This window comes from Acartia tonsa, chromosome 5, assembly GCF_053477335.1.
Source record: "Acartia tonsa isolate MP-2025a chromosome 5, ASM5347733v1, whole genome shotgun sequence".
In the NCBI taxonomy this organism is placed as follows: Eukaryota; Metazoa; Arthropoda; class Copepoda; order Calanoida; family Acartiidae; genus Acartia; species Acartia tonsa.
In genome coordinates, this window is record NC_137264.1 from 37,520,393 (window position 1) to 37,571,482 (window position 51,090).

General features: G+C 33.4%; 3 protein-coding genes across 3 annotated transcripts; all 3 read left to right on the top strand.

Moving 5' to 3' along the window:
- Positions 1 to 987: 987 nt before the first annotated feature.
- On the top strand, positions 988 to 21,509 carry Vps11 (vacuolar protein sorting 11). The gene is made up of 22 exons (XM_080162572.1): positions 988 to 1,210; positions 1,559 to 1,794; positions 2,229 to 2,390; positions 4,953 to 5,061; positions 5,403 to 5,504; positions 5,984 to 6,528; positions 7,336 to 7,578; positions 7,981 to 8,068; positions 9,123 to 9,226; positions 10,612 to 10,727; positions 11,128 to 11,240; positions 11,611 to 11,710; positions 13,210 to 13,395; positions 13,867 to 14,014; positions 14,549 to 14,650; positions 15,521 to 15,577; positions 15,872 to 16,076; positions 16,568 to 16,705; positions 18,485 to 18,553; positions 18,929 to 19,072; positions 19,294 to 19,744; positions 20,017 to 21,509. Exons 1-21 carry the CDS (start codon positions 1,129 to 1,131, stop codon positions 19,677 to 19,679), a joined length of 3,435 nt encoding a protein of 1,144 aa, XP_080018698.1. The 5' UTR covers positions 988 to 1,128; the 3' UTR covers positions 19,680 to 19,744; positions 20,017 to 21,509.
- Positions 21,510 to 22,539: 1,030 nt separating this feature from the next.
- LOC145320335 (EH domain-binding protein 1-like) lies at positions 22,540 to 26,045 on the top strand. Its single transcript, XM_080162742.1, has 4 exons — positions 22,540 to 22,722; positions 22,947 to 23,027; positions 23,411 to 23,497; positions 25,936 to 26,045. The coding sequence occupies exons 1-4, from the start codon at positions 22,672 to 22,674 to the stop codon at positions 26,029 to 26,031; spliced, it is 315 nt and encodes a 104-aa protein (XP_080018868.1). The 5' UTR covers positions 22,540 to 22,671; the 3' UTR covers positions 26,032 to 26,045.
- A 187-nt stretch (positions 26,046 to 26,232) lies between these two features.
- On the top strand, positions 26,233 to 48,304 carry LOC145320011 (uncharacterized). Its single transcript, XM_080162451.1, has 15 exons — positions 26,233 to 26,340; positions 28,092 to 28,225; positions 28,433 to 28,899; positions 29,146 to 29,924; positions 30,063 to 30,307; positions 32,681 to 32,803; positions 33,802 to 33,928; positions 36,136 to 36,285; positions 37,006 to 37,106; positions 42,851 to 43,020; positions 43,373 to 43,471; positions 43,938 to 44,024; positions 44,500 to 44,566; positions 47,411 to 47,491; positions 47,906 to 48,304. Exons 1-15 carry the CDS (start codon positions 26,256 to 26,258, stop codon positions 48,062 to 48,064), a joined length of 2,874 nt encoding a protein of 957 aa, XP_080018577.1. The 5' UTR covers positions 26,233 to 26,255; the 3' UTR covers positions 48,065 to 48,304.
- Positions 48,305 to 51,090: the final 2,786 nt, after the last annotated feature.

The window sequence follows — 51,090 nt, forward strand, 5'->3', positions numbered from 1 at the left end:
CAGGCAAAGGGCAATCATAAGGTGCGTAAAAAACTTTTTTTTTTTGGGGGGGGGGGAGGGGATAAGAATTTTATCCCAAGAATTAAAACAAATGTTCTCTGAGGTTAATTAATACCTTTGCAAATTATATATCCTTGGCAATTAAGGCACTTTACGGGTGTTTCATTTTTCCAAGAAGGGTGCATGCACGATATGACTTTTACCAAAGGGAGAAGCAGGGGGTTAGTTGGGTGGGGTAACTGTCCTTTTTATCGATCGCACGCCCATAATCATGAGGTGTGGGATAGGAGAATTCAGGTCCTTGTATACAAAATCAAGTTTCAGACCAGAAAAATAATATATAAAAATACAGATTTTTTATAACTTATTGTAAACGAGGACAAAACTATCCAAAAGGGGCGTTCTAATGACAAAGTAATAAAATTACTAATAAATTTGAAGAAACTAAATGATATGCTGAAATAAAGATTGTAAGTCATTATGAAAATATGATATATTTTGTGTCAAATAATTAAATAATAAACTATTTCTGTTTGCTAGGTGTAAGTAAACTTATAACTTACAATTAAGATTGAGAAATAAATTTAAATATAATAAGTACTTAAGCAACGTTAAATTTATAGAAAGCACAGTGGTTTAATATATGAAAAATTACTCTTTAAACGGCTAAGAAATAATTTCATATTCACTGGTACCAAAATTAAATGATACAAATCAAATCAGGTTTGATATGTTCATAAATAAAAATACTTATCAATGTATTAGGCCTATTTAAATTCCTTGGTTTTTCATATTCGTGTCGGTAGGCAACAGTCTGGAGTAAAATTATGAAAAATGCCACTTTATTTTATACTCTCAGGATGTCAAAAGTTGTCGAATGCATATAAATATTGTTTAAAAATTTAGGATTTCATTCTTTTTCGAATAAGGAATAATGTCGTCTTCATATTTATAAAACCACGCGGCATCGCGCAAACCCCTCTGCTCGGGCGGGGCTAATGTCAACAAATGACAACAAAACCCAAATCATAACAAATTAAATTTCTTGCGAATATTTCGCAAAAATAATTTATTAATTTTGATAAAAAATATAATATTTTATTTAGATTTAGATATGACTGCATAAAAATGTCGTTTTTTAACTGGAGAAAACTTAATTTCTTTGATATCCTTAGGGATGTTGATAAAGGAGAAATTTCTAAAAATTTAGGTAGGTTTGCATTTTTATAAATTATATAAAACAACATATTTTTAACGTATTACTGCAGCTAGGTAAAGTTTTTGAAAATTATTATTACGTAAAAATCTTATATAAGTATGTTTGTCGACCAAATTTATATGAAATACTACCTTTATTTAATTTTGAATTTAATAATTTTGCAGAAATTTTGCCTAGCATTTTTTCCCCCTCCTAATAAAAAGAATGTTTTTATTAGTAATGTTTTCTGCTGCATTACATGTCGATCAAAAAATTTTATAGTCTAAATTGAAGTATAATCTATCTAGTTGTATGTTTTTTTTTTATGAATTTGCAATAAAGTTTGATCAATTCCTATAGGTGAAGGAACAATAACCTGTACAACAAGCGGCCGGGGCAATGTTATTTTTGGAGATTCAAATGGACAAGTTTGGTTGTACAATCGTCACTGGGAGAGTACTTGTGTCGGCGGCTGGGAGGCCGGACCTGTAGAGCAGCTGGTCCTTCCCAGGCTTTCCAACCATTTGTTTGGTCTGGGTTGTGAGGCTGGGGTGAGGTGCATAAAAGTTTGGGATTTAGAGAAAGATTGTGCCCAGGTTTGTTGCATATTAATTTGTTTAGCTCTTATTTTTTATAAACTCATTTGCGCATAATAATCGTTTTATGTTATATTTGTTTCATCGACTATAGTCTTATTACACAATCCTCAAATAAAAAGGATAATTTATAAGATCATTATCAGAAACACATTTTTAAAAAGAGCCTTCCTTTTTTACCTTATTACCTTGGTTTCATATCAAATGTCCTTACTTTGACACGTGCAATTGTATGGGACCTAACAGTAATTCTAAACATCATATTGCTAATGCTATCAGTAGACTTGGAAATAAACTATTATGATTATTTCTATAGTTGTACAGTATAAACACTTACCTCCTTGTTAGGAAATTTTTGTAATAGCAATTTATCTCTTAACTAGGTACATATGTAGAATTTATTATGTACATAATATTTCATCTTTGCATTATAGGTTCGAGTTTCACGACCCACGCCGGGTCAAGGTGGACCCCCAACAGAATCGGTTATGCTGGCTGTTAATGAGAATCTCCAATTGATGGCGATAGCATTTGAGAATGGAACAGTTTTGCTTCAAAGAGGGGATGTTACCAAAGAGAAGGGACTTAAAAACAAGGTAATTTGTTTTTAAAAATGCTTGTTGAGATTTGACTCTCTCCTCTATTTTTATTTTTGAAATGAAAAATTTTGAAATTGAAAATAAGAGCGGGGATATAGTTTTTTCCCCTTACGACTAACCTCTGCGGGACCTGTACACAGTGGTCTATTTTGGCCTTTTGGTGGACATTTCACCTACCTCTACTCAAAGTCAATTTTCTCAGCTTGTAGTTGATAGAATTGTTCAAAATAAAAAGCCTGCGCCTTATTATTACCCAATGCAACTCGTATATTCATATAGAGAAGAAAAACAAAAGCCAACTGGTCTAGAAAATACTTTGAAACTTAGCTAAAATTTAATATTTTCATAATATTTTCTTAATTGGTAAAGTGCCTAAATTCGATGTTTTATAGCAATAAAACATTGAAAAACCTTTAAGCATTAATAAATATTACTGTAGAAATGATTATATAAAGGTAAATGCCCAATCACCAACCTTGTGCAACATACATTTCATACAACTAATTCAAGTTTCTTCACCCTTTTTTACGAAGTTATTTTCTCTTAGATAAGTAATAATAGGTACTTAATCTATATAGTAATGTTTTTAGCTGTTTAACAGCTAAATCTAGAAATTAAAAAAATTATTAATATATCCAGTAAAATTAATTAGAAATGGGTATTAATGAAAGAAGTTAAAATTACCGAAATTCTTATTGTTAAAAAATATCATTAAATAGTCTTATAAAATGGCTAAAAGCTGAGCAGAAGCCGTTTCCCAGCTGCCATATGGATGGGCCTCCACTATTTTTGGAAGTATTTTTGAGCTCAGCACCCATAAAAACCTACCCCTAGCTACGACACAAGCCCTATCTACACATCATACTCTTGGCCACTCCCAGCCTTTTCCGCTAGTTCTAGCCGTTGAGCAGCTGGCACAAGAAATTCTTAAAATGGCTATTTAACATTTTAAGAATTTAACATCAAATATAGCAAAATTATGTTTCAAGAAGTTGTTTCCTATGTAATAAATGATGGATTTGCCCTGAAAATGGCAAAAAAAACTGCTAAACGGCTGAGCCGCCAGCCGTTAGCCATTACTTTTCCAACTTTTTGTTTGATTTAGGGAAAATAGACCTATCAAGGAATATTCATGCGAAGTTTCATAACAAAATTCGGATTCTAAGTGCCATTTGCGCTTTGATTACGAAAAGGATGCATTAAACACCCCCCCCCCCCCTTAAAAATATTAAAACATTCATTTTAAATCTCATAAAGTCTCTTAATTTATCGTAGGCACTTTATAAGCAGTTTAAATGCATCAGAAATTAAAATTAACAATGAAAAGAAAAAAATTGCAACAATTTTTTCTTCTTGTATTGTAATTTTAGAGTTTGGCCCCTTAAATTAAAGTTAAAATTTGCAAGAAACCGGGCCCTGCAACAACCTAAACTAAACATCAAACTATGGCATTATACCTGTATATTAAGAATAATATATGGTTTGGTATGTTGCGGGGCCCGGTTTTTGGTGAAAAACTTAAAAAACTGAAAATTATTGCCAAAATTTTTTGCAAAAATATTTAAGAAATGACATGAAAATTTTTCAAAAACAACATAAAAATGGATGAAAAAAGTAAAAAAAAAATTTTAAACCCCAGTTTCCTAACAGATCATGTAGTATTATAAATATAAATAGGTGAAGAAACTTGATTGTATCAATGTAACACTGAAAAAAAATATTTTTTCCAGAGATGGTGAAAATTCAAAAGGTAAAATTCATGACGTGAAAATAATCCTTAACCTTCATGTTTCAAAGTTCATAATTCATCAACCAATAACTAAAAAGACAAAAACTCTTCTGTTTTATATGAGATAGGGTATATATTTTCAAAATAATTTGTTAATTTAGAGAAACTCCAAAGTTGATTTTTGGCGAAATGTCCGGCCTTAGACCGCTGTGCTGTACCTGTAAAGCCTAAAGTCTGCGGAGCTACTTATTACCCAAATATAATTTAACTTATTCTATCCTACGGTAATAAATAAACAACAAACGGAAAACTATCCCCACCTTCAGGGTTTCGGATCCGGATCCGCAAGGATCCGCATATTTTTGAGTCCAAGGATCCGGATCCGCAAAAAAATGCGGATCCGGATCCTTGGACTCAAAAAATGCTAAAAAAATGGAAAAATCTACCTAAATTTATATAAAATCTCAGACATTCTCTTGATGAGAGCCAATCTTTAAGGTTTAGGTTCAGACTTGAAAATTAAAAGTATTTTTGACTTCGAATTAAAGAATAAATTTTATTGAAAAATTTGGTGATTTTATTTTTATTGTCAAGGATCCGGAACCGGATCCGGATCCGCGCCGACCAAATTTTGAGGATCTGGATCCGCATACAATCAATGCGGACCCGAAACCCTGCCCACCTTGCTTATTTTCAATTTATTTCAAAATAAAGAATTATCAATACTCAAGAGGATACTTAATGTGAAAGCGCCAATTATTCTTGAGACATATCCATATATTTTTTTTAGTTATTTAGCTTGATATGTATTACCTATTTTATTTGTTCAGGTTTTAATAGAGAAGGGAGAAACTGTCTCTGGTCTTCATTTTATAGTTACAAGCTCGGCTATTCTACTTTATGTTGCTACTTTGCACGATGTCGTTCTGTTTTATGTGGGTAAGAAATTAAATTAGGAATATTTTTTTTATTACAATATTTGTAGTATAGCTACTCTACAATCTAGTAAAAATTCGTGCACTTTTTTATATTGTAGACTTTGTAACTAATCAAATTAGATTGATAAGTTTAAAAACTTATATTTGATAAAACTTCCATGAAATATCATAACTCAAATTGAATTGTCTGAAAGTTGTAGGGACATTATTGCATTGTTTTATTTATGAGCTACGCTTTTATGATTCTTGTCATCCTTGTAAATAAATGCAAATTTTCCAATTTTTATCTCAACCCTTTTTGACATTTACTTAATTTTCAGACTAAGTACCTATTAATTTTAGGTGTTAAAGATAAAGAAACTAAAGTGTGCATAGATACATTGGGTTGTGAGCCTGGTCTTGCTGTAGCTACAACAAATTTTGATGATGCTCACTTAATCACAGGTAGGAGATATTTAGATTTTGACAATTTTTTTTGTAAAGGGGTAGTTACCTACACAAAATGCATTTTAACCTAAATTAGTGAACCAAATATATTTTCAAAGATTAATAATTAGAAAAATTTACCATGTTCATGTTGTTTTAAAAAATCAAAACACTAAGGCAAAACTTTAAGAAGGCCATATGCTTTATCTTAACTTCCCTATGAAATACTAATATTTAACGACATTCTTGTGATTTATTCCTACAAACATTTTTTTCTGAATGGTAACCATAAGTCATTATTTGCTTATCTCAAAAACTTTCTAGTGAAAGGTAAGTTTTTCAAATGTCTTTATTGCTGACCTATAATCATAATATTCAGTTAAAAAAGTTATTTGGACGGACATTAACAGGCCATAGTTATATTGCAGTTACACAAATAAATTGAAAATATAAACTTTGATTGATATTAATAAGATTAACACAGAATCTCTTTTTAGGCCAGAAAGACGCACTCTACTTTTATAACCCCGAGGGACGTGGACAGTGCTATGTCTTGGATGGTAGGAAGAAGATATTGAACTGGTCCCGTGGGTACCTTGCTGTAGCCATAGCCGACGGCAGCAACAAAGACAGTGTCACCATCTTTGATGTCCAAAACAAAATCATATGTTTCTCAGCCCCAGTCAAGTCTTTGATATCAATTTGTGCAGAATGGGGAACTGTCCTGCTTATATCCGCGGATGGAAAAATAATCCAGCTTGTTGAAAAAGATCTTCAATCAAAGTTGCAAATATTATTCAAGAAAAACTTTTATGATGTTGCGATAAAATTAGCCAGAAGCCAAAATCTTGGCAAGGAAGGTTTAGTAGATATATTTCGACAATATGGTGATCATCTATATGAGAAAGGAGACCATAGTGGAGCTATTGATCAATATGAAAAGACTATCGGCTGCCTGGAGCCATCCTATGTGATAAGAAAATATTTAGATACTCAAAAGATTCATAATCTGACGGCCTACCTACAAGCTTTACATAGAAAGGTAAGGAAAATTTCAATAAATGTTGATTAAGAGGAGAAAAAGGACAATACACCCCCCTAAACTCGTATGGTGGATATTTTGAATATTTTTTTTTTTACAAAAGGAGTAATTTGAGTGGGTTTGGGACTTATCGTTTATTGTTCTAGTCCTATGTTTGACTCTCCTTTGGAAGGTATTGGGTATGAGCTCTAATCCTGATCTGGATCTTTAAATCCTTTTAATGGTGCGCTAAATCACCCCGCGCACCATTGAAATGATTTAAAGATCCAGCTCTAATATGAGATTATAGATAACAGAATATATAAATTACCAAAACTCCATTTCTAACAATAGTTAACTCGTTTTGTTCGCCGTAATTGCTAGTAGCGGCAGGTGTTCTACTTTAATCACCTGTAATGTACTAACACACAGACATAGTAAAATACTTAACATGCAAGTAGGGATGCGGAGCCGTTTGATTTTTTTTGCGGTTCCGGCTCAGGCTGCTACCTAAAATCAAGAAAAACTTAACAAAAAAAGTTTTCCAAGGATATTTTTTTATTTTTAAAAGTTCAATTAAATTAAAACATTTTTAAAAAAAATTTCTCCCCTCCTTGGTGAAAAAAACTTAAAAGAATAGATATGTGGGAGAGGGGATATGAATAAATAAAAAGTTCTGAAAATATTTTTCCATTTTTTCCCTTCCTTGCTGGAAAAAAAACTAGGAGGGAGAAAAAATATAAAAAAAATGCTTCAGGGGAAAAAAAATCATGTGCAGAACATACACCCCTGGTAACAATATAAGCTAATTTTTTAAAAATATTTAAGGGTGAAGCTACAGAAGACCACACAACACTGCTTTTAAATTGCTACACCAAGCTGAAAGATAACAAAAACCTTGATGCATTTATTATGACAAAAGATCGTGAGGTTGACTTTGATGTTGACATTGCTATACGTGTGTGTAGGCAAGCTGGTTTCCTGAAGCATGCCCTGGCTTTGGCGGAGAAACATTCAAAACATGATCTATATCTCAAAATTCAGATTGATGATAATCAGGAAAAAAACATAGTTTCGATAAACAATGGGTACAAAAAATCCTGAATTGATTAATATTACCGTCGTTAATTTATTTTAATATTCTTTGACTGCAAAGTTTGCATTTTACCATTTATTACCTAAACCAATAAACATCCAGTAAGTAACATATTTGGTCCGTTGGTCTGTCAGTCGTGTTACAAAAATACAAATGTTTAAGGTATCGTAATTTTATTCTTTAAAAATTATATAATTGATTTATTACCACAGAACAACTGCTTTTGAATCACCTTGTCCGTAAGACCATTCACGGTTTTTTTGGTGCCTCGCTACTTTAAGATGTTATCATCCTTGTTAAAAATATTGTTGCTTTGTTATTAGACTCCTTGTTTGTTAAAACTGTTCAATATCAAAACAATGTTTTAAAATTGTCAGGATTATAAGGAGGCTCTACGTTATATTAACCAGCTACCACCAGACCAATGTGAACATCAGATGAAGTTGTACGGATCAATTCTTATTCAGGAATCAATTAGCATTTTTAAAGGACAGCTCTTATCGATAACTTAGGCAGGCATATTAGTATTGTCCTATCAATTCATGATGATTTCTGTAACAATTTGGTGGGATTTAGAAAGTGTAGCAAAGGGGGGGGGGGGTTAAAATGTGGTGACTCTGCACACGACATACCTGCTTTTAACCAAGATGATTTTTTTACTTTTTTGACAAAATATTTTTTATTTTAAAATTATCTTATTTATCAATATTACCTATAAGAGATGCGTCTCTATAATCAAATCCTAAAAATATAATTATGTCCTTAAGCAAGAACCTGTATTTAAAAATTGTTGCTACAAAGGGGGGAGGCGGATGTGCCACTTTTTGAAACCAAAACTAAAAGTCAAAGGAACTCAACTAAAAAAAGAGTTACAGGTCTGAGATTTTGCATGGCAGTCGCTTTATAGGGTTACAATATGGAACAGTGAAGAAACGGCGGTGCAACCGCCGAAAACCGCCGAGAAATTGCAAAAAACAATTCGGCGGGAAACGGCGGTTTTCGGCGGTTGCGCCGCCGTTTTTTCACAGTTCCATATTGTACCCCTATAAAGCAACTGCCATGCAAAATCTCAGACCTGTAACTCATTTTTTAGTCGAGTTCCTTTGTTGTCTTTTAGTTTTGGTTTCAAAAAGTGGCACATCCGCCTCCCCCCTTTATGTAGGACCGTTTTGTTTAGGCTTACGAATACTCTACTATACTAACTTCTGACACTCTACTAGAGTTGATGTTCGTATGTCAAACCGTTTAAATTGAGAGCTTCTCTTTTATGGTTTGTCATGCTTGCATTGTTTGTATAATAAAGCATCGATTTTAGTCGACATCCAAAATTAATTTTTTAAAAATATTTACCTACCATATGTAACAAAAATTTCACTGAAAAGGAGGAAAATTGATAAGAAATCAGTATTTAAAGAATAAGAAAGTGCAATTTTAGAAATTTTCTTAAACTAAAAGTATTTTAGGTAGTTATTTTATCTAATATTTATTTTTTCCCCATAAAAATGTTGATTGTCCTATTAGAGAGAACCAGTAGAGACTACAAGTATCCTGAAGAAACTTTCAGAGCAGCCGGAATCTCATCCTGAGCTTTTTATCCCGTTCTTCATCAAAAGCGGCCGTCAGGTATAAAAAACTTGTTAGGAATGGGATAGGTACATCAGATGTTAAAACAAACATGAATAACATTAATGGTTTATCAATTGGTTATCAACCTATGCAGCTCAATAGTAGGAAAATGTAAAAATAAATTTTTTTAGCATCGCATTACGGATAATTTAGTCAGTGTCAGTTTTAATCCTAAAATTTTTCATTTAATATCTAAGGAAACTGTCTATAATACGATGCGATATATAACTATTCCATTACAAGTGTACCCACGTAACTTTTTTTCTTTTGATACTATAAATTGAAAACTGGTTTCATCTTAAAAGCTCAATTTAGTACCTAACTTAAAATATAATTTCTATAATTTCCCAATTATCAAATATTTCTTTTATGTATTCAGAGATTATAAATTTTCTTCTATAGAACTTTTCCATAAAAAGAAGACTTTGTAAAACTTTTCTTTGAATTAAAATACCTCGTATCCTGTTACATATGTCCAAAAGTTAGCTGTCTCTCACAGTTTATGAGAGGGGGAGGGCGGGTGGTGTGATACTTTAAGAAATTAAAACTAAAAGTCTAAGGAACATAAAAAGAGTTGCAGCACTGAAATTTGGCATGGTAGTTGCATTAAAGAGGTATAATGTGGAACAGTAAAGAAATGGCGGCGGAACCGCCGCTCTTGCTGAAATTTTGTTGTTGATAAAAAGTTTGTTTCAAATGATTTCAAATTGTCTGATTCTCTGGCGAGAAAAGGCAAAAAAAGGGGGGGGCGAAAGTGACACTTTTTGAAACCAAAACTAAAAGTCAAAGGAACTCAACTAAAAAAAGAGTTACAGGTTTGAGATTTTGCATGGCAGTTGCTTTATAGGGGTACAATATGGAACTGTGAAGAAACGGTGGTGCAACCGCCGAAAACCGCCGAGAAAAGGCAAAAAAATTTCGGCGGGAAACGGCGGTTTTCGGCGGTTGCGCCGCCGTTTCTTCACAGTTCCATATTGCACCCCTATAAAGCAACTGCCATGCAAAATCTCAGACCTGTAACTCTTTTTTTAGTTGAGTTCCTTTGTTGACTTTTAGTTTTGGTTTCAAAAAGTGTCACTTTCGCCCCCCCCCCCCTTTCGTCAGAAAATGGCAGTTGTTTCGTCGCCATTTCTTACAGTTCCACAATATAGTGAATGATGATAAATTTCAATAAAAATGCTAAAATGCCCCTAGAAAGTATCCTATACCTGTTTAAGCAATGTTGAATCTTAGATAGGTACATACATTTTTGTTTACACTTATAAATTAATATTCTGATTATTACGTTCTGACACTCTGCAACTATTATTCGTTTGTCCGACCGTCTAAGTTTAGAGCTGCGCTTTTATGGATTTCGTCAACCCTGTTATGTTTCTGTTTAGATGCTTGATTACCTGGAGCACGTGGTGGCCACCTCCAGGAAACCTGCCTCTCCCCACATCTGGAATACTATGCTGGAATATAACCTAGATGTTTATAAGAGTGCAGGAGATAACAGGCAAGAGTATAGATAACTTTCAAGGGGTTATTTTTTATGCTCTGTCAATAGTAATTTTGTGCTACTTTTTTCGGGGGGTGAAGATGTACTTTACGGGGTAGTTCAGGTTGGTGGGAGGTGGGAAAGGGTAGAATAATACCTAAACATTTTACTCCATAACATTTACCCAAGATATTGATGGTCTCAAATTTGCGGGTGGGGGGGGGGGGGATTAATCAAATCAACCCTTAACCCCTTCTCTTTGGACGTCCCTGCCACACTGTGTCATATTAGTTAAGTTGAAGTCATTTAAGAAGAAAACAGTTAAGGTTATGAAACAGAGTGGAAGAGTTGGGTATATCCCCTTTAGGATGTAGTTGTAAAAATATCACAAAACTTTGAAAGTTGCTCTGCTTGTCAGAGAGGCCAAAAGGAAAGCAGAGACCAAAATAATGGACCTTCTTACTGCGGACAGATCCAACTATGATACTGAGCAGGCGCTGGTGCTCTGCAGGCTCAACAACTTCCCGCCAGGTATACGCAGAAAAAAATGTGCTTTCTCTTAAAGTACTTATCGAGCACTGAACCTCTTACTCATAGGTATATATTTGACAAATTGAAAATGTTTTTTTTTTACCTATGCATAACCAGTGGACTTTGTGGAGTACCTATAACCTTACCTAACCTGATCTAAAGCAATAAACAAACCAACGTAATACAACCCCTTTTCCCCTTTACAATTTTATTTTAAAATGTTGGCGGGTAGAGGGTTCTGCGCTCGACAAGGCTCTTTTACTGAAAATACAGCAGAACATTAAAGTAAAATTTGAGTAACTTTAACCGCATGGGTCTTACAATAAAAAAATTAGCATTGTTTAACCTTATTTTTTCCTTATGCCTGCAGGTTTCCTGTACATATACCAGAAATGTGGCCTTCACGAGGAAATATTAAAGTTCCATTTCCAGGCAGCAAATTATGAAGATGGAATTTTAACTTGTCGCAGGTATCATTTAAATAATTAAATTCAGGGGTGTAATTTTCCAACCTTTTTCATTTATTTCCCAACCTCTATTTTTTCTTCCCCTCTCCCCCTTGAGAGGGGAGGGGAAATATAGAAAATATACACCCTTTCATAAGTTTTAAGGCTGTATGATCTACTAATAGCCTCGCCCCTTGGGTCTAGTAGCTTTGTATTGGAATGGTACAGTAAAAAAGCCTAGAATTAAAACAGCATTGGTAAACTTCCTTATAGCATTAGTGAGCGAAGTCCTGTAGGTCACACAGTAGCGTCACCTAGCGGCACTTTCTTTTCTAGGGGCGACTTCTCTTTGTAGGGTGGTGGTGCACTCCCCCCAATTAGTTATAAACCTTCCCCATAATCTATGAGAAGCTACATTGTAAAAGAAAACCATATCGGTTCAGTGGTTAGTGAGATCCTTCTGTGCAGACAAACACACACACAGACAGAACCAGATTCTGTTACTTTATTATAAGAATAATAATTTTCATACTAAGTGAGTCTTAATAAATACTGTTTTCTAATGATGGAAAATTAATACATTTAAAACGTGTTAGGAAGTTATCTAAGATATTTTTTTGGAAGAAAAGGTTTCAATTTGATCAAAAGATAAACATAGTAATTACTTTTCCATAAAACTTTTATTATAATATATGAAAAACTTTTGTAATTTTATTAATTTTTTTCTTCAAATTTTTAATATTATTTCTAAGTATTTCTTATGTGTTTTCATAACCTTTTTCCTATGTTTAAAAAATAAGTTTGTTAAACAATAAAGAGAAAAAAAATATTTTCTACAATATACCATTAGGACCTATTTATAAAACTTCTAGGACATTAAAATTACATTTTTGTGAGAAATATATTCGTAGGTACAAGGAAAGATATTTTATACCTGCATACATTTCAAGGGTCAACTATTTTTTTTCAATCCTTATATTATAAAGTATCAGGATGTGTATGCGCGTGTCACCGCCTTCCCAGGAAAAATAGCCCTTAGTAAGATCCCACCTCACTATAATATGATATCGACCATGCAAATTTTGTAATAACTAGGGTAACAAAAAATAACATAAACCACATACTTTGATAACATTTTTTTTTATAAAATAACTGATTTATGCAACCTACTTGTGTAGTTTTAATGTAAACACTTTAATTGTGTCTTTGGTCATTATAAAGATTTATTATGCTTTTCTGAAATAAGATCAATTATATTTTTTTAATCAAAAATAAAAAAATCTTATAAAGTTAAATTTTAAGTTATCAATTAAATCAAAGTTACTCTTAAAGTACTTACCTACTACTTCGGGAAGTGCAGGCACTTTTAAATGGAGAGAGGGAGGTTTGGAGAAGGACTCCACCTTTAATTTTAATTTTGAAAAAAGGTTTTTTTTCTTTGGGACGGCGATTTAAGGTTAAAGTATATAAGTAAAATATAAATAATAAGTAAATAAAGTTAAAAGTATATTTGAAAAATTTAGGTTTGGAGGCCAAAACCCGAATCTATGGGTATCAGCCCTGCAATCTATAGCAGCCTCGGGCGCTGATGTACCGCAGAATTATTTCAAGGAGGTGTTGGACAATATTGAGAAGCACAGGTTGTTGTCGCCACTCCTAGTGGTCACCACACTGTCCAGCTGTCCCACAGCTACCCTTGGTGTTATTAGGTAAGAAATGTTGTCGCCACTCCTGGTGGTCACCACACTGCCCAGCTGTCCCACAGCTACCCTTGGTGTTATTAGGTAAGAAATGTTGTCGCCACTCCTGGTGGTCACCACATTGTCCATATGTCCCACAGCTACCCTTGGTGTTATTAGGTAAGAAATATTGTCCAGCTGTCCTAGAGCTGCACTTTGAGTAATTAGGCAAGAAATGTTGTTACTCATTGTGGAACGTTTGACTATAAATTCTAGTTTTATAAACATCTTTTATCATTGTAAAAGACTTTGGGTTGGTATTATTTTCTGGTGTCGAAACTTTCAACGAATAAAATTAACCTATGGAAGAGGTAATTTTAGTTATCATAATTGGGGTTGTATTTCTTCCATTTTCATATTATATTTGATCCCTGATTATATATTTTCAACATTTTAACTTGTTTTTTATTTTTTCTGCTACTTTTATGGACTTTATTTTAGAGAATACCTGGTTCGAACGCTGCAATCCGAGGACCAAGCTATCACTGAGGACAAAGTAAAGATAGAAGAATACAGACGTGAGTCAGATAAACTGCGCAAGATTATCCATGCTCTCAAGACAGAGGCTGTCGTCTTCCAGTCAACTAAGGTGGGTAATATCATAAATATAGATAAAAATCTAAAGTAGATAAATATATTTATATGTTATAAGACAAATGTAGATAAGCTTTGTTTGTCGTCCAATCTTAACCATTATCAGTAAGGAGGGGGGGGGGGGGGGGGGGGTTGATCAATTGTAAATAAATTGTCCCCCGCAAAAAAATCTTTAGCGGTTTATATTTGGTAGGTATCCTATTATATAAAGTACTAAGCTTTTTTGTCTGTAGCGAAGGATCTCGCTAACCACTGAATCGATATGGTTCTCCTTTAGAGGGAAGTTTTGTATACTTATAGGCCCTGAGATGGTTTTAGGCTATTTTTTTTATTTTTCTAACTAAGCTTTATATGGTTTTAAGCTATTTTTCTGCCCTTCTATATCCTTTCTAATTTAGAGCTCCTAGATGCTAGGGAAGCAGCCGCTAGTATACTATAAAGTACCAAATCTTTTTACGCAAAACCACTAAATCTATGGGGTAATTTTATTGTTTATACCTTAAGACTCCTTAAGCTTGTTTATTTTCAGTGTTCAGCCTGTGACCAAACTTTGGATCTTCCCAGTGTTCACTTCCTGTGCTACCATGGATATCATCAACATTGTTTCCAAGCTCTGGCTGATAATGAGCAGGTCAGTGGCAAGACATTGGATAAAGAAATAATATGCATCCACCCAATGATGATAAACAAAATTGGCATTTTGAAGATTAAAATCATTGGTTGAAGAATTGAATACTGTTAAATAAACCAATTTAATTTCACTTTAAGCACCAAAATTGGTAAGCCAACAAATAAGATAACTTGGTAATAACACATAGATACCAGTGTAATTTACAGTCCAATGTCCCTTTCCTCCCTGCCTATTTTACCAAGAGTAGGGTGTAGGGTAAGTTCATTACATCTTTGTGATATTTACATGAAATGTTGCAAGATTGTTGTTGCTTTGCTACCTCTGGAACTTATTGTCCTTGTTATTGGCATATAAAATTGATTTTGGTTATGATAAGAGTAAGTACTATTCGAAATAGAGAAAATTAATTTTTTTTAAATTATGTTAATTCTAATGTATTTTATGTAAGAAAAGTGATTTCTGATTCTATTGTGTTGAATTCAGGATTCAATATATATTAGCAATTAAATACACGTGAAAAGTTATTAAAAAGATTAGGAGAAGGGCTACTCTACGAGTCATCGTTTTGGTCTGACAGTCTGACTTTATATCTAATAATATATGTTCATATAATGCAAATAGAGATACCTATGCCCTTTTTGCTTTGCTCCCTATTGCTATAGGTATCTTTTATTTCTCTACTCTATAACTAATATTGTCCGTCCAACCGCTATTTGGAGATAGTTAGTTGGTTTCTATTAGAAAAATGTGATCAGATGCTCTTTTCTTCGTCCGTTAGTTCGACTGTTCTTAAATTAAAAGTATTTTTTTTTGTAGTTGTATAATTATATCGCTTCCTATGAATGTAAAATCATCCTTGTTTATTATCAGGAATGTCCAAAGTGCAGTGAGGAAAATAAGAAGATATTGGACATCATCAAAGCGCAGGTGATTTAAATTAAAAATGATATAAAAATTTTAGTGTAAAAAAATCCTGAAGCCAAAATATTTGCTATTTATTTATGTATTTTATGCTATAATTAACGTTCCCTTAAAGGGAAACCCATTATTTTTTAAATAAATAGAAAATACGCTGGAGGGTTAGTTTTTGTTTCTTTGATTATTATTGTGGGCCAGGTTAGGTTATACTGGGTAGACCCGCAGGGTCAGGGCACTGCATATAGGGGCCCTCCGCAGTTTGTTCTAAGTTTAATGACTACTAGATTTCATTTTTCCTTATAGGATGCAGCCAGATATCAGCACGACCAATTCCACGCCCAGCTAGAGAAGGCCGAGGATGGATTCTCCATAGTGGCGGAGTACTTTGGCCGCGGACTGTTTGCTGCCCCGCCCAACTTTGGCGGTAGCGCGTCGGGAGATGGGGGCGGTGGAAATGGCTCAAATTCAATGTCTACCAAATCAGCAACTATTAGACAGATGCAGCCAGGTAAAAGCTTTAAGTTCTTTCATGCATAGGAATGAAAACAGGGATCGAGAGAGGATACATTGGACTGGAACGTAAAGTTTTATTACCCCGTTATTTTATTCGTAAGCTCTTAAATTTTGGGTACTTTTATTGAATTGTAATTGGTTAGTTTGAAGCTAGCAGTGTATAAACTCTTTAACCAATAATTTTAATCTACAGAAAAGGTTTTTTTGGAAAATTTTTATTATAAAACATGGTCTGCTTTGTACTTAATTTTGTGGCTGTGATTCAGTAAATTAATTCCATTGGAAATTGCTGAAAATTTAGATATTTTTTGGCGTTAAGTTGGCATAAAACTTTTTCTGTGCTGTAACTTTATTGAAGGGGATAAAAGAAGGAGAATTTCACTTAATAATGTTTGGCAAAATCCTGGTCTTTTGTCCCTAGTTTTTTTTCATACCTACTTATTTGTGTTTGAAAAGATCAAATAAAAAAATAATTGATCTTTTTAGGTTACAATAACAAGCCTACCAATAGTGGCGCAGCTACCATGGTGTCAGAAGCACGTTTACGTGCGGAGGAGCGTAGCTATGGATCAGTTCAGACTGACAGCGAGGCCAGGTTGAGGTTGGCTGCTGCTCCAGCAACAGGTATTTTTAATAACTAAATATGATGCACTGAAAAGAGATGTTAAGGAAAGTTCTTAAGTTTTTTTAAGCATAACATACGGACTGACAAACAAGGTAAATTGCACTGCAAAAGTTAAAGGGGCAAGTTAAAATTAACAAGAAAATTTAGCCGTCTATCTCCGTTAACAGCTGGGTAACTACTTCTTTAATGTCAGGCAGTCAGAAAGACTGGCCAATATACGGAATAGAGTTAGAGTAGCTTTAATACTATTACTTTGTATTTGTATAGATACCTACATACAACACTATACATCTAAATTCTAACTTAGATTTAACCAATTGTTTTGTTTAACCCTTTTTTAAAAGCGGAGCTTTTCTATAATTAGGGTCGGTCCGTACGTCCGTCCGTCCGTCCGAGATAGATAGCTTTTATTCGTTAATTTAGGCATGTTAGAATTGTCCTATCGATTTCAAACTTTGCATGATGATTCCTGTAGTAGTTGGGTACGATTTAGAAAGCGTAGCAACTCTATAATCATTACCAGAATGTCCGTACGTCCATTTTAAACATGTTGATTTTTTTACTTTTTTAACAACAAATTTTCAAGTGTTCTATTTATCCGTTTGATCTGATTTTTTGTATATTGATTCCTGGGACAACAAAGAACAATATTATAAGCGAAGCAACTCTATAATCAAGTCCAAAATGTAAGTATGTCCATAAGCATTATCCTATTTTTAAGCAGTTTTTCAACAAATTTACTTACAATTTTGATTCGACATTTATACATTTATGTTCCGATTTTCTAGTTCAGATACTATACAAGTGTTAATGTCCGTTTGTCCTACCGTTTCAGTGCTTCGCTTTTATGGATGTTGTCATCCTTGTTTTTCTTTGTTATGTCTAACCTTAGCACTGCGGAGTTATTCTTTTCCCAAATTATCCTAACCTAACCTCACCTAGAGTTAAAAACAAACACACTAAAAATCACTCCTTCTTAATTTTTTTTTTTTTTTATAAAAGAGGGTTGTGTGGCTGAGTGGGCGCTTTGATTAACATTAGTTACCTAATAAACTTGTTTCATATATCAATCTAAAACCAGATTTTCATCAGTTAATTAATTTGGCTGAATTCTAATTTTTTTTAATTAACTGCTTACCTATCTCTATAAAAAGAAATTGGTATTTTGAGATTTATATTTGCGTCATATCAAGCATTTATAGGTTTCTTTTTGAGTTTTAAACAAAATCTGGATTGAACCGTTCAGCATTGTGCTATTTTAGTAAAGAAGCTTTAAGAAGTAATATCAAATTTAAGCAAGGAGTAAAGAGAAGCAAAGATTATTTATTTAAAATTTTGAACAACTTTGCTTTTATAAAGTTCTTCATAAAACCACTCCTGAAGTGGGTTGATTCATAGCCATTTTTATCAGTTGCTTTGCTAAGGTCACGGAAATTCAGGCTTAAATAAATCATATATAGAGAGGTTTTAAGAAAGACTTCATAAAAGCAAACTTGTTCAAAATTTTAAATAAACAATCTTTGCTTTTCTTGGTATGATAATGCGGTAACTCCTAGGGGATGAAAATTGAATTTGAAATTTTCAAATCTAATTTTCTCAAAAACGGCTGCATTTTAGATTTATTGAAAAGTAAAATGAAGTTACCTAACCTAGGGTAATGAAATGCACTATGTCCCAATTTAGGTTCTGACACAAAAGTCAAAGCACCTTCGAACGCACTGTGTTACATTCGCGTTTGTAATTAAATATTAACATTCTCAGAGAAAATTTTTATGCAGGTGGGATGACCCAACTGGAATCTGAAGGAAGGTTGAGATCCGGTGCCGGGAGTAACAAACCTTATCAAGGTAAGCAATTACAGAACTATACAGGGTTCTTAAGGGATAAGACAATAGACGATAAATTGATAATTATGATATTTGTGTGTTTGTATTATGAAAGATCTTTCAAACCACTAAACCGATGTCATTGGTTTCTTACTCATAGTGTAGCTACCAATGGATTTAGGAGAGGTTTTAAACTATTCTGAGTGAGGACATCTTCACCCTCCCAAGAGAAATCGACATTAGAAAATATAAAGGGGGTGTAATTTAAAAAAAAATAATATTAAAAGTCAAGGATTTCATCTGCCAACACCCCCCCCCCCCCCATCTCTCCAGGCCCACTCTTTCTGGTAGAGAAGTGGTCATCATTTAGCTGATTTCATTTACTAACTTGACAAGGTGTGAGTGAGGGAAGAATGAGATCTGAGAACACCCGTGAATCTAGTACTGTGGGAGCAGGTGTGGATCTAGAGGCAAGGTTGCGGTCAACACAGCCCAGTCAAATCATACAGCCACAGAGTGATGCTAGGCTTAGGATGGCAGGTACCTTATCATTCTTATTATTAGAATTTTATTTCCAGTCGATACACCTATGATATTAAAGATTATATATGATGTCTAATTCATTTTCTTTTAAATTTTGTTGCTATAACTATTAGAATTTAACAGTCATTCTAATAAAATTGTTTGCCTATAAATACTATGGAGTTAATTTCATTTAAGAACATTATAATTCATGAAACTTATCTTGTTTCATTTTTCAGAGGGTAACCGAAATCAACCATTTGAAACAGGAAGCCTGACCTCAAATATCTCCCGTTCCACGCCGCAGCACCGCCAATACGGCGGTGGTAGTCCACGTCTGCAGCGACAGGCAGCGGCAAAATCGCCCAGTCCCCGTCCGGTACCTTCCAAGGACAAAGTTTCGCCGCTTAATCCTTTTGGCAGTCCCGCGAGTTCAGAGTCCCTGGATGAAAATAACCCGTTTGCAGAAAAATCTGCCGGTCTTCAGGTGTCTGGCGGTCAAAATCCGTTTGGCAGCCCCAAGCCAAGTCCCAAAAATGTGCCAAACGTTGGCGATGGGGGTGGGGCGAATCCTTTCGGGGACGAAGGTGATGATTATGATGATGAACTAAATCCATTTGCATAAAGTTATGTTAACTAAAGAAAAAATGATATAATAGTTGAAAGTGAAATGACTGCTTTATAAAAGAGGTAATTTAATTGGTATAATTTTTCAAATAAAAACAAAAACTCTTTATTTTTTACCTTTCTACTCTAAAACTATAAAATATCTGTATGTCCTACAACTAAGATGTGAATATTATTTTTATTATATACCTAGAAATAATGCATGAATAAATTCCATGCAGAAATTACTTGACCAATTTACAACTAAAAACTTTCCCTTTTTTATTGCTGCGCTATTTATGGATATATGTGTCCTTTCTTTTTATTCCGCTATTGATTAACAAGCAGGATTTAAGTCATAGATTAGATTCAAAGATATTTTACAATTATGTAATTTCAATTCACAACAAACAAAAAAAATCTTTGAAATATGCAGAGAAAAATTGGATCAAGTAAAAAATGCGAATATTGTTTTTTTTTCTTCTCAATGATTTTACTGGCAGCTAACGGCTTCTAAATACTGGCTTCATAGATAGGTAAATTCGCACATCAAATGATTTGACTAAAGAAAGAACTGTAAGAAGCGCACAGTATTTATAACTGTTAAAAAATCTGACAAAGGGGCGTTTTCTTTAGCCTTGCGCTCCTTTTTATTTTAAATTCAAGATTATTTGACCGCTTTCTTATAATGTGTAACCTGGGCTCTTAGCTGTTTAGAAACTATTCAGCAGATTTTATATTTACATAGTTACAGATAAAGATATTTATTTGTAAATCTAACTTGATCCAAGAAGTTTAGTAATTCTATTTGATACAATTGCATTAATTTGTTACTACTAGTCAACTCTTGTATACATTCATAATTATTACAATCAACCATTGATAAACAAATATTGATTAACTATAAAGCCAATATTTATTAATTTGATTCCAGAAATTTATTTTATTTTATAATTTTTATGATGATTTAATTTAATTGTGATGTTATATTGTGATAACCCTTATTAACTGCGTGTAATTGGAAGATTTTTTTCTTGTTAAAACTGGTGCAATTAAAGATTTAAAATGAAACGTAATAGCAAAATTTCTTATTTCAATTCGTAAAATGGTTTTTAATGTGCAACCCTTTCTTTTCCACAATATTGACCACCTACCACAAGCAGTTTTAAGTAATTAAGGGGAAGGCAGGGGTGTATATTCTGCACTAGATTTATTCTTTTTCCCCTGCTACAAATTTTTTTATTTTTCTTCCCCTCTTGTTTTTTCTCACCAAGAAGGGGGAAAATGGAAAAATATTTAAAGAACACTATATCTTATTTATTTTATCCCTCCTACCACACATTTTTAAAAGTTTTTTACACCAAGGAGGCGGGGGAAAAGGAAAAAATGTTTTCAGTTTTCTTAATTTTTACATTTTTTATCCCTCCAACCACTTATTTTTATTTTTTCCTCCCCCTCTGAGCAGGGGATCCCATGTAGAATATACACCCCTGGGGGAAGGTTAATTTATCATTGTCCCATTCCTGTAAGTTTAATTAATATAAGAATCCAAATTATTTACCAGGAATATAGGAATTGGAATTTACAAATCTGTCAAATTTTATGCCCAATTATGCCTATGGTAGTTTTTTTTTTATTGGGGAAGGGTATTTTATTTCATTAAAAAAATTGATATAATAAGTTAAATTGAACACCTAAGAGTCAAATCATAATTCTATTTTACATCAACAAAAATCCAGTTTCAATGAATAATATTTCTTACAAAATCTGCTACACGCGTTATACTATAATTGATTTTAGTTATTATCTTATTATTTAATTATTATTGTATTAATCTGTGATTTCAGAACAATAGACTAAAAATACTTTTTTTTTAAATAACAAAATGGGGTCAGTTTGGAAACGGTTGAATAGGATAAACAAGAGAGCCAGCAAATATACATTCACAGCTTCTTATCAGGAAACAAAACTATTATTATAAGTTTACTAGTAGCAAAGCCTCTCTATATGTCACATTGTACACATGTTTGTCCGTTTGTTAGTCTGAGGAATTATTGTGAAGATTTTCGTCCGTAATGGCGTAGAAGATTATAGAATGTCCTTTAGGGTTACAGGACTTACTTGGATGCTATGTTAAATAGACTTATAATTTTTCAGATTTTTTCCAACATTTTTTCTAAGTCATATTTTTGTCCTTTCTTAATACGATGTCTATTGGGGAAATATAATTTTAACTAAGATGCTATTTTAGATATAGACTTTTAAATGTCTCTTAAGATTTTAGGAAATTGGGTATTATTCTCTCTTTTTATGTTTGTAATTCTTTATATTCTCTAAAAAAAACACTTTTTTCTTTGCTTAGCTACTTATGGCAATTGTCATCTTTGTTTTCCAACATTTTAGAGTTATATATTTTATTCTCATTATTCTAACCGTAACGTCAATATCACGTGTTTTTATTTTATTTATGATACAATAGCAATAAAAGAATTAAGGACAATGAAATTATACGCTATTTACAAAGTTAAAAAGGTAGGTATTTGAATTGAATTTATCTATAAAAAAACTACTATTCATAGAAACAAAGGTGGCTAGAGAAAATTGTCTAAAAAGCATTATTAAGAAAAACATAGATCTTGTTTCTCATCGTTAGTAGTGTATATCAATTATCCATTTTATCATTCCTTAAGATACCTGAATAGTTTTATATCGCTTCGTATCAAAGACAACTTTCCGCGGATATAAAAATGAAAATTTACAAGATTAAATCCGTTATGTTAGCCCCAGGGTGACGCAGTCTTTGGCTATGACTGAAAAAGAACCGGTTCTAATCCGGCGGATATTAATCGGTTTCGAAGGCATACTGGAAAATATATTATAATAATTTGTTTTACTGGTACCAGGAACTGTACCTGGAAGCTGGACCCGCCTGGCAGCCACACACCCTGTCCGTTGTATGGACACGGCGTGGCAGACGGGTTGTATCCGAGCCTGTGCAATGGGAGCCCACTATGAAGTCGCCGTATATTGGCATGTGTGTCTGGCCGGTACCTGATGCTAAGGTGAGTATCTATCTATGCAGGGACAGGGGTTCTGGAAAACTATGCTTTGACGCGATTTTTTTTATCTCGAAGCCAATACCAGTTGAGTTTATAAGGAAAAGAAAAAGGCTAAATTACGATTTCCAGATTCTTATTAGTTAAATATTGATGGAAAAAAACTAGGTATTTATATAGCACTTATAACTGTCCAACTAATACTGGTTCTAATAAATATTTACATTTAGGAGATCACAGTAACACTATACAGAGACCAAAGACAAGAAGAATATGACAATAAAGATTGGTTCTTTGTCTTAGAAGACGTCAGGAATGGATACTTTTAGAATTTATTTTTAGATTTTCTTGTTTTTATAAGCGATTTTTACGAAGATTTTAGCACTTGATAGGTACTTGGCCGAGACAAATAAATAGATAGGCTCTAATAATCTAATAATAAACCCACAATCGACAATAAATTAACTTTTGGTCACTACTATACTGGTTGAAACAAACCAATAAAAATTCAATAAAAGTACCCAGTTTTTGAGCCAACGAATATAACAAGTTTAATTCACATTAAAATGCCCCCTCCTCCCTACCTTGTCATATCTAACTTTGTTAACGAAATATCCACAAAAATCAAACCTTCCTGTTTTGGTTCTTAATACCTACATATTTTATATCCAAGCATAACTAAGTATTCTGGTATAGAGAGGGAAAAAGAAAACCAGTAGCTCAGGGCAGACTAAATCTGAAAGACTATGCCAAGGCACTGCCACACCAAGAAAGCCTAAAAGTAAGTATTTATTCATTTCGGTTTATTTCAACGACTGTTTTTATTTTCTGGTGTTTATTGCATCTTATAATAGACAGCTTTCTGTGGATTGTAAAATGAGAATTTTTAAAATCAATTGCAGTTGAGTTTGTCCCTAGAGGTGATACATTATATTTCAATGTTAAAACCGTTTTTTATCCACCGGAAATCAACTGGATTCTTTGATAACTCATATTATTTTGGGGATCTAAGGGTTTTTAGTTTATATGCCCTTGTCCACTTCCTATCTAATTGTTGATTTATAAATTGTAAAAATATTTTGTACAGAAAAAATAGAAATGTAAATATGAAAACAACTTTCCATGATTCGTAGATTTTTTACCTCTCTTTCATTTAATGACTTACGCATTAATGTAAGAATAGATTTTACCTAAACAAACAAATATTATATTTATTTTTTTTATTAAGAGGGGGGGGGGGGGTAATGCAACCATCTTGTAATCTATGCGCAAATGGCACCTAGAATCCGAATTTCTCTATGAAACCTGGCATTGGTAATCCTTAGTAGACCTATTTTCCCTAAATTAAACAAAAAGTTGGAAAAGTAACGGCAAACGGCTGGCGGCTTAGCCGTTAAGCCTTTTTCGGCTATTTTCAGGGTAAATCCGTCTGTAGCTCTACACATTATTCTTTGGCCGCTCCCAGACATTTTTACCGGCTAAGCCGTTAGCCGTTACTTTTCCAACTTTTTGTTTGATTTAGGGAAAATAAATAGAGGATTACTCATACCAATTTCATAGCGAAATTCAGATTCTAAGTGCCATTTGCGCATTGATTACGAGGTTGCATTAAAACCCCCCCATAATTAATAGATATAAAGGAACAACGCATTCAATATTTAACCCTTAACGGTCGGGGGGGGGGGGGGCGTTGAACGCCCCCCCCATCCGGTTTTTTCTATCTCATTTTCTGTGTGTGAAAGATAAAGAGCCCAAACTGCTTGACTTATTAAGTATGGGTATGACACATAACTGAGAGTTGGAATTTTTTTAATATCTCCATCCTGGCGGGCACAGGATGCCAGCAAACCTGGCAGGGTCATCCAGGTAAAGAGCAAAAATATTTTTTTGACTAAAACAAAGCATTTTATCATACCAAAATACTAAAAAATCCTCTAGTAGTACATCCTTATATAAAATACAGGTTTTCAAGTCACTTTCAGGTTCCAGGTATGATCCTGCAGGTCCTGATCCTCCAGGTCTCCAGAAATCTTTAAAAGGCTCCTGTGGCCGCAATTTTAGACTTAGATACTTCAAATTTTAAACTTAAGCTTTTCTTACATGTCTACATAACGTATTAAAATTTCATGAAGATCCGCCGCTGTTTTCCCGCCGACCGCCGACTGCGGCGGCTGGCAGCTGCCAAGTACAGCTGCGGCCGCTGAAATTTATATTTTGATATTTCTAATGTAAAATTTACATAAAGATGAACATTTTCTGGAAAAAGAATTTTCTTCTAGCTTCAAAAATAAGAAAATTACAGCCGTTTAAAATTTTTAAGTAAAAAAATACCTAAAAACAAAGGTTGTTAAATAAAAGGGTGAAGGAAGCGAAAATTGACTTAGACTTATAAAAGGTCGGAAATTCATTATCAAACAGGGGACTTGCACAAAAAAATTTAGCCCTCTAGCTCTAATAGGAACTGAGATAAATAGGGGGGGCGTTGAACGCCCCCCCCCCCCCCGACTGATTAAGGTGCGGCAAGGAGCCCGACTGTAAAGGGTTAATAAAATCTAGCATTCTAAACAAGAATTCCAAATCGATTCCTAAATTACTTTATTACCTATGAGTTAGAGAAAAATTAAGATAAACATGTTTAAAATGTACGTACAGACATTCCGCTGAAAATCATAGAGAGGCTTTCGAAATTGTACATAATTCTTACAAGAATCATCCTGCAAATTTAAAATCGATGTGTATTCTAACATGCCTAAATAACTAATTTTTGTGACTGTTTTTATTTTTATGGTACAAAACTACCATTTTAATAGTTTCTTAAGAAATTAATGTGCATTCTAACATGCCCAAAGAAAAACTTTTTGTGACTGTTTTTATTTCTAAGGTACAAAAATATCATTTTAATAGTTTCTTAAGAACTTATTAAAATTCAGGATGATTAAGGAAGTACTTACATTTTATGTCATAACTATAGAGATTCCTCGCTTATAACAATACTCCATATTTCCTTCGGAATCACTATTTCATAAATACTCCTTATGGTTACATGGATCCTTTCTAATTCAAGGTTTAAAATCGATTGGTCGATTCTATAATATTAAAGGAGACTTCACGACGTTTAATTTAATTTGTAAGCCTAATATTTTTAGATATTTTACCTAATATTTTAAAACTATCTTTGCCTAAATTATTGAATTTTGTAAGATGATATTTTTTGTTTAGATAAAATTGCGACCGTTGAACAAGAAAGTTTCTGCATGTTACCTCACATTCACCATATCCAGTCAATTTATCAAGGAACTTTCAAGTTTTTATTGACTTAAAAACTTTGGATACTTTTATTAAATTTTAATTGTTTGGTTAATATTTGCAGTGTTCAAACTTTTCAACCTAAAATTATAATCTAAAGAAGGGTTAATTTTGTTTATCGTCTTGGGGAGTTTTCATCAGTTGATTGTCCATTGGCTTATCCCTTAAGATCCCCGGATAAAGCTTTAAAACTTGAAACTATTGGATAGGAGGGGAAAGCAACGGATGATGACATGAAGAGTGTCGCTAGTCTCATGAGCAACTCTACCATTCCTAATAATGATATTGCTGACCTTGATACTCTACTAGAGGATGATGGTAAGTCTAATTATAATAACTCTATTCTTATACCCAATGATATAACTAGATACTCTACTAGGGAATGAAAGTAAGTCTAATTATAATAACTCTATTCTAATAATGATATAACTAGATACTCGACTAGAGGATGATGGTAAGTCTAATTATAATAACTCTATTCTAATAATAATATAGCTAGATACATGATATAGCTAGATAGATAGGTACTCTACTAGAGGATGATGGTAAGTCTAATTATAATAACTCTGTTCTAATAATGATATAGCTAGATACTCTACTAGAGGATGATGGTAAGTCTAATTATAATAACTCTATTCTAATAATAATATAGCTAGATACATGATATAGCTAGATAGATACTCTACTAGAGGATGATGGTAAGTCTAATTATAATAACTCTGTTCTAATAATGATATAGCTAGATACTCTACTAGAGGATGATGGTAAGTCTAATTATAATAACTCTATTCTTATACCTAATGATATAACTAGATACTCTACTAGAGGATGATGGTAAGTCTAATTATAATAACTCTATTCTAATAATGATATTGCTGACCTTGATACTCTACTAGAGGATGATGGTAAGTCTAATTATAATAACTCTATTCTAGTAATGATATAACTAGATACTCTACTAGAGGATGATAGTAAGTCTAATTATAATAACTCTATTCTAATACCTAATGATATAACTAGATACTCTACTTGAGGATAATGGTAAGTCTAATTATAATAACTGTATTCTAATAATGATATTGCTGACCTTGATACTCTACTTGAGGATGATGGTAAGTCTAATTATAATAACTCTATTCTAATAATGATATTTCTGACCTTGATACTCTACTAGAGGATGAAGGTAAGTCTAATTATAATAACTCTATTCTAATAATGATATACGTATATATACTCTAGTCGATTATCGATATTTTAAATACTCTTAAGACACACTGAGGTAAATATAAAAATTATTAATTAACTGCGCTAATAGAAACTGTAATAACAATATCTGTCAGAAATTAAAATATTAAAATTAACAAAAGTTGTAATCTGACATTGTTCTCTGCTAATTAGATTAAGGTTTTGTATTTCGTTCTTTTGTTGATGATATACACAAAGGGAGGGGTTAATATTTTATAGATCTCGTAAATCAAAGTACTATGAGACATTCAAAGATGAGGGAGTCAAACTTTTTGTAAACTGATCTGAAACACAAAGAAACTCAGTAAAACATTTATTGTTAAAAATGCTGATGAATTGCGTATTTTTTAACCATGAAAATTAAGATATTTTTAAAGTTTGACCAACTAATACCATTTTACTAATTAAGTAGCTACATATGAGATATATATTAGTTTTTTTGGGTGTTTCTATGGTCACCTCATACCTTGTTTACGAGATCTCCTTAATAATCATATCTCTTTTATTTATAAATCCTTATAATTAATGTTTTCTTTCTATTTTAAGCTTTTTGTTTGGTTTATAATTAGCTTTGCATCCTTACAAACATAATGATAGAAAATAACAAAAAAGGATTTGACATTTCTTTTATTAAATAAGGATTTTTTATATAACTAGGTAAGTCGCAATACAATAACAAGCTATCTACATTTCAAATGTAAACTTTTCATAATGTACCTAATGAAATACTTGGATATTTAAAATGTAATTTAAGGCATATATTGCAAATTCTTTTAGTTTATAAAAGATAAATGCTCCTAGTAATAGTGTAAAATTATTTATAGAAACAGTGAGTGTTCCTACAAACGAGCTGGCAGCCCTGACCCAGTCCATCAGGAGTATGAATGAAAAGCTGGAGACCCTGAATCCAAGTGTCCTGCCAGTAAGGACTCTTCTACAAGCTGATGCACCATCCAGGGTAGGAATGATTTAGTAGCGAAGATACTGTATAAGTAACTGCGTCTGTTTCTCTGTCCTTTTTTTCTGTAATGTTGATCCAAATTCCTGACAACTGGAAATTTTCTCGATAACTCAATTTAATCGTTTGTCATTCCATTTTTTGTGGTTCGCTGTTCATTAATGTTGTCATCCTTGTTCCTATTTAACTTCTTGTTTATTATTATAGAGTGTACCTGCTAAAGATCCAGACCCGCCTCCGAACCATCTGTCTTCAGCCGCCCCCTCCACTTCTTATTCCCCAAAGTATTCCCCCAAGGCTCCAACCCCGCCTCCAAGGCCACTGGCAACCATGTCCAAAAATACGTTTGCAGTAGAGTCAAACGACGATGACTCTGAACCTTTGCTAGGCGGTCAAACAACTGCCAAAGATGACCCTAAGCCGGTCATTCAGCCGCGCATACACCCTGTTAAACAGGAGTCAATCTCGCCGCCAGACGTTAGTACACCGACCAAAAAAGTACCGGCAACACCGCCGCGGCGAAGACATTCAAGGAATACCAGTATCTCCAGTCCTTTCTTTTTGCCGCCAACACCTCAGCAACAGCCTCCGCCGTTGCCTGCAAGGCCCACGCCGCAGAAAGTATTGCCAACCATTGCTGCTGATAATTTTACCATGTCAGATCTTGCAACAAGGTAAATATTTGTTTTATCGACTTACTTTTTCAAAAATTTTATGAGAGGGTTGCCCAACAGCAATAGTTAAACCACTTTTGATTATATAAATCTAAAATGATATATTACTGGATAAAGACATCAGACATACAGGAAGATTCTCTAAAGGAGAACTGAATTATTACAGTAGTTATTGAAAATCTAACTTTTTGGCAAAAAAATCATACTATAAATAATAAGATTAATAGAATTAATTGATTATTTTAGATTAGAAAATATCGCCGACACTTCAGCAGAAGAAGACAACAGTATCAGCAGTGCTTCTAAGCTCAGCAAAGACCTTGATCAGGACATTACCAAGTCTTTGGAAGCTAGTCTCATCCTTGACAAGTCCAATGGAACTGTTACTGAAACAGTGGCTGTCACTGAGGAGCTAACCTCTGCTAACCAAAGTGTAATTTCACAAATATCTTCCAGTGTCATAATTGATGATGATAAAGTTAATATATGCAGTGACAATAACAAAGAAAATGATCCTACCACCAATGAACAAGATGTGGAGATAAGAATAGTAGACTCCGCAAAGAAAACCGAAAAATTACACAAGTCCAAAAGTCAAGAACTGCGGGAATTCACCCAGGAGTTTGTACTTTCTACTGTCGTTGATTTTGATCCAATGACTTTTGAAAACACACCCAAGTCCAAGAATAACACATTGAAAAGGACAACTTTACCAAAACAGCCTCAAACAACAGCTGTTTCAAGTGATTTTAAACAAGACAATATTAAATCAACATCTATTAAGAGTAATGTTGACATTGTTACAAGCAAACAGCAAAATATTCATTCAGAAGAGCCAAAGTTTAAGCCGGTTAGGCTTGAATTTGAGGACACCCCGGCAATGCGGCGGTCAGCTAGTCCGGCAACCGCTAGCAGCAGCAGTAGGGGTAAGAGTCCAAGTCCATTGGCTCCGCCCTCCCATGTACCTGGAGTTGCCAGTAGCAGGTCAAAAAGTCCTTCCCCAACGGCTAGCAATGGTCAACCAGGTACTTGAATTTTTTTTTAAACCAATACAAAAGAAATTCCAAAAGCAGCACTGGCTTTCGCTTGGTAGATGCTTTTTGTATATTTTTTTCTTGAATGGATGGAGGAATATATACTTTAAAATAAAAATATTTTCTTAGGTTCAAACAGCCACAAATTAATTTCTGATCGCCGCGGCCTTGTCAGCTCAGAAACCTCGCCAAATCTAAGCTACATTGCCGCGGAAAACGTCGGCGTCTCTTCTGGTAAAATTGCCGTAGATGAGGTGGCACTAACGCCGGTAACGGCCGTGCCACCGCCAAAAGTTGGGGGAACTGGAATCGGTGCGAGTTCTGACCTGCTGGACTGGGCCAAAACTAATCTTGCCAACTATTCTACAGTCAAGGTGAGTTTCACTTGTTTTTTCCTATTAAAGAGGAGAAAGGGGCATTTCTTTCACCCAGAGTGGGAGAGGAAATCGGAATGTAAACTATTCTGACCCTCGAAGCTGAAATTTTCTTCGTTGACTTAAAAATTTCTAGGGTTTAGTTTTAAGAATGAATTAAAGGTCCAGTGGTTAAACTTTTCGCGCCACAATTTTTTTTTTATGAAGAGTTTTAAAATACACAATAAGGAAAATAGGTAAATGCATAAAATCTAATTTTTTTCCTTAGGCCCCTACATCATAGCGAGAGGGGACGATGGGCTGTATATTACACTAGTCCCCAAACTTTTAAAGTATCAATTTCTTATTCCTTGGCTTAACAACTTTGGGGACTTAATAAAATTTTGATTGGTTGTTTTATAAAGTTGAGTGTTCAAACGTTTCAACCAATAATTTTACGCTACATAATGGGTAATTTTATGTATCATTATTGGGATATACATTAAATTAACGGCCATTATCTCATCCCTTTAGATCCCTGCCTCTAACTTAGTCATGAATAACATACATACGTCATATATAACATGGATTTTAAACATTTTTTTTCGTATTGTTGTTGTAAAATATTATCATAAATTGAAACTGTAATTAAGTGACAATATTTTGTTTTTAAAGAACTATAATCAATACTGAAAATATTACAAAACTCACCAAAATTTATTTTGCCGTTTATCTTTACTTTCTAGCATTATAGGCGTGTTATGGGATATTAGGTTAAGTAACCCTTTAATTTTGCGACCTTTGTCATGAAGTTTTAACGTGCATGGTGATGAGTTGTGCCTGTTAGGGCCAAGGCTTTCCCCCTGCTCTCACAAATAGTGTAACGTGGCCGACATAGCATAGGTACAATTTTTAACGTCTCTAGTATGACGCAGTGTGGACCAGACACAAATTCGACACCTCCCATCATAGCGTCATAGCTATAGGGGCGTCATAGCTCAGTGGTAACGCACTGAGTTACGGTGATGAGAGTTCGAGTTCAAGTCCCCATGTGGCAACTCGAATTTCTCAGTTGAATACATTCACGCAACTTCCCCTGGTTGTGTAAGAAGGGGATTATTGAGTAAGTTTGGATACTCAATAGTCACGTACATAATATCAGTACTACCCTTATCCCAAGCTCCTCTACGGTGAGCGTCATTCATTACAGTGACTTAATTTGGGACACCTGCCATACTCGGCGAGGGTGAGGTAATAATGAGTAGCTCTCATGAGATAGCGGGTCAAGTCATAATGTGCTTGAACGTGGAGCTTGATAGCCCTAGTGGCTATACAAAAGTGTCTCAGCCTTTAGAAAATGAACATAGACAGCAATGGGCATGTGTTAGCATTAAATTAACTTCGTAGAGTCTATTTTTAAGAACCTTTTAATGACGTACGGATTAATATTTTTTTTTCTTCTTAAAACTTTTGTTTGATAAGAATAATAATACAATAACAAAATTAGAATTCTTATAAATATATTATTGAGCTTGATTTAATCCAAATCTAATCATAATTAGGTAATTAATGAAAAATAAATAGTGGAAAATTTTCAAATAATATTTTTATGTTAATAGTAGTTTTATTGATACTATGTAATAGCCTTCAAAAGGGTGACCAAGCTTTTTCATTTGGGGGGAGGGGGGGGATCTTTATATCATATAGGCATAGGGCAAGGACGACCAATCTTTAAAATTTATTTTGAGGAGTTAAATATTCCAACTTCGAATTTTTTATGGGGGGGGGGGGTGGGTTAATCACCCCTTCCCCCACCCTCGTAGTTGTATCAACCTACAGTCGTAAAATTCGGCGGCTGCCAAGCCCTTATAAACATAATTAGATTCTTTGCTATTATTTGTGTGATATCCTTATGTTTTGATTATCTTTTTACTGTTTACATTTTGAGATAATAATTAACTTTTTTCCTTAACAATATTCATTTTAAATGAGAACAGTACGGAAAATTTTAATATATTATTTTTCTTATCCTTATAAAAAAGTAACAGGATGTCTGTTTGTCTCTGAGTACCGAAGGATCTCGCTAGCCGTTAAACCATATTATTTTCCTTTAAATTGTAGCTACTCATAGGTCCTGGGAAGGTTTATAAATATTTGGGGGGGGGGGGGGTACCATCGCCACTACAAAAAATGTCCTATTCCAAAAAAGATTATTTTATAAACTGAGATTGAAAGTGGGGGAGGGTCAATTTCGAAAGCGTAGTAACTTAATAAATACCAAAATGTGCATATGTCAATGTTAAACAATAAAAATAATTCATCCTATTTATCAATATTCGTATGAATTGTTAAGATTTGCTTTAATGAATGTTGTCATCCTTGTTCTTTTTTCAGGTGACAAACTTTACAACAAGCTGGAGGAATGGCTTGGCTTTCTGTGCCCTTATCCATAATTTCTACCCTGACCTCGTGCAGTTCCAAGATCTTAACTCGCATGACATTAAGCTTAATAATAAGGTAGATTTTATTTTATATGACTAAACATTTTGATTGAAAAATGGGTACCTACTCAAACTATTTCACAATAATCTCTGAAGAAAATCCTGCGAATGAAGTGCATGATTACGTGGCCAAACATCCTACAGACAACAAACCCTTTGATTACATGACCTTTATTTTGAATCCCTATCTGGGCACGTCTTGAGTTTTGCATGATTTAAGCCAAGGCATTTCAAGGATTTGACATAGCAGCAGAAGGGAACAAAAGGGAACTATCCACGAACAAGAGCAAGTGATTCTAAGCACCTTCCAGCATTGATCCATAGTATTTTTTTTAGTAAATTTATGTTTAATATTTGGTTTATCGACTAAAAAGTTAGGTTTCAACATGGCTTTATATAAAAAAACTTTGAAATGTAAAGCATTTTTTTGATGCAATATCATCAAATGCTTTGTTGAGTTCAAAGGAACAAATAAAATAACATGGTAGAAAATGCTGTAAATTGCAAAAGTACATTAATTAAACTGTTTACAATATTACTAGTTACCAACCCTTTTCTAAATATACATTTTAATCAAAATAATATACTTTTGTGTCAAGGCTTTTAAACAACAGTTTGAACTCATCAAAACACTTGATGATACTGCACCTAAAAATGCTTTACATTTAAAAGTTTTTTTCACATAGAACCATGGTGAAACCTAACTTTTTAGTCGATAAACCAAATATTAAACATAAACCTAGTATATTTATTCATTAAAAAATACTATGGATCAATGCTGGAAGGTGCTTAGAATCACTTGCTCTTGTTCGTGGATAGTTCCCTTTAACGTCTGCAGTTATGATGGGGTACTGAGCTGAATGTGGAACCCATCACCTTAACAATTGCAGATGCGGCATGTTATGCAACGATCTGTTATTTTTACTACTTCTACTTTGTTAATATTTGTTTTTCTTTAACATGATCAATTAAATCCGAAAATTAAATTACTTAACATAAATTCTCCTAACCCAGATTGCATTCGAGGCTGGAGAAATTCTTGGTATTCCCCGGGTGTTGGAGCCAGAAAATATGGCCATCAGAAAGATTCCAGATAAGCTAGCGGTCATCACATATCTACATCAGCTCAGATCTAGTCTAGGTAGGTTTGTAAATGAAAATTTAATTCTTCGAAATAAATATAATGGATCTAGATCCCTAATCAGTCAATATGACCAATAAGAAGGGAACAATCCTGCCTTTTCATTTCTTATAAGTAACGTGTACACATTTTGGTACGAAAGGACAGTTATTTTTACATTTCATCAAAATATGATAAGTCAACTATAAATAGTTTGATGTATTAACTATAAAGCCAGCTCTCTAGGAAACTGTTTATTCAATAAATGTCGTCTCTCGTAGGTTTAGAATGAGTCATATGAGACGTCACCTAAAGGCCTGCGCCTCTTCGGGCTAGCCCCAAGTATAAAAAAAAAGAAATACCAGGGTGTAATGATGGTTTCATAGTAATATAATAACTCAAAGGGGGGGGGGTAAAATGTGGTGACTCGTGCCACGACATACCAGCAATTTTATTTTGGGTGCTACTCCCTTAGTTTTAGAGATAATTGGATAAAATCTTTTGGGCTGGGTCATTAATTACCCCAACTAGAGGTATCTTTCAAAAAAAAACGGCGGCGGGACCGCCGCTCCCGCCGCCCGCCGCCGTTTTCCGCCGCCACCAAAAAAATTTTTTTTTTGCATTTCTCGCCGAATTAGGCAATTTGGAATCATTTGAGACCATGTTATTTTTTTCAAAAATTTTTCCCCTTACAAGCAGCCCTGCGGGGGGACTTAGTCATTTTTTTCAAATTCTCGTATATCAAGGTATATCTTAAATGCAGTACTTCTCCTGTGCTTTTGAAGATATTGAAACAAAATCTTTTTTGGTTGGTAAATAAAATATATTTGAATTAAGAAAACGGCGGCGGGACCGCCGCTCCCGCCGTCCGCCGCCGTTTTCCGCCGCCAACAAAAAAAATTTTTTTTGCATTTCTCGCCGAATTAGGCAATTTGGAATCATTTGAGACCATGTTATTTTTTTCAAAAATTTTTCCCCTTACAAGCAGCCCTGCGGGGGGACTTAGTCATTTTTTTCAAATTCTCGTATATCAAGGTATATCTTAAATACAGTACTTCTCCTGTGATTTTGAAGATATTGAAACAAAATCTTTTTAGGTTGGTAAGTAAAAAATATTTGAATTAAGAAAACGGCGGCGGGACCGCCGCTCCCGCCGTCCGCCGCCGTTTTACGCCGCCAACAAACAAATTTTTTTTTTGCATTTCTCGCAAATATTTATTACTGACCCATCAAAAAAGATTTTGTTCCAATATCTTCAAAAGCACAGGAGAAGTACTGAATTTAAGATATACCTTGATATACGAGAATTTGAAAAAAATGACTAAGTCCCCCCCGCAGGGCTGCTTGTAAGGGGAAAAATTTTTGAAAAAAATAACATGGTCTCAAATGATTCCAAATTGCCTAATTCGGCGAGAAATGCAAAAAAAAAAATTTTTTGTTGGCGGCGTAAAACGGCGGCGGACGGCGGAGCGGCGGTCCCGCCGCCGTTTTCTTAATTCAAATATTTTTTACTTACCAACCTAAAAAGATTTTGTTTCAATATCTTCAAAATCACAGGAGAAGTACTGTATTTAAGATATACCTTGATATACGAGAATTTGAAAAAAATGACTAAGTCCCCCCGCAGGGTTGCTTGTAAGGGGAAAAATTTTTGAAAAAAATAACATGGTCTCAAATGATTCCAAATTGCCTAATTCGGCGAGAAATGCAAAAAAAAATTTTTTTTGTTGGCGGCGGAAAACGGCGGCGGACGGCGGGAGCGGCGGTCCCGCCGCCGTTTTCTTAATTCAAATATTTTTATTTACCAACCAAAAAAATTTTTGTTTCAATATCTTCAAAAGCACAGGAGAAGTACTGTATTTAAGATATACCTTGATATACGAGAATTTGAAAAAAATGACTAAGTCCCCCCGCCGCGCAGGGTTGCTTGTAAGGGGAAAAATTTTTGAAAAAAATAACATGGTCTCAAATGATTCCAAATTGCCTAATTCGGCGAGAAATGCAAAAAAAAAAAATTTTTTGGTGGCGGCGGAAAACGGCGGCGGGCGGCGGGAGCGGCGGTCCCGTCGCCGTTTTTTTTTGAAAGATACCTCTAGTTGGGGTAATTACTGACCCAGCCCAAAAGATTTTATCCAATTATCTCTAAAACTAAGGGAGTAGCACCCAAAATAAAATTGCTGGTATGTCGTGGCACGAGTCACCACATTTTACCCCCCCCCTTTTCACAGGTACTGAAGAAACCAATGCAATTTACGAAGCTTTCAAGACAACCGGACAAGGTCCTAGCAGTGGTATGGCCATCAGAAAATCTTTCTCGGAAGGAAATATTAAATTATTTGCCAAACAGTCAACCTTTGATGCCGAGAAGGGTCAGTTAGGTAAGATATTTGTTAACAGCGACGTCCTACCAACGTCTTTTATTGTAAGACCTTTGCTTGTGTGTTTGGGCATTGATACACTGCACATGTTTTGTCTTTTACCTGCTTCGTGTTATGCTACAGTCGCGAGCCTTCTAGGCATTGCTATTTTTTAAAAAACATTAGCGACTCAGCGCCCCTAGCATGAAGGGGGTCATGTAATGGCAGAAAAAAGAAAGGCATATAAATATTCTGAAACCATAACAAGCCTTAAACTTAATAATAAAAAGAATAGTATAAAACCATCACGGTACCTTTCAAAGCATTCATAGGGAGAACTCAATCGGTTCTGTAGTTATCAGTATTTACAGACTAAAAAAACTTACTGCTTTACATTACAGGATACTCCCTGCTACGCCCCTAGAGGGGGGAGTTGAATTCAATAACCCAACTTATAATATATTTGGAGGAGGTGATGCTCTACCATTTTTAATTTTAGTTAAAAAAATTAAATGGAAGTTTAATGGCACCCTACCCCCAAAATAGTTATAAACCTTCCAAGGACCTATGAGCAGCTACCCTGTTAAGGAGAACCTGATTGGTTCAGTGGTAAGCGAGATCTTTCGGTACATACATACAGACACACAAACAAACAAACATACATACATACAGACAAATAGACAGACAGACATGATGTTACTTTATTATAAGGATTTATAAACTGTGATGTAATATTTCTAGAATTGCCTACAGTCCAAGAAGAAGATTCGAACTCACCATCCACGAATGGTAGTGAATCACCCAGCACAACCAATAACAATGTTTCCAAATACAGACAAAAGGCAGGGGTAAAGATTAGTTATTTATCGCATCGTATTATAGACAGCTTTACGCAGATATTAAAATTAGAAATTATAAGGAAAAAACCAGTTTTGTTACCACTAGGTACCGAAGGCCTGGCTAACAAAACTGTTTAATTTATTTTTCTTGGAAAATTGTCGGTTACATGCTGCTATACATGATTTTTCAGTATGGCTGGGAACTGGTTTTAATAAAGTGGATATTAATTGGTTCCGAAGCCAAACTGGAAAAGATTTTACTACTTAAACATAAAGTGTAAAAGATAATTATCAGTTTGGTCATTTTTTTTATTGGATCTTTTAAGTGTCAAATTATCGGGAATAGTCCTTTTCTTGGCAACGCCCCTTAAAGGGCGATTCGTCGTATTTTTAAAATGGCTTTTTATAGTTTATGTTAGGTTAGGTTATAATGGGTTAATTGATTGCCCCACAGGGTTAGAGGCCCCCGCAGGGGCTTTAAATATGAGAAAACCTACTGTGAAAAATACGAAGAATCTCCCCTTAAGGTGCGTTGCCACGAAATGGACTATACCCATATTATCTTTGGTTTTCAGATAATACACCTAAAGTTTTATAATACAATGATAGGATTCAAAAAAAACTTTTAAAATTACCTTTGGTTTTAGATAATACACCTAAAGTTTTGTAACACAATGATAGGATTTGCACAATAAGTCACCTTCTTAACAAAATAGTTTTGATCACCGTTTTCGTGAATGTTCATTTCGTGAATGTTCAGTTTAGGTTAACCCCACTTAGAATATAGATAAAATTGTGCTCTCCTTTTTGTTTATTGTTATTTTACTCTTAAGAACCCAAGTAGGGTCATAGTAAGAGGTCTGAATATCTAGGCCAAAGTCTGAATATGACTATCAAGTCTTTTCTTGAATGTAGATAAAGTCACGGCCTTTTTCACATTAACAGGAAGATCATTCCAGAATTTAGCTGCTCTAACACTGAATACATTTCTGGACAGATCTGTTCTTTTCACTGGAATTTGAAAGCTTATCACTCCATGGTCAGAATTTATGGCTCTTGTATTTGGCCTATTTTCGTTCACTATCTGAAACCATGTCCTTGCTTCAACAGAGTCAATGTCATTCAAAATTTTAAATAATTGAATCAAATCTGCTCTGTACCTCCTTTTCTCAAGTGTAGGTAGATTAAGTTCTTTTAATTTCTCCTCGTATGTTTTACCTTTCAGTCCAGATATCATACCAACTGCTTTTTGCTGAACTTTTTCAAGTGTAGTAATATCTCCAACTTGCCATGGTGACCATACTGGTGTAGCAAATTCTAAGTGAACTCTGACATATCTTTTATATAAGTTTAAAAATACATGTCTGTCACGATAGTGGAAGGATCTGGATATCTGGAACAGGACTCCTCTGGCAATTCTGGCAGCTTCTTTACAGTAAAGGCCTGGTTTCAGGGATTCATTAAATGTAACTCCAATGTCTTTTTCACGATCAACAACACTTAAGATTTCTCCCTTCATAGTGTAGGTAAAATTATTGTTTCTGGAACCTAAGTGCATAACTTTGCATTTAGAAACATTAAATTCCATTCCCCATTTATCTGCCCATTTAGTTAAAGAATCAAGCTGAGACTGTAGAATTTCTTTGTCGTTCTGGCTAATAACAGTATGGCCAAGCTTAGTGTCATCAGCAAATTTGCTGAGAATGTTTATCAGCGGGGCAAAGTCATCTAGGTCATCAATGAATATCAGGAACAGTAATGGGCCCAAGACACTTCCTTGTGGGACGCCAGACAGAACAGCCAGCCAGGATGAAAATTTTCCATTTAAAACAACTCTCTGTTTTCTATTGGTCAACCAGCTTTTTATCCAATTAAAAATGTTGCCTGATATTCCTTTGGCTTTTACCTTGGCCAGAAGCTTGGAAACGGGGACTTTGTCAAAAGCTTTGGCAAAGTCAAGATACACAACATCAACAGGTTCTAGATTTTCTTGGCTGTTTATAAGTTGTTCTAAAAATTCAAGAAGATTTGTTGTACAGGAACGGCCTTTAAGAAAGCCATGTTGGGTCTTTCTCAACAGATTATTTTCTTGAATATGTTTCACTATACAATCTTTGATAAAAGATTCTAGAACTTTGCAACAAATGCACGTTAAGGAAACAGGTCTGTAATGCTCAGGCTTACATTTTGATCCTTTTTTGTAGATGGGAGTAACATTTCCAAGTAACCAATCTTCTGGAACTATTGAGCTACGAATTGATTTGTTGAAGATGATGGCTAGTGGACCAGCTAGAAAAGAAGAAAATCTTTTAAGAATTAAACTTGGAATACAGTCAGGGCCACTTGAAGGAGAATCTTTCAGTTTCTTTAGCTTCTCTTCAACCATGTGTTTAGTTATAAACAGTAATTTCAGTTCATCCTTAAAGTTTTGAGGAGGAAGGTCGGGAATAGTTTTGTCGTGATGTTGAGTAAAAATGCTAGAAAAATAGTCATTCAATATTGTGGCCATGGAACTGCTGTCGGAAATAACATTACCATTAACTTTGAGAGGACCAACATTAGACTTGGACTTAGTTTTAGATTTCATGTAAGCATTAAAAGGCTTTTTATTTGAATCCTGGGACAATTTTTTTTCAAAGTTTCTTTTAGATCTTCTAACGGCATTTTTGCATTGTTTTTCTACTTTTCTGTAAATTCTTAAATTTTCATCACTTCTGTCTTTACAATAAATTGCAAATCTACGTCTTTTTTGGCGGCACAATCTTATCACATGTTTGTTTATCCAAACTGGTCTAGATTTAAGGTTTCTTTTTTGCTTTGGAACAAACTTTTCAATACCATCACAAATTGAGTTTTTGAAAACATTCCAGCCTTCATTGCAGTCTAAATTTTTAATTTTGTTTTCAAGATCCAGATTTTCAAGATAATTAGCAAAATCATTTGTGTTCATTTTATAAAAATTTGGTATCATATCACAGGTTTCGAGTGGAGGAGAATCACATAGGATGTCTATACTCAGTATACAATGGTCACTATTAGCAAGATTTCCAATATTTTCGATATTTGCTATTCTGTCTGGGCAGTTAGTAAACACTAAGTCTAATATGTTACCTTTATTGTGTGTTGGGAAATCAACAAGTTGATTGAAAGCTTTGTCAATCACTGTATCCAAAAAAGTTTTATGCTTGTTACTGCTGGATAACAACTTCCAATCTACATCTGGCATATTAAAGTCACCAACAATAAAGTTTGTCACATTGTCGTCAAAATTGTTAAAAAGTTCACATAGCTTTTCATTATTATCACTGTTAGAATTTGGAGATCTGTACACTAGAGTAAAAATAGAGTCAATAGTATTGTCACAATCTAAAAGTTTGAAACTGGCAAACTGATTAAATTCAGAATTATTGTCACAGGGTAAAATAGTTAGTCCATGTCTAACATAAATAATAAGGCCTCCACCAATTCCATTTTGCGTGTCATGTCTATCAACACGAAGATTAGGATCAAAATAATAGTCTTTAAGTCTGAGCATAGCATCTTGAATATCACTATTACACCAGGTTTCTGTAATAAGAATTAGGTCAGGTTGTTTGTCTGCAGCTAAGATTTCTAAATCAGGAAGTTTTCTTGATAAACTTCTTGCATTTAGATAGACAACATTCAACATTGTCTTTTGTTTCTTTTGGAGTTGCTCACTCTCCCCTCCCCTTCCTCCTCTCCCTCCTCCATTTCCGATCTTGTCCTTCTCATGCTGGCTGTTCTTTCTCTCATTGGATTGTCCTGCTGGTTTATTTTTACCTTTCTTAGCATTCGATGTCCTCTCATTCCGACCAGTTTCCATGTAAAGTTTTTTGCATCAGTGTCCGACATCTCCTGATTTTTTTGGTTTGCCTCAGCTAACATTTTTTTCTCTTTCTTAAGTTGGAGGGGGGTAAGGTCTGGAGCAAGAGAAATCTTTTTATATTGTGTTTTTTCAAGTTTCCAAGCATTCTTCAGAATTTTATCTTTTATCTGGGGACTACGAAAGCCAACAGAGAGAGGTCTTGGCTTAGGTCCAGGTTCTCCAACCCTGTAGATGAATTTAATATCAGCTTGACTGTCAACATCAACATGTAAACAGCTGAATATATCGACAACAGTTTCTGTATCAGCATTCTTTTTGTCCTTGTTTGTAAAACTGGAATCAGGTTCAGGCAGGGAGAAAATCATTAGATTGGCTTTTTTGGATTCTCTGAGATCAATTTCATCCATAAAATCCTCTTTTGAACTTGCTGCAGGTTCACTTTCCTTCAACTCCTTAACATCTTTTTCAAGATTCTGTATTTTTGTGGTGTTAGAGTCTATATCCTCCCTGTGCTTATCTCTCGTAGTTTCAAGATCAGTTACGCTTTGCTTCAATGTATTGATTTCTCTGGTGTTATTGACAATCATTTTTTGAAGCTTGGAGAGACCTAGTGAACAGCCATCACAGGACCAACAATGAGAACCTTTTTTTCTGAACATTTTGTCAATTAGTTTATATTCATCATCATCAAGTCCACAATCTTTGTGTATCCATCTGTCGCAGATACAACAACAAACAGAGTGTTGGTTTTCTGTTACTTTTTGATGACATTGTAGGCAGAGGAACTCTTCTTTTTTTCCCTTCGCCATTATACAACAAATAAATATAAAATTACTTTTCTTCTCCCCTTAGACGAGGCTTCAAAGAAACCTTAAAGGGTGGCCCTGCGAAGGATCACCGTGAGAATAAAGTACAAATAAAATCACAAGAGATTTCTATCACAATAAGTTAAAACATACAAAACTAAAAGTGCACTTCTTTTTTTTGCTTACTTTTTTTTTGAAAAACTTTTTTTTTTGTTAGGCTTTTTTTTTGTTTTTTTTTTCTTTTGTTTTGTTAGGTATCTTTTTTTGTTTTCTTTTTTTTGTTTTCTCTTTTTTGTTTTGTATCTTTTTTTTTCGTTTTCTTTTTTTTTTGTTCTTGTTTATTTTTAGTAGGGTACAATCTTTTTTTTTATTATTAGGTGCACTTGTACTAAACAATTAAATATTTATAACAAATCAACTAACAAGTTAAAAAAATGAATTAATTTCATAATATTTGACAGATATATAAAAAAAGTTAGGGTGTTAGAATGTTAGTAGTACTTACTTTCACTACATACGCTCCAGTAAATACTTAAATTATTTTGGTTAGTAGGGTTAGCAGGTTAGATTTAGATCAACAATTATGGTTATCATTTGGTACATAAAGTAAAAATTAAAACTGTTTTTTAAAAATTTAGAATTTGGGCTATCAAAGCTTCCCAAGACGCTCCTGGGCTATCAAAGCTTCCCAGACGCTATCCCAGTTTTGCCGCAAATAACTATTTTAGTCAGATAATTATTTATTGCAACTCTGAGTGATATTCACTATCAAAATTTAAAAATTTAATGTTCTAGGTTTCTTTCGCCAGGCTGTATAGCCTCCTGGCTAAACGCATCACAACAAGAAATTATTGTGTATCACTCAGCAAGCTCTGTACCTCTCATTTTTTTGCCTAGCCCGTACATTTTATTCACAATTTAAAAAGCACTTTTATTATCTGGAACTGGGCTTACGGCTTCTTTTAGTGAAGTGAATCAAGCAAGTATAGCTTGGTCAGTTTAGTTTATTAAAATAAATATTGAATAATCCGATTTTAGTTTTTTCAATTATCAATTTTTTACCTACAGATTTTACTTTACCCCCTGATTAATAGGCCAAAAACTTGATGGAATCCGCGAAATTAGAAGCGTCACCAGAAAAGTTAACAGAATCATTGGACACGTCAATAACATCAACAAAGACAGTCAGTTCAAGTGGTTCTACATCGGTTGTATCGAGTGTTTCGGTTGTCAGACGACAGAAAAGTATGACGCCGAAATCTAAAGGAAATTCATCGTTAAAAAAAAATATTCAATCATATACAGTTGTTAGGTGCATTTTAGCTTATTAAATAGAAGCAAAATTGTACTAAAAGGTTTTTGCTATTGTTAAGATATCGATAACCATTGAACCGATTGGGTTCTCCATTTTGAGAGGTTTTACATTAGTTCCAAAATGGTTTTAGATTTAAAATTAAAGTCTTGGGATGATTTTAGACCATTTTCTGCCTCATCCCTCTCCCTTCGAATATAGAGCCCCTAGATGCTAGGAGTGCGGCCTCTAAAAATGAGTTGAAGAGTAGCTAAGCTTCATTAATATAGAAAATAATACGTTTAAAGATGAATAATAATACAGTAGATAGTAGACTGTCCTATATTGATAATGAGATGTTGGTACTGGATTCTGAAACTCAAGAAATTGACCGTCAGGCAGCTATCCTTGATAGGAGAATAAGGTACACATATGTTTATTTCTTGAATATAAAATCAAAAAGTGAATGGTCGTATTATTTTCTTGCATAGATCTTGAAATGACGATAAAAATATCATCAATGTATATTTCAGGAATCTTAAAGGATAAGACAATTAACGATAAATTGATATATATTTATTAAATTGCACACACCCTCAATTACAAACAATAAATAAGTCACTCTAACTGTTGATTGATAATATTGATAAAAAAAAAGTTTTTACAATCCTGTCAGATTTAAAAAAAAAAACTAATTTAAAAAATACATGTTTATGAAATTCTAACTTAACTATAATATATATAATCTACATTCCAATATCCCCTCCCTCCCTGCTTTTTCTATTTTTGTAATTAGAGTGAGGTAAAAATAGCTATTTCTAGCATTTTGCTATTTTTTGATGTTGTCATCTTTGTAAACTTATGAACTTCAAATTTTGTCAATATTTTAGGGAGACCTCGGAAGATGACCAATTAGTTTACGATGCTTTGTTGCAGCAATGGTTTACACTAGTCAATAAGAAAAATACTCTGATAAGGTATGTTATAACATTTACCACTAGGGGCCGTTAGGGGCTTAACTTTAAATTTTAGTTTTAAAATTAAAAAAATATCAGTTTATACAACAAATAGACAAATACAAGAAATAAGCGCAATTCTTATATTAAGGTTATTTGAGTCTAAATGGCAGATAGGCTTTTTGTAAAGGTTTTTTGACTTGATAAAAATATAAACCATTTATTGTAAGTTTGACTTTCTCGAAGCCTTTGATAGTCAGTAGGTGGTTCTTGTTGCATGGTTAACTAAACATGATATAGCATTAATGATTAGTGCGAGGATCTTTGATCGCACAGCTTTTATTTTGCAGTCACATCTTTAACAGAGCAGCTCTGTAACTTTAACTTTCAACATCTACAGCTGCTTTCCCCAAATTTGTACTAATAACCACATATGACAATTAGCGGTCATGTTGTGCTGTATGATAGAGTTGACTTTCATAAATAATTTTTTTAGACGACAAATGCAATTGAATATACTCGAAAGGGAAGACGATTTAGAGAAGAAATATATTTTATTACAGGTTAGTTTCATACTTCATAAAGTCAGAATACTGTTTTAGGACTTACTGACATTTTTAGATTATAGAGTTACTTCACTTATAATATAGTTCTTATTGTAATAGTAATCAGTACTTCAAAATTCAGATCAATCGGATGATTATACCTCATAAAAAATCTCATGCAAAGTTTGAAATCATGTCTAAATTAACGAAAAAAGCTATCCGAACTGACCGACCCTAATTATAGAAAAGCTTCGCTTTTTAAAAGCGTTGCTATTGTTTATTACTATTATTTTGCATAAAACTTGGTATACTTACCTTTACTTACTTTACTTAATTTACTGCTTATTACGTTTTGACACTCTATAAGTATTCGTGTTCGTTTGTTCTACAGTTCGATTTCAGAGCTTCGCTTTTATTGATGTTGTCATCCTTATTTTTTAACTAAGAACTGTGTATATATTAAGTGAGTGAGAGGAGAATGTATGATTAATTAAATTTAATTACATACCCACTTCTTATATTTAGATTATAGTACCGGCTAATTATTGCAGAATTTTACCCTTAGACTTTGAGGGATAGATTAATAACGTTAAACTGTTCCCATCAATATAAGAACGATTCCTTTGCTAAGTATAGTAAGGGAGCTAAGTGGTAAAATGTCCCTACTGACTTAAAACTTGACTTGCGAGTAAAGTTTAGGACATTTTACCACCTATTCCTAGATTATTTGTAGCACAGGAACCGTTCTTATATTTCCAAAAAGTTCATAGCGGTTCTAACGGTATGCGTAACATTTTTCTATCATTAATGCAAGTTGCGCAATTTTAATTTTAAAAATCTACGCAGTTGTTGTGCTCACCCTTGAGCAATATCAAGGATTTAAAGAAAAAAACTATTAACCTCATATCCCTGATCTCTTTGAAAATTATTAAGCATGATATATATACATACCAAAAAGTCGGATCGGAGGACTAGCTCGGCGTGTTAATCTAATTTTAGAGAAGCTTTTCTATAATTAGGATGTCTGTCCGTCCAAGAATTATCCGCTATTACTTCAAATTAATAGGTTGCATTGTTATAATATTTTTCTTATCTAATATTTGCTTTAAAATGCCTAGATTTCGTGATTTAATAAAAATATTTTCCTAAATTTCCCATAATTTTTTTATCCAAACGGATCTTTGTCCTACCTATATGAAAAGGTTTTAATGTAATTACGTATGGACTAAACCTTAATTAAAATCTGTATTGAAAAGATATTTTTAAATTTTCACACCTAAATGGGTTTTATTTGTTGCATCCGCCCACCTTAAAGTATTATTAAAATTTGAAGAGCGTTATAAACCTTCGCTTCCCTCACACCCCACTGTAAGTTATGATTACTGTATTGTTACACAGCTAGGAACTTATTTTGGCTCACTACATACAGCAAAAAGTATAATTGTCAGTTTCTGGTTTTTTGGGGTTTTAGCCAGGGATCAAAAGGGATACCTAAGACATGGCCGATAAATTGATTACATTCCCAATGATGATTTTCAAAATTCTCCCTTCTGTAGATTAAAATTAGTGATTGAAACGTTTGAACACTCACCTTAATGAAAAAAACAATCAAAATCGTTGAAGTCCCCAAAGTTTTTAAGCCAACGAATAAGAAAACTTTGGGGACTAGTGTAATAAACAGCCTATTGTACACTCTCCCTTTGGTTTTAGCACAATTTCTAAACATGCCAACAATTGAAAATTATGCTAAAATAAGCCTTGATGATATTTTTATTCAATTGTCCAACAGTATAGGTACTAAAACATCTCCAAGTTCTAAGCTTTGATTGCATTAAAATAAGGCATAACATAAAAATATGACCATATAAAATCCTCATTAATGCACTAGTAATCTTTATTTATGTAGAGAAGATATAATTTTTTAAAAAATGCTTTACATTTTTAAAATTTCCAACCACAATTTTTATGCATGTTATTGTTATTTTCATCCTTATAAAATTAATTTTATTAAACTTTTCTTGGTATTTTTAGATTGTTAAAGTTTTTATTACTACATAGACATTTTATTGTAATAGGAGAGTAGATATTAGGTTTGGCAATCCGTATCCGAATCCGGTATCCGGAACCCGCCAAATTTTTAATCCGAATCCGGAATCCGTTTTTTTTAATAGTGGATTCGGATTCTCAATTGGTAGGCTAAAATTAGCGTCTTGAGTTATTACTTTCAACTCCCCCTTTTTTGAAAGCAAAGATTATCATCATTATATATATTATCTTTTAAAATCTGGTTCAATTCTCGGAAGTAAATTATAGAAAGAAAAAAAAAGAAAATTAATTTTTAGGACATATGTAGCACTTAAATTTTTAAATTTCATAAATAGCCTTTTAAAATATTGCTAGAATCCGGAATCCGCGAGAATCCGCCATTTTTGGACAGATTCTTATAAGAATCCGAATCCGGTCCAAAAAGTTGACGGATTGCCATCCCTAGTAGATATACAATAGGATTCATATTAATCTACTTTGTTTTCTTTCTTACCATAACAATTCTAAGCTATTGTAGAAATAAAATTACTTATGTGTGATTTAAAACCCAACAGACAAGCAAGCATTTAATTTATCTTGAAGTTCTAACTTTACATGGTTATCATTTATACCTGTTTATACGTCAATGTATTCCCCATACTATTATTATTATGACGCGCTTGACGTATCAGTAGTAGGTTCAATTTTAAATGTCTCTATGTGACGGGGTGTTGTTTAGGCACGAACCTGACACCTTCTCGGCTGGAGACACGTTACAAATTCATTACGCGAAAGCCGCGGATTTTTGGCCTACATCTTATCATGACTTAATTTTAGGAGGAGTTACGAATGTTGTCTGATATGGCAGAATCTAAGAAATCGGACGAGGATAAACAAAGGGAAGAATTGCTCCTCCAGGTATCTTTCTATAATACAAAGCAGTAATGTTTATTTGTCTGAAGCTTAGGATTTCACCGATTGAATAATTTTAGGGAAGCTTAACGGATGTACTGGGATGGTTTTGAGCTATTTTTCTGCCTTCTCTTTACCAATTTGGAATGCTGAGTCCCTAGATGCTAAGGGCGCAACCGCTAGTATTTTTTTTAATAATACAACAATTTTATTCTAAGTTCCTTGGAAGTAAAACTATTTCAATCTTATATTTCTTAAGTATGAGGAAGTTTAAATTGACTTATTGCGACTTTTGGCTAAGGGTAATATCCCCCATAGAAATTTTTGTCAATTTTTAAAATTTTAGTACTATCCCATTATAAAAAGTTTCTCAATAGTCTAAACATGCATTGACATACCTTTACCTGCTGTTCTTGCTAGGAGTTGGTGATGGTGGTGAACCAGCGTAATGAGCTTGTGATGCAGGGCGAGTACGAGGAACAGATGATCCACCATGACGAGCAGATAGAACAGGATGTCACCATACCTGATGACAGGCTTGTACACAACAGGGCCAGAGACGACTGCAAAATGCAATAGACTTTTTATCATACTGTAATAGTGGTGTGCTTTCACTCCCGCATAGTATTACATCCGCATGGTGTTTCATATTCGCCAAAAAACGACAAAATCTGATTAGATGTTTTTTAATAATAAAATTGAAGCACAGGGGGAATTTGTGCTGTTGTAATAATACGCGGTTCTGATGATTTAATGATGTAATATTAGTGCGGAGTTGAAGGTAGACCTACTTTAATACAACATAAACAGGGATTATATTCAGGAAACATAAATAGTGACGGGAAAATATTGGCAATTTCTTAAATTAAAATCTTTAGCTTCAGACTTTATAAAAAAAAACTATACTACTTTTTATATAATCGGACTATTTTACCCATATATTAGTCAATACTCAATATAGTTTTTTTGTCAATTGATATAATTGCAAGTTATGATAATTCTAAGACTATATGGTAGAATATGATAATTAATTCTAGGATCCTAAACTTCTGATAAATCGTTTTTGAAATATTTTAAAATTCTATTCTACTTTTTGTTCTCAGAATATACAACCCCGTTCCTTATTTATGATTTTATAAAAACGACCTGGTATTAACGGTGTCATTAAAGAAATAACGAGTACAATATACAACAATTATAGGATAGATAATATTTATCATTTGGTTTTAAATTTTATATTCATGAGGTAGGAATTAAGGGTTTGACTCTTGTTCAGTTTCAAAAGAGATTTCAAGGGTGTGTGGGGTATAAGACAATGGACGCTAAAATGATATAGATTCCCAACGAAAATAATCTAAATCATTCATTTATTCATTATTATTTTAGCTCATGAATGCGAGTGTGTTTATAAAACTTTGGGTACTAGTATAATCTACATTTCAATATCTCCTTCCTCCCTGGGTATTATTTCTCAATTGGTGTTAATATCAGGAGTAAACCTCTATATGCAAAACTAAAGACTTACCCCCTGCCTTGCAAAACTGGTTAAGATTCCATCCTCCCTCCCCTCCCCCGAAACTCAATTTGGATGTAGGGTAATTTGGCTTTAAACTATGGTGCAATTTTACTACGTTTCTAGTAAAGTAACAAAAATACTACTAACAGAACAATTTTTAACTGAAAATGGGATGGAAACTGAGAAGCTACGAAAGTGCCCATCTCTCTCAAATAATTGGGCAATTTTCTGACAACATTCTAAAAGCAATTAATATGTGATGTACTGATCTTTAACTGTGGTGGATTTATTTAAGAAAAAAAAAACTTATTCATTCTGAAATGTTTTGTTATAAATAATAGTATAAAATGCAAGTCTATTACGTTAGGTAAATATTATTAGTACCTTTTATTTTGTGCCATTTATCATTTTAGAAATGCAATTTTTTGGCAAGAAAAAAATCATATAGTAATGAAAAAATAAGCTGCTTTAAAAGTACTCAAAAAAATTACTCTTTCTCTCTTAATTGAAAAGACTTAAAAACAACCATAGAATGGCTTCGCCATTTATTTTAAAAATTGAAGATTGATATATTTAAATCAATATTACTGCTGTTTGTAGGATTTGTGCATATTTTACATTAAAATTTAGTTAAAATTAACATTAGGTACCTATTATTGGTGTATTTTTACAAAATTGAAAACAATAGGTAGAACTTAAACTTTTTTTATTTATTTTTATATAAAAGTTTTGTTAGGTCAATAGTTTAACTAATGACATGGAGAATTGTTTTGAAATATAAAATATTAGAACAAGACTGCCATGCTCTATTTTTTTCCATAAAAATAGATATAATATACGTGGATATTGTGCGAGATTCTCGTATACCCTGATCAAATGTTTCTCCCAGCTGGTTAATATAACAATACCTAACCTCTCCCTCACCCTACTTATAACTTTACCCATTCCCCTCCCCTGACCATGGAGGTGTGTATTGATCAATATCTGAGGACTATATTAGCAACCTAAATTGACGACAAAAAATTCCTCTGTCACAATGTGATAATATCCACGTATTCTGTATCCATTTCCAGAACATTTCTACTAACTTGTCTTCTTCCAGAAATTAATATATAGCATTATCCTGTCAAAGTAAAAATAGTTTATTTAAAATTATTGTTAGTTTTTATTGTAATTGTTATTAGGAAATAATAGCAAATATGATTTTAAAGAGAAATTTGATCCATTGACATTAAATTCAGTTCTTTAAAGATGTCAAAGTTTTTAAATTATCAATTAGTAATTTTCTAGCTCAAAAGCAATGATCTGAAAAGCAATCCTTTGCCTCTAAGTTTTTTAACATTGCCATTGTCCTAGACTAGCTAAATGTTAGCTGAAGATAGTAATTTTAATAGAAAAAATTATTCTTTAGGTAATTTATTATGATACAAATAAAGAGAATATGCAATCGATATATTTTTACTTTAAAAAGATTACAAATTATGTAAATTGGTACTACGTTAAATAAGCTTCTTAATTGTTAGTTTTTTTTTGTTAGATCTTATATCTTAAATCTGTTCCTTAATACAATAATGTAATTTATTAAATATTGTCAATTATCTTTTTTTTTTGTTTATAAAGAGGCATTACTTGTATAATCAATACCAATATAAAGATATTTTGTTATTAAAGATTTATTGGTATATAAGTTTGGTCAACACAGGATATTTTTGCCATTGCAAATGAAGGATGAATTTTAGCTTCTACTTAAATTGGTTAATTTTCTTATGATAAAAACGTATTAGAATTAAGCAAAAATTTGTTAATATTCCGCCACTAAATTCACCCTGTGGGAACCCAACTCTAACTTTATTTTGGCTTTTCCTTTAATAAGCAATACTATTTTTATTATTATTATATACATACTATACCTACTGGACTTGAAAATATTAATTATATTTTAATCATTTTTAGATTTAATAAGCATTTTTATGACCAACAAATTTTACCAGTCAAAATACAAATATGTAGAATTTTAAAAGTAATATTTATGTAAAATTAATATTTTATTATATTGTATTGGTAGTAGCCCATAAGTAGAAGAGATAAG

Coding starts and splice junctions, on each gene's coding strand:
- LOC145320335 (XM_080162742.1), top strand. CDS start 22,672: ATGAAGTCGCCGTATATTGGCATGTGTGTCTGGCCGGTACCTGATGCT. Junction 22,723..22,946: donor GGCCGGTACCTGATGCTAAG/GTGAGTATCTAT, acceptor ATTTACATTTAG/GAGATCACAGTAACACTATA. Junction 23,028..23,410: donor TCTTTGTCTTAGAAGACGTC/AGGAATGGATAC, acceptor GTATTCTGGTAT/AGAGAGGGAAAAAGAAAACC.
- Vps11 (XM_080162572.1), top strand. CDS start 1,129: ATGTCGTTTTTTAACTGGAGAAAACTTAATTTCTTTGATATCCTTAGG. Junction 11,241..11,610: donor GCTCAACAACTTCCCGCCAG/GTATACGCAGAA, acceptor TTATGCCTGCAG/GTTTCCTGTACATATACCAG. Junction 13,396..13,866: donor GCTACCCTTGGTGTTATTAG/GTAAGAAATGTT, acceptor ACTTTATTTTAG/AGAATACCTGGTTCGAACGC.
- LOC145320011 (XM_080162451.1), top strand. CDS start 26,256: ATGAAGAGTGTCGCTAGTCTCATGAGCAACTCTACCATTCCTAATAAT. Junction 28,900..29,145: donor ATGTCAGATCTTGCAACAAG/GTAAATATTTGT, acceptor TGATTATTTTAG/ATTAGAAAATATCGCCGACA. Junction 44,025..44,499: donor AAGAAAAATACTCTGATAAG/GTATGTTATAAC, acceptor TAATTTTTTTAG/ACGACAAATGCAATTGAATA.